The 62,483-nt window shown below is 34.9% G+C and overlaps 1 protein-coding gene and 1 pseudogene across 1 annotated transcript; one reads left to right on the top strand and one right to left on the bottom strand.

The window, feature by feature from the left end:
- Nucleotides 1–10,622: 10,622 nt before the first annotated feature.
- Nucleotides 10,623–57,077, top strand: Nup35 (nucleoporin 35). The gene is made up of 9 exons (XM_015481130.2): nt 10,623–10,743; nt 14,085–14,255; nt 17,404–17,531; nt 27,792–27,852; nt 50,208–50,349; nt 52,848–52,917; nt 53,816–53,944; nt 54,994–55,158; nt 56,438–57,077. Exons 1-9 carry the CDS (start codon nt 10,704–10,706, stop codon nt 56,513–56,515), a joined length of 984 nt encoding a protein of 327 aa, XP_015336616.1. The 5' UTR covers nt 10,623–10,703; the 3' UTR covers nt 56,516–57,077.
- Nucleotides 41,941–42,037, bottom strand: LOC125618369 (annotated as a pseudogene).
- Nucleotides 57,078–62,483: the final 5,406 nt, after the last annotated feature.

Raw genomic sequence — 62,483 nt, forward strand, 5'->3', positions numbered from 1 at the left:
AGGATAGCATCTTCAACAAATGGTGCTGGGAAAACTGGAAATCCATATGCAACAAAATGAAACTGAATCCCCTCCTCTCGCCATGCACAAAAGTTAACTCAAAGTGGATCAAGGAGCTAGATATCAAATCAGAGACTCTGCGTCTGATAGAAGAAAAAGTTGGCTCCGATCTACATATTGTAGGGTCGGGCTCCAAATTCCTTAATAGGACACCCATAGCACAAAAGTTGATAACAAAAATCAACAAATGGGACTTACTTAAACTGAAAAGTTTTCTCTCAGCAAGAGAAACAATAAAAGAGGTAAATAGGGAGCCTACATCATGGGAACAAATTTTTACTCCTCACACTTCAGATAGAGCCCTAATATCCAGAGTATACAAAGAACTCAAAAAATTAAACAATAAGAAAACAAATAACCCAATCAACAAATGGGCCAAAGACCTGAACAGACACTTCTCAGAGGAGGACATACAATCAATCAACAAGTACATGAAAAAATGCTCACCATCTCTAGCAGTCAGAGAAATGCAAATCAAAACCACCCTAAGATACCATCTCACTCCAGTAAGATTGGCAGCCATTATGAAGTCAAACAACAACAAGTGCTGGAGAGGATGTGGGGAAAAGGGTACTCTTGTACATTGCTGGTGGGACTGCAAACTGGTGCGGCCAATCTGGAAAGCAGTATGGAGATTCCTGGGAAAGCTGGGAATGGAACCACCATTTGACCCAGCTATTGCCCTTCTTGGACTTTTCCCTGAAGACCTTAAAAGAGCGTACTACAGGGATACTGCTACATCGATGTTCATAGCAGCACAATTCACAATTGCTAGAATGTGGAACCAACCCAGATGCCGTTCAATAGATGAATGGATAAAAAAAAATGTGGCATTTATACACCATGGAGTATTACGCAGCACTAAAAAATGACAAAATCATAGAATTTGCAGGGAAATGGATGGCACTAGAGCAGATTATGCTTAGTGAAGCTAGCCACTCCCTAAAAAACAAATACCAAATGTCTTCTTTGATATAATGAGAGCAACTAAGAACAGAGCAGGGAGGAAGAGCAGGAAGAAAAGATTAACATTAAACAGATACATGAGGTGGGATGGAAAGGGAGAGAAAAGGGAAATTGCATGGTAATGGAGGGAGACCCTCATTGTTATACAAAATTACATATAAGAGGTTGTGAGGGGAATGGGAAAATAAACAAGGAGAAATATGAATTACAGTGGATGGGGTAGAGAGAGAAGATGGGAGGGGAGGGAGGGGGGATGGTAGAGGATAGGAAAGGTAGCAGAATACAACTGTTACTAATAGGGCATTATGTAAAAATGTGGATGTGTAACCGATGTGATTCTGCAATGTGTATTTGGGGTAAAATTGGGAGTTCATAACCAACTTGAATCTAATGTATGAAATATGATATGTCAAGAGCTTTATAATGTTTTGAACAACCAATAAAAAAAAATTAAAAAAAGAAAAAAAAAGAATTATTCCAGTGGGTATTAAAGGGCCTCCTCTAATGTTATTTCTGCAAATACTCTTAAATGTACTAAACATAATTCAGAGTACCACCCTATAACTTTAAACAGTATGTTAAATCATTGAATTACTACCTGTATATGCAAAAGTACAGTACATTAAAAGATAACAAATGTAGCACTATCATTTATTTGTTTTTTCAAGGTGACCTAAATTGTTGATTTTCATGCCCAACGGATTCTGAATGTATTATTCGTACTGTCGTTATATAGCAATTTAAACCAGAAGATTTGAAGTTTTATTTTCTTGCACTACAAGTGAGAGCATTTAGTCAACAAATTTATGGTTTATTTCCACGGGTTTACTTTTGACAAAAAACTTATAGTTAAATTTTTGTATTATAAGTAAAGCTTTGACTTATTTTATATTCATATTTGTAATGTAATCTTTATTGTTTCAAAGAGTTAATATACTTTAATAAAAATAATAAATAATGTTTTAATTATTATTATCCCCTTGCTAATAACTTTATTTCTTTGAGGATATTTATTCAAAAAGACATCACTTATTTGTGTTCAAATTCTGGGTTAAAAATTTTGTTGGCAAGCTAAGCACAGTGGCACACACCTGTAATACCAGCTATTTGAGAGGAAGAAGGATCCAAATTTGAGGCTATACTGGGCAACTTTGTGAGACCTTGTATGGAAAAAAAAAAAGCTGTGGTATATAGGTCAGTTGTAGAACTCTTGCTTCATGTGTGCAAGGTCTGGGTTCAACCACAGTACTACACACACACACACAAATGTTGGCAAGATACAAAGTATATATTGTAGAGTAAAAGTTACTTTAGATGTATGGAGATTCGTTTTTCCATCCACTTTAATAAATGAAAAATAAAGTAAGGTCTTATAGGTGGTATAACTGTGGATAAATTTGCAATTAAAATTCACTAGAGCTTCTAAGCCATTTAAGTCAAAAGAAGATATGATTACTATCAGAATAAACTAATGAATATCTAACAGTTGACTATCTGAACATAATCTGGCACCCACCCCCACATTCACACACCATTACCTCTTTGACTTCATTGTGGACTGCTTTTTCCCTCATTCTCTCTGCCTCAATCACATTGGCCTCTTTGCTATTATTTGAAAACATATAATCATGACCACCCCCACTTCATCACTGCTGTTCCCTCTGCTTGGAGCACATATTCCCCCAGTGAAATCACATCTTTGTTCAAATAGTATCTAAGCTTAGTTAAAGTTTCCCTGGCAATCTTATTTTAAGTTACCCATTTCTAACACTTTTATCCCCTTTTCTTGTTTTATTTGCTGCCTAGTATCCTATATGCTTCATTTTGCTGTTTTTTTCCCCCCATTAAAGCTTAGACTCTCCAAGAATTTTACTACATTGTTAGTTGTGTATAGCAGACATTAAAAAAATGCATGTATCCTGAGTAGGTATTCAAAAAATGCTTGTTGAAAAAGAAAGAGGGATTTTCCCCTCAGATTTTTGGATTTGGATAAATGTAATGGGATATCTTGGGGATGAGACCGAGTCTAAACATAAAATTCCTTTGTTTCATATACACATAAGCCTGAAGGCAATTTTATACAGTATTTTTTAGTGTTCCTGAATTTGGCTATGACATGTCACATGGGGTTGGGTATGGAATTTTCCACTTATGGCATCATGTCAGCACTTAGAAAATTTATTTTTTTTAAAAAAAAATCATTTTTAGTTGTAGATGGACACAATATATTTATTTTTATGTGGTGCTGAGGATCGAACCCAGTGCCTCACACATGCAAGGCAGGTATTCTACCACTGAGCTAAAACCCCAGCCCCAGAAAATTTATATTTGAGGAATTTCAAGTTTTTAGAATTTTGTATTGGGGTACACATTTAACACATATAAAAATCTTCAAGAGCACAGGAAGAGAATAATTGATATTACTTGTGGAATAGAAATTTTGAGTAATTTCTAAAAGATAGCATGTGGGTTTAGGAATAGATGAAATGTAATAATGTAAAATTAGAACTACAGGGCTGGGTTGTGTCTCAGTGATAGAGTGCTTGCCAACATGTGTGAGGCACTTGGTTTGATCCCAGCACCACATAAAAATAAATAAATAAATAAACAAACAAATAAATAAATGTATTGTGTCCATCTACAACTAAAAAAAGAATTACAGTGGAAGTGGAGTTGTTCTAGGATTGCTCAAATCTCAGAGGTTACATAGACACAGAGTGCAGGGAAGGAGCATGGCAGTGAGGGCTGAACATGCAGTACATCACAGAGTATTCCACAAGAACTAATGCTACTGCAAAGTTAAGTTAGCTGAGGACAGAAATCCTCCATTGGAAGTCATTTTTGAAAGATCATTTGATAGATAATGGGGAAATAAGTCAAATCAGTTTATTAAATGCTATGTAATAGGCTGAAATTAGCCTAAAATTCAGTAATAAATAGAATATAATATTATCACTGTGTACAGATACATAAGTGTGTTCTATATAAGGTTGGTACTATTATTCCCATAATTCAAATGAAACAACTAAGTCTTAGAGTTATTAATGTCACATACATAACTATTAAGTATTTGATTTCAAGATTTGAGCCTATCTTCAACAAAATACTGGTTCTCTAAATGACCACAATTGCGAAGAGTTTTTTTTTTTTTTTTTATGGCGGCAGGTAGTAGGTACCGAGGATTGAACTCAGGGGCACTTGGCCACTGAACCACATCCCAGCCCTATATTGTATTTTATTTAGAGGCAGGGTGTCACTGAGTTACTTAGTGCCTCGCTTTGCTAAGGCTGGCTTTGAACTGATCCTCCCGTGCTGCGGCCACACCCTGCATCGAGTCATTTAAAATATATATATATATATATATATATTAGTCATTGCTGGACTTTATTGTATTCATTTATTTATATATGGTGCTGAGAATTGAACCTAGTGCCTCACACATGCAAGGCAAGCACTCTATCACTAAGCCACACCCAACCAAATCATTTTTAAAGTTAATTTTTCACCCTTAGTTTTCACATAAGTTGGGACAGAATATACCACTTTTGAACAGCCTAGTATTTAGGATTACTGTTGCTTTGAAAATATTATTTAGACTAATCGTCAAAGATACTCAAAATTGTAGAGAATAGCATAATTACCTGGGATGTTGATTAACTCATGGCTTTTCTTGTTTAATGTATACACTGAGCCACCATCTCCCTTCTCCCCTTCTGACCTCCCTACTCAGCAATGATTTCAAGGAAAATCCCAGACATTAACTCTTTATAAAGTCCATACCATTTCTTCCACAAAGGTATCCATTTTGCCTGCTCTACACTTCAAGGTTTTTAAATATCTTATTTAACCAATCTGATAGTTCAAATAAAACGCTGGGAAATAAAATTACAGTTGAAAGTTTTGAAGTTATTCTTTCACTTCCCAAAGGCGTAAGGATCAATTTTTAATTAACTTAAAGACAACAGGTGAATCAGCTAAACATGTTTCTTTTGATGCTTGACTTAAGCCTCTTTTCTGCCAGTTGTTTACTATAATGAAATTATGAGAAAAACCTCAGAAATATTCACTTGTAATCATTTGTTTAAAAAATTTTGAAGACATGGCTTTCGTTATTGTTTGGCGTAGTCAGATAGTGTAAATAATAGCTAATGGATTTGCATTTTTCTAGAGATGATCCCTGTACCTTAAAATCATTTGCCCTTGGACCAATGTCCTATGAAGTCATGATTCCTATGTGTGCTTTGTGTGACATCACAGTGTAGGTGAATAACACTCCATGTGATGCCATCTGCCAAAGGCAGAGATGATGACAGCATGAGCGACAAACTCCATCTTTTCTCAAAAGTCTTACTAAAGGTGCATATCATTCTTTCTTCATTTCAATTTTAAAGCTTTCTTTGCTTTTTATGGAATAGACTGAGTGTTTAAGAGCAGCAAGTTCATTTTTATATTTATATACAAAAACTGCATATTAATAGACATTTATGGGCTGGGGATGTGGCTCAAGCGGTAGCAGTGCTCGCCTGGCATGCATGCGTCCCGGGTTCGATCCTCAGCACCACATACAAAGATGTTGTGTCCGCCGAGAACTAAAAAATAAATATTAAAAAATTCTCTCTCTCTCTCTCTTAAAAAAAAATCTCCCTCTCTCTCTCACACTCTCTCTTTAAAAAAAAATAGACATTTATAAATAGGTTTATGAATATTCAGGATATACGAGTGATACACAAGCAGTTTGGCTGTGAATATATCAAAGTTATTGAAAATAAATTTTGAAATATTACATTTTACTTTTTCAAAATTTGAGTTTAGGAGAAAGTTGAAATATATGTAGCTCAGAATTAATTTTCAGGTTGAGCTCTTTATAGCTTTAGGTTCTACATCTAAAAGTCAGGGGTTACCTTAATACGTGTTGGTCAGAAGACAGGTTAGGAGGCATGAATCCTGAGTTGGTGGGGTTTGTACACTTCCTATGTTCTTTTTTTTTTTAACTAGAGGAATTCTATTTGTATTTTGTAAGCATCTGCACTATATTTTTGAAGAAGTGCTTCCCTATCTACAGTTGAAAATCAATAGTCTACAAAAATATCACTCTGATGGAATCTTATGCCCTGGGGAGGGAATTACTAATCCAGACTAGAAATGGGATAGGTTCCACTTTAGGTGATATTAGGCTTGTGACCAGAATAGAAAGGACAAAAGTGAAGTATTATAATTAAGATAATATTCGTGGTGAACATGAAAATATTTTTAAGGATTGTAGCTTAACAAAAAATACAAAAAAAATGTGTTTCTCATTCAGGATAATTCAAATTTTTAAAAATCATAACTGGGTGAGGTGGTTCACACCCGTAATCCAGCAACTCAGGAGGTTCAGGCTGGAGAATTGCAAGTTGGAGGCCAGCCCACATGACTTTGCAAGACCCTCTCTCAAAATAAAAAAATAAGTAAAAGGATTGGTGATGTAGCTTAGCAGTAAAGTGCCCATTGCTTTAATCCCCAATACCAAAAAACCAAACAAAAGCCAACAAACAATCCCCCCAAACAATTCTCAACTTCTTTCAGATTGTCATTAAAGTAAATTAAAAACAAAAAAAATACAAAATTAAAATCTCATTATACAAAAAAGTAATAAAAGAAGTATTAACAGGTCTTAATTTGTTATAATAAAGACCGCAAACATACCAAATTGTACCAGGTAAGTGATGTCAGAGAATTATCTTTTAATATTTAGAGCTTTTATGAGTTTATTCATTCATTTCCCCCACATGTATTTATTGAAAAATAATGAAAATACAAGAAAAAAAGAGTAACAGTTCCCCCTCTCAAGAAAATGGGGGATGAAATTGCTGGGTCAGGTTTCATGGCAAGGATGGACTTGAACTTGTATTTGAAGGAAAAACAGGACTTTATAGAATGGAGGGAAATGAAGGGGTGTTAGGCAGAGCAAGATATCCAATGTGAAGATGCCTTAAACCCTAGATAAACCCTAACTTTATCTATTCATACCTGAATGAATAGATAAAGTTAGGGTTTTTATTGTTATTTTTTTGTTGGTGCTGGGGCTTGAACCCAAGACCTCACACATGCTAAGCATGTGTTATACCACTGAGCTATACTCCCAGCACCCAATGAGGGTTTTTGAACATCCAGGTTAACAAACAAGGAAGTTTTGATTAATGGTGTGTTAGGCTCAGTGGAAGATATTGAAAGCAGGGAACTGTGAAGTGTTGGCTGTAATTGTCTAAAAATTGAGGAGGCAGAAAGAATAGGACTTTGTATCTCAAGGTCTGACAAAAGGAAAAGTGGACAACAGTAAAAGCAAAGCAGATAAGGCACTGTGCTAAGCATAATGTATGGTTTCTGTTTTATAAAAAGTTTTATCTAGGGATTAAAATCCAAGTTATACGGGTTTTAGGTGGGATTATTATGTTCTGAATTCAGATGCATTTGACTCTCAGTTCTGCTCTCTGTCAAAAATACTATGATTTAATTTGGAGTTTCTAAGGCACTAACAGAAAAAGTGACAACTGGAATAGGGGCTGGTTTTAGGGGTAAAATGAGATTGTTTTAGGTCTGATATACTGATAGGGTTTACAAGAAGTTTCTGGAAAAGTGGCATTTTGCTTTAAAGGTTGGTGCAGTATTGAAAGTTATTTGTATAGATGTGACGATTGATAAAGACTTCAAGGGATATGATTAAGAGTTGAAGAAGGAAAGAGATGACAAGGGCTTGACTAAAAATAAGATTTTCAGGTTAGAAAGAAAAAGGATCAGTTATTGAAAAGTCAGGGAAGGAGTAGAAAGTCATCACTAAAAACAATGATAAAGTGAAGATAGGGAAACATCATCTGATAAGATCTATCTGAACTCTTCTGAGATCTTGAAACAAATTGATAGAAATTAGCACATGTTAGCTAGATGGAGGAACAAAATATAGGGAAGTTTTAAAGACAGGGCAAACTGGACCTCACAGCTTGATAAAAAAAGAGCCAGTGGAAAGGGTTAAGATTGAAATACATTAGAAGAAAGGGAAAATATTTTGTAGAGGAAAAACGTTCTTAATTTGAAAAATACTGAAAATAGTAAATAACATCCATAATTAACCACAAAAGTTATGTAAAATATGTCAAACACCCTTCTTTTAAATTCTTGAATTTACAAACCTCTTTCCCACTGTCTCTTGTTAATAGTTTGGACAAGTATTTTCCAACTTTTTTCTGTAAATCAATCTCTCTCCCTCTTTTTCATCTTTCTCTGTTTTCCCTCATCTTGCATCTGTACCCAAATATATCTATCTTTTTATTAAATAAAAATGAAATGCCACATACATATATTTTTTCAAATTACTTCTTCATATAGTTCATACAGCTCTTTCTAGGTCAATATACACTCCCAATTACATATCACATGTATCATTCTTTTAAACATGTATAGAGTTCTTTTCTTTGCCAAGTTCATATTTTTTTTAGAGAGAGAGAAGACGAGAGAGAGAGAGAGAGAATTTTTAAATATTTATTGTTCAGTTTTCGATGGACACAACATCTTTATTTTATTTTCATGTGGTGCTGAGTATGGAACCCAGCGCCCCTCGCCATATGGCTTGAGCCATATCCCCAGCCCGAAGTTCATAATTTTTATAGAAATTCGTTCATTGAGGAATCTTTCTTGGCATCTTAATTCTAAAAATGTACTGCTTTGTTTTATGGACTTAACAATGGTCCCCAAATATGTTCACATTTTAAACTCTGGAACCTGTGAACACTGTTTTATGTGGCAAAAAGTGCTTTGCAGATCAGATTATTATTTTATTCACCTTGGATGGATACTGATATGGGATTATCCTGAATTATGTGATGAGCACATGCTCATATCCTTATAGAAGGAGGGAGAGGGAGATTTAATGATAAAGTTGGGGGAAGCAGTGTCAGAGAGACAAAAGATGGTATGCCACTTCCTAGGCAGGAAGATGACAGAAGCCTAAGGATACAGGTAGCGTTCAGAATGTAGTAAAAGCAAGGAAACAGATGCTCCCTTGTGTCTCCAGAATAAGCTAGTTCTGCTGATCCCTTGATATTAGCTATAAAAAAACTCATTTTGAATTTCTGTCCTTCAAAGTATGAAAAGATAAATCTTAGTTATTTCAGGTAACCAAGTTAGTGGTAATCTAGTAAGACCTTATCTGAATTTAATTATGCCTGCAAATAACCATTTCCAAAACAGCTCACATTCACAGTTAGGACTTGAACATAACTTTCCATTTTAATTTTTTGGGGGGTACACTGAGGGATTGAACCCAGCAGCTTTACCACTGAGCTGCATCCCCAGTCCTTTTTATTTTTTATTTTGAGACAAGGTCTCACGAAGTTGATGAGACTGACCTCAAATATGTAGTCCTCTTGCTTCAGCATCCTGAGTTGTGAGGCTTATAGGCATGTGCCCCTGTGCCCAGTTGAATGTGACTTCTTTGGGGGCTATAATTCAATCCATACACTCATTAAAATGAGTCAGTTCAACCTGCAAGTTCTTTTTGAAATTTGAACCCTGAAATTGCTATTGCTTTACTCCAATGACAAAATTCTGGATTTGGGTTTTAGAAGGCCTCAAAGGAAATAGAAAAAGATGGGTGGCTATTTGAGGCTAATGAGCTTGCATCCCAGATTACATAACATGCAGCACATTACTCTTATGGAGTTTATAAAATGCAAAACTAAACAATATACTTTTACACACACACTTAGGATTTGTGTGTGCGATATCAATACATGAATATGCCTAAACAAAAGCAGCAGAGTGATGGGAGGAGTATGACAAGATTCCGCCATGTGGTGTGTTCCCAAGTGTTTTTTATTATCCATTACTTAATATTTATGTATGCGTTTGTCAGCTTTTTTGTTGTTGTTGATGTTGTTGGGGGGCGGTTTACCGAGGATTAAACTCAGAGGCACTCACCACTGAGTCTCAGCCCTATTCGTATTTTATTTAGAGACAAGGTGTCACCAAGCTGCTTAGCGCCTCCCTGTTGCTGGGGCTGGCTTTGAACTAGCAATCCTCCACAATCTCAGCCTTCAGAGCCGCTGGGATTAGAGGCGTGTGCCACCGCGCCTGGCAACTGTTCTCTTGTATGTATTCTTATGCAATGAAACACAGCACTCGAGTTAGGCTTTAATGTATAATTGTGCTTACACACACAGTTTAAAATAATCAATAGAGATGATATAAAATTCGTTTCAAGAAAGGAGCGTCTTGCATTCAGCGTAGAAATTGACCCCGTCTCATCAAGCTTACTTTTCCAGGTGTTACTGAGAAAATCTGACAGATGACAGACCATTGGGGAAACTCGCATTAATTATGAAAATTAAGTAAAGAAATCTGTACTCCTATAAGCGTCGCGCACTAACAAGCCAAGAGGCTCCCAATTTGACAAAAATCATTCCCAGATTCCCAGGTCCCACGCTGCTTCACCACCTTCCCAATGAAATCCTTTTCATGCAGACTCCCAGAACTAGCAAAAGTTACCCTACTTCAAAATGGCTGCAGTGCGCACGACATCCGTATAGCGCATGTCCGGAAGTTACGCAAACCCATAAGGTAGCGCGCTCCAGGAGGCGGGGAGGGTTTCCGCCTTTTTTGAAAATTGGGAAGGTCCCGGGATTTGAGTAATTGCCGCGGTCGCGATGGCAGCCTTTGCCGTGGAACCCCAGGCGCCCACTCTGGGTGAGTGAAAAACTGCTTTTCTTTGCTGGCAGCGCCATCCATGCTATAGGTTTGGAAGCGGGCAACACTGGACAGCAGCAATCTACAGTCTGGTATGCTGGTTTCAATTGCGAAGGAGCAGCCTCTGGGTCTCCCCAAGTTTCTAGTCGGTACCCTATTCAAGGCGTCGCCTCCGTGAACCACTGGAAAGCAGGAGGTACCAGGAGGGTGAGGAAATAGCTGTGTCTGAACTGTGAGTTTTGCCTCCGTACACCGGCTGCGTCAGACTGGCTAGTACCGGAGACTCACTCCCACCAACGCTGGAGACTGACGGCCGGATTTCGGGTTTCCGGGATTCCCGGAAGCGTCCTGGGGAAGGGACTGAGTAGCGTACACGTGGGTGGGCGTTGTCCCTGAGTGTGCGGTTACAGTCTACTGCTAGTTTGTCGCTTGTAGTTCTGTTTTGAGTGTTTCCCTCTCTCGGGCTTTGCAAAAGGAATCCATTATTAATGGAAACGTGAATCGTGTGAAATAAAATCATCCAGGTGGTGGTAATCATTAAGTTGGCCTTCATGGCTAGGAGTTCCTAAGGTTTTTCCCGCCTTTACCTTGGGAAAGTGGCTGTTTCAGGTTTTTTCCTCTAATTAATAAATCATGATATGATTTTTAAAGATTCATTTCCATTTTTTTATTGTGAAGCCTTGTTAAAATATGTCATCTTTGAAAAAATTTATCCAGTTAATATGTTGATTCCTTTTTTTCCCTCTTGAGTTTTGTGAGTTGTGACAACCATGGAAAATTTTAGAAGGGCGGGGGAACCTTTCTACTATCATATAAACTTACCTTAATATTAGATTATTACTTTTTGAGTTTGAAAAAGGAAAAGAGAGAAAGCAGACATGATACATATTATGTAGAATTATTATTTTTTTCTTTTGTAGATTTGAAGGTCATGGGAGGCTTCCCACGTCTTGTGTAATATAAGTTCCTTCTAAGAATAGAGTAACTTGAACTGTTTTGGCATGTCATAAACAATGCATAATGTCAATAATGCAGATACTCTGCTACATTAAAACTTGTGTTCAGACGTTGTTTTTTTTTTTATATCTTAGCAGACATTTTATTTTCAGCTCAAGGTGTTCAGTTCAACAAAGAGTGTTTTTGTGATTTCTGGTGTTGGGAAATGAATCTAGACCTTGAGCTTGCTAGATTAATACTCCACCGTTGAGCTACATCTCTAGCCCTCAACAAAGACATTCTGGAGTGTATATTTGTTGGGCTTAGAAATGTGAATAAATCTATTCTTGTTTATTGCCTAGCCAGAAATCTGATATTACCTGATATTAGTTGTTCAAGTCCACGTATTGCAGATATTCCAAGTATCTATTGTTATAACATTCTCAGTACTAGTGTATTAAACCAAAAGTTTACTTGAACAAATTGTGTTAATTGCAGTACTTAATATTTAGGAGCACAGACTTTAAAACGAAATTTAAGACATACAGGTTTCAGTGGTTAAGGTTCTCTCTTTAAGTGAAATTTAGCCCTGAGGGATGATTAGTGACAGAGTCCAGATTAAGAGCCTGTTGTGTCCTCTTCCCTCTGGTGCTTTCTACTGTATCAGTACATATTTACATATATCAGAATTTTTCTTGATCTAATTTATATACTTGCCATAATATTTTTTTCCTTTGGGGGATGGGTGAAGGTAGGATGTGGTGTTACTAAAAACTTTGTATTTTGTTTTGGCTTTCTAAACATGTTCAGAATACCTTTTGTTTAGACTTTTTTTTTTTTCAAAGAATTTTTAATATTTATTTTTTAGTTTTCAGCGGACACAACATCTTTGTTTGTATGTGGTGCTGAGGATCCAACCCGGGCCGCACGCGTGCCAGGCGAGCTTGCTACCGCTTGAGCCACATCCCCAGCCCTTGTTTAGACTTTTTGCTTGAGCTTAATGTATTTTCTTTGGAAGTATGTAGTATACCACAATAATTGCACTACAGAGTAATTACAATGTAATTATATTTCTTCATACCTTATTTTAGTGTTTATCCTTTACTTGAATTACTTTGCTGTTTTCTTCTTTCTGCACTTGTATCATTAATACTTATATCTATTATAATGAGAAATAAGAGGAAGAATAAATAATTGAAAGGTTTTGGGTAACAAGAAACAAATTTTTGAGGCTCTTTAGAAGTTCAGTAAAAGTTAATAAAAGCCATATAAGGAAGATATCAAACATTTGACCTTTCTGAGTGCTGTGAATCATAGGCTTGTTACCTAGTTGAAAGTTTTCATAAATATAAATTATAAGTTCTTCACTTATACATTAATCACTAAGTTAATTAATATGTATACTGTAAATTGGGACAATTAATTTTGAATTGATGATTGTGAGATATTAGTTCTTTCTTTAAATTGGTTTTATATTAGGGAAACTTTTATTGATTATAGTGGTCCTAACTTTAATGATTTAAAATGATCCAAAAATGAAATTTACAACTCTTTTCAATATATTTCTGAATTGCCATATTTCACTGCATAATCATCACAGGTTTTATGCCAAAGTTTTTTTGCAAAAAAGTGGAGTGTGACCATTATATGAAGCTTTTTTTATTTTTCTTAAAAATTACTTATTACTAAACCATCTTTGGCTGGCCATGGTGGCCACTGACTCCAAAGATTGAGGAGGGTCACAAGTTCAAGTCTAACCTCAGCAACTTAGCAAGGCCCTAAGCAACTTAATGACAGCCTGTCTTAGAAAATAAATAATAAAAAGTGTCTTTAATGCAAGAGTAGTATGCATGGAATGCTTGTGAATATCTATTAACATGGCAGTGATGATTATGGTGAAATGCTGTAGGATGCCAGTTATCACTGTTATTGTATTAGTTTTTTTTAATGTGTGCAGGATTATACTTTTATTACATGATTCACTATTTTTGTGTGAGGGGAAAAAGAAAAAAGCTGAACCCATTGTTCATGATTTACCAAGACTTAGTGTAAAAATGTAGTATACTTTGCTTGTTTTTAGTTGTTGAATAGTAGAAACTGACCCAGAAATTGAAGTTATTCTGTTCATATAGGGATTTTTTTTAGATAATATATTAATTTATAAATAAGTGTTGATTTTAAGATAGTGAATTAATGTAAACAGAAACATCTGTCAAAGATTAATGTGTTGAACACAAGATAATTTTACATTTTTCTAAAAATTTTACTAGCTTTGAAAATAAATTCAATTATGCTCTGTAATACTTAAGAATTTTGATTAAATTCTCAAACTTGTGCTTGATTCTCATAGTTTTGTTAGGTATTGTAATGCAAAGTTCTTTAATTTTTTTTATTTTTTTGATTAGGATCTGAACCAATGATGCTGGGTTCACCCACGTCTCCAAAGCCAGGAGTTAATGCCCAGTTCTTACCTGGATTTTTAATGGGGGATTTGCCAGCTCCAGTGACTCCACAGTCTCGACCAATTAGTGGGCCCTCAGTAGGAATAATGGAAATGAGGTCACCATTACTTGCTGGTAGGTGAATTGCTTAAAATAGTTTTATAGTATATCGAAACATGGTCGAGTATTTTGAAAGAGCAGTGGTGCAGCATTCACTCTCATCAACTCATTTATCGATTTAAACAGGTTAAACAGTACTTCTGTTATAAAGCAATTCCCTTATTTTAAGACTCTTGGAATAGAGGTTTAAATATTATAAGCTATTATAATTTCAAGAACCACTCATTAAAAATATGTGTGCTGTATTTCATGTGATCTAAGATGCTGTATTACCACTAAGAAAGAAAAAACAGTAAATATGACACAATTTTAAGATGTCATTGTTTAAGAGAGAGATTTAAAATTATGTGAAGGGGTGTGGTACCTTTTAGAATTGATGAAATATATTCAGCTGAATTCAATTTAAATAAATTCATGTTAGTATATAAGAATAACACATGTCAAAGAAGTTTAATTAGAAAATTTGTAGACATGAATTCTACAAATAGTCATAATGAGTATGTTAACTTTCTATCACTGTGATAAGAATAACTGAGAAAAACAACTTGAGGAAAGATTTATTTTGGATCCTGGTTTCTGAGGTCTCAGTCTGTGATCACTTGGCTGCCTTGATCCTGATCTCCAGTGAGACAGAACATGATGGTGGGAGGGTGAGGTAGAACAGAACTGCATATCTGATGGCGGCCAGGAAGCAGAGAGGGAGAGAGAGGGTCTGGGGACAAGTCTCCAAGGGTATGCTTCCAAGGACCCACTTTCTTCAACTGGGTCCTTCCTCCTACACTTTCTACCATCTTCTAATAGTCTAGTTAGCTATTAATCAGGGATTAGTCCACAGATAAAGTTGGAGCCCTCATCCTCTAATCACTTTCCAAAAACCCCACCTCTGAATATTGCTGTGTAGGGGACCAAACCTTCTAACACACGAGCCTTTGGGGACATTCCAAATCTAAAGTACAACAGTGAGTTAAGATTCTCATTTATGTATAGTTTTGTTTTTATGCAAAATTTGCATTGTCAGCACAAAGTATTGTAACCCAAATTGAACCCAAATTTATTACAAGATTTCTTTAGTAAAGTATATTTTAAAAGAGAACTTTGAAGTGTTAGTTATGAGTAGTGAGAATTTAGTATAGAAATGGTAGAATCCCAACTGTGAGCTAATACACTTTTAATAGTTGTTTAAATGGAAACCTTTTTTAATAGTCTTTTAAAGTATTAATTGTTATAAAGTGGTTAATTACCCTTTTTTGGGGATTGATCAAGGAGAATCATAAATTATATTTGAAGTAATTTTCTTAATTATTTTCTGGACAGACTTTTTATTTTAAACGTATTATTTTATTGTAGCTACCATCTATTGAGTGCTGTGACTCAGGCAGTATACTAATACTAATCATTTTATGAGCATGCCCTTGGAGACTTGTCCCCAGACCCTTTCTTTTCTCCTTCTTTCCGCTTACTCTCTCTGCTTCCTGGCCACCATGAGGTGAGCAGTTCCTTTCTACCACACCCTCCCACCATCATGTTCTGTCTCACTAGAGATCCAGAACAAAGGCAGCCAAGTGATCACAGACTGAAACCTCAGAAACCAGGATCCAAAATAAATCTTTCCTCAAGTTGTTTTTCTCAGTTATTCTTATCACAGCAATGGAAAGTTAACATACTCACTATGAGTATTTGTAGAATTCATGTCTACAAATTTTCTAATTAAACTTCTTTGACATGTGTTATTCTTATACTAATATTTAAATTCAGTTTATTTAAATTGAATACACAAGTTTAGATGTGGTGTCTCATTTTTAAGAAGTCAACTTTAAAGGGTAGGTTGTCTTATTATTTTTTAAGAATTGGCTTTAAGGGGGGTATTAGTATCTCCCTCCCTATTTTTTTTGGGTGGGGGTACTGGGAATTGAACTTGGGGGCACTTGACCACTAAGCCACATTCCCCACCCTATTTTGTATTTTTAGAGACAGGGTCTCACTGAGTTGCTTAGCACCTCACTTGCTGAGACTAGCTTTGAACTCATGATCCTCCTGCTTCAGCCTCCTGAGCCTCTGGGATTAGAGGCGGGTGCCACCGTGCCCGGCAATATCCCTGTTTTTAAAAAAAGTATCTCCATTTTCCAAAACAGGAAACTGAGGCTAAGTGTAATGAATAATTGGTTGAGGCTCACTTATTAGGGACAGAGTGGAATGTTAAAGCCCTGGTCAGTCTCATTCCATAGCTTATGCTATACTGTTCAGGCACAGATGTCAATTAGTCTTACAGAGGGCCTGGGCTGCTTCACTGTAGCATTGCTAAAGATATTTTTATGTTTAAAAAGTTTGTCCTTTTTTTAATGTCTTTATTATCTACTTAAATATATTTCTACTTTGAGAAAAATAAATGAGACCCCCTTTAATTGTGGTAGTTAAATTCCATATTGGGGGATTATAGTCATTCAGGTATACATGGAATGACTTTTTTTTTTTTTAAGGGAGGGAGGGAGGGAGGGAGGGGGAGAGAGAGAGAGAGAGAGAGAAGAGAGAGAAAGAGAATTTAATATTTATTTTTTAGTTTTCGGCGGACACAACATCTTTGTATGTGGTGCTGAGGATCGAACCCGGGCCGCACGCATGCCAGGCGAGCGCGATACCGCTTGAGCCACATCCCCAGCCCTGGAATGACTTTTAAGTGACAAATAGGAGCACATTTTGTTTTTTGAAATGGGGTCTCACTATATTGCCCAGGCTGGTCTCTAATTCAAGTGATTCTCCCACCTCGGCCTCCTGAGTAGTTGGGATCTACATGCCTATCTGTGGGCACAGTTTGTATTGATATACTAAGCATTTTGTAGACAAAGCAAAATTTACATGTTTTCTAAAACTAAAATTCCTATTAACTACTTTTTCTGAAACCTTTTATTTAAGTGGTCTGTGGAACAGCAACATTGGCATCACCTGGGAGCTTATTAGAACTGCATGACCTCAGACTCCACCCTACACTTTCTGAATCAGTCTGAGTTTTACCAAGATCCCCAGGTGACTATTATGCATATGAAAGTTTGAATAGTTCTAGGAGACAAAGAGTTTGTTAGTATTTCAAAAACACAAATTTAAAAAATCTTACTAGAAAGATGAAAAATTCCTTTGCTTTCTCACCTGTGTTTTTCATACATCTTAGGTGGGTCACCACCACAACCAGTTTTACCAGCTCATAAGGATAAAAGTGGAGCTCCACCTGTTAGAAGTATATATGATGACATTTCTAGCCCAGGACTTGGATCAACACCTTTAACTTCAAGAAAACAGGTGATGTACATATCCTCTTGGTCCAGATATTCATTTTATGTTTTTATGTGGCTATACAGTGAAGGTCAGTAATTTGAAAATTTTCTCTGTGGTTTGTTCAAGTGTAACTATGTTGCACAGAATAAGAATTAAGTACTTTTGCCATGAATTGTACTTAAAATGTAGTTTTTCTTCATGTATGTAGTTCTGTGATTTTTATAGGTATGTACTCATGACTCCAACCTATTTAATATATATGTAGAATATGATTATGGTTTAAGGCATTCCAGTTGTTTAAGAAGATCAATATTTATACATAATTTTCTGAAAGAACAAATGAAAATCCAGGGTTTTGTCTACATAAAAAGCACTTGGCAAAGAATTGAGATCTTTGTTTTGTGCATGTTTTTATTAATGTAAGTCCAATACCCCCCCTTTTTTTTTTCTTGTTTACTTATTTTACTAAAATTGCTTCCTGTATATTTATGAGTTGATTGTTTAGTATGTTCCTGGTGTAGGTGTTTTGATGGTAGTGCTAAGTTTTGGTTGGTATAGGTGTTCTGATGGTGTTCTTTTCATTTTTGCATTATATTCAAAGTAGAGATTCTCAGTTTTGATGGGACTAACAACAATAAAGTGTCCTAATACTTAGATAGTACTTGCTTGCCATGTGCAGGCCTTGATCTTACAATTTCTCTCTTTTTTTGGAGGGGTTGGGGACCAGGAATTGAACTCAGGGTCATTCCACTGAGCCATATCCCCAGGCCTATTTTGTATTTTTATTAAGAGACAGGATCTTACTGAGTTGTGAAGTGCTGAGGCTGGCTTTGGACGCGTGATCCTCTTGCCTCAGACTCCAGAGCTGCTGAGATTACAGGCGAGCACCACTGCACTTGGCTTTCTTTTTTTTTTTTTTTTGAGAATAAGGAAAAAGAAGGTTTATTGCTTGGCTAGCAAAGGAGAAACACAGGGACTCTAGTCCTAAAGGCTGCAATTCTGCCCATCAACAGAAACAGGGAGCTTTTAAAGAGGTGAATCAAAGCTATATGTCATGTGTTTTCTGTCTGTAGTTGTAATTTACTTGTTAATATGGCAGATAGTCGTTTCTGAGATCTTCTGGTATCATCCCCTAAGTTGTTCCTATGATGGATGTGTACTCAGGGACAGATAAATCTGCTTAGGATGGGGAAGAAAGGTAATCCTGTGTTTCCCCTGAGATTAGGGAGGAGAGAGATTAGGGAGGAGCAAGGAGAGAGGAAGAGAAAGCAACAGGTCTATTTTAAAAATAAGTTGTAGTGGCAGAGCAGCAAGGGTTATATTCAGGAGTATAAAGTGAACCACTGTTACATTTCCCCACTGTCAATTTCTTTCTTTTCTTTTTTTAAATACTTTTTAAGTTTTACATGGACACAGTAACTTTATTTTGTTTATGTAGTGCTGAGGATTGAACCAGCATCTCACATGTGTGAGGCAAATGCTCTGCCACTGAGCCACAATGTCAATTTCATTCCATTTTTATGGAAAAATGAGTGACAACATCTCTCAACTGCTTCCTACTGAAAGGGGGTGAAGTTGGGGGAAATAACCCAAAGTCCTTGTTCTATATCAGGTGACTGTGGATATTTAAGGGCATTCAGCATTAGAGCAGTAGAAGATGGCAGGTGACTGGACAAGGCATACATAGGGCAGGGATCAAGCAAGACAACAATAAAGACAGCAAAGCATTACATTTTTTTGTAAATAATTAGCACAAAAACAATTAGAAATTCATCCAGTCTCTGAAAACCATGAGGATAGTAACTCATAATCTCATCAGTTAAAAACAGATCATGTTCATAGTGCAGGAGTTTAGGAAGATTTGTAGGTCTTGGAAATGAGACTCAATTCAGGACAAATTTGTGACTCTTGTGATCATTATTACTAGGGACTCACAAGAACCTTTCCTTTATAACCTCCAGGTTACTTGTGGTAGGACTGACACAAGTGTATGTCTTAAGTTACACTAAAGAAACAGTTGTTTTCCTTTGAAATGTCCACGTAGGACTGTGCTTTTAGGCCATACTCTTCTGCCAGGTATTTAAGACCAAGCTGGTCAAAACTGACCTTATTCCTGTCTACTCTTAAGTGTCAGCTGAGATTCCTCAGAGATCATTCTTGGGGACATATGCAAAGCCTTCTGGTTCCTTTAGCTTTCTTCTACTAGTGAGGCCACTTGCCAGGAGGGGTTGGGGTCTGGCTGACCATATGGCTTCTCTTGGAAGCATCAGGGACATTTCTGTTTCTGATGACTCTTCTGTTTGCAGAATGTGCACTGATTGGCTTCCTGCTTTAGGGTTCTCTCAATGTCTCTGATTAGTAGATTGGGTGACTCACCAGAGTTGCAGGGCCCAGAGAGGTCCTGTTGTTCTCTGGGTCCTGGCTGACCGTAGAGGGCAAGGGTTAAAATGTTGGGTGCTTTTTCCTTGGCCCTTTTACTTCCTTGACTTGGTCTCCAAGTTTTTTGATTTTAAACACTCAGCAAGCAAGTTTTAAAGAGGGAGTAACAAGTTATAACTTCAATTTCTATAATTTTACAGATACCCCTTTCATTTAATTGGGTTTAGTGTTAGTATTGGAAGTCAGCATTTTATACGATGGCACTATCTCAAATTAACCCAGACTGCTATCTTTTTTTCTTTTTTTTTTTTTTAAATAAGCAGTACCTCTGCAAAATACTAACAGGCAACAGTTTACAAGGAAAATATCAATTGAGATTAACAGTACAAAAACATATGCACTTTGTGTAATAGCTATGAACCAAGAAAAATAACTTTTATAGTCTTGAACCTTTACTTAGTTATATATTATATTCTCTGAGATCACAGTAATCTTTACAACAAAAATCAATCTTTTGAACACAACTTTAAATGAGCTGAAGTCTAGCTTATTTTGGAGCCATTCTAACATGGAGTAAGGTGGCAGGCAGAGCCTTATCTCAGGTAAGGCAGGGTTTTTCACAAATAATACAATATAGCATTACATCTGAAACATGAATCAAAGAAAGGCTAAGAGAGCTTTCAACTTTGTTTTTGTGGAAAAAGTGGAAGAATACTTCCATGTTTTACAATGTCACCTTTAAATAGGTTAGGCTCTCCTTATTATGTTCCAAAAATGCATTTAAAAACCAATTCCAGTGTGAAGAGTAGCACAAAATTGTATATATAACTTATTGACAATAGGTTACTTTATCTAGCTATAAAAAAACAAATGATATGAATAAATATCAACCAAATTTGTTATTTCTATACAAATCCAAGAATTTTGCTACAGATAATTTTAGTTTGTGTAACATAACTTAGCAAAGTGATCTCCTAAGCTTTACATTTAAGTTTAATCTTTTTTTAAAGGGGGGGGGAGAGAGAGAGAAAATTTTTAATATTTATTTATTTAGTTTTCGGCAGACACAGCATCTTTGTTTGTATGTGGTGCTGAGGATCGAACCCGGGCTGCACGCATGCCAGGCGAGTGCGCTACTGCTTGAGCCATATCCCCAGCCCCAATTTTTTTTTTAACAATACCTTTTATTTTCATTTTATGTGGTGCAGAGGATTGAACCCAGTGCCTCATGCATGCGAAGCAACCGCTGTACCACTGAGCCACATCCCCAGCCCCTTATTTAGAATCCAAAGTGTATGGTGACAATAATCACAGGTCTGCATGGGTTTGAAAAAGAAAAAAAATCAAAGAATAGCCTTAACTTTCTTATACATTTAGGAAACAGTGTTAACGATCAGAAATTGACTTGGTGGAAGCAAACATATATAAGACAGATGACAGTGTGGCCCTTCTATGTCAGATACAGTGTATAAAAGAACATTTATTGCTTACCTTGCAGGTAAACTTAAAAAACTTTCATTTTATAAACTTTTACATAACACTTAGACAAGGCTCAGACAAATATAGTTCTCAAATGCAGGCATATAGCTAGTCACATATATTTTGGGTGTCAACAATATTGTTATAACCAAAATAACAGTTGTTTTTTAACCAGTTACAAAGTAATCATTTAGGACTTTAAAACAAGTAAAACCCTAATTCCTTTTAGACTTAGTTTCCCCAAGTAATAAAACCTAACCAATACAAGAAAATTATCTATAGATAAGAGCAGATCAGTGTTTCAGACTTTGTTTCATATTAGGACTATAAGTTAAAATAACCTCAACTGACTGCTAATTATAGCCAGTTTAATCACAAACAAACTTTTTGAGATTTACCATCCACGAACCTTCTGCAACTTAGTACTTTACATTCTTAGTTTTGTCCTCTTTCATCTTGGACTTTATCCCAAGAATATTACTTTACCAGGCAAAATACCTTTTCATACAGAAACATTTCTTTTACTTTCTTTTTACTAAAATATATTTCCATACCTGTAACTTTCTTTTGTCTTTTCTAGTTTTAGACCCTTTATTAATATTCTGAAATAGTTTTTATGAATGTTATCTGTGCATTTAACTTATACAACATATTTCATCCCAGGAGAGGGTTGTATAATCCAGCATATAAAAACACTGTTTCTTAATCTTTTTTTCTCCCAGATTCACTCAAGGGGTTGGAGCACAGGGTATTTTTGAGCCTGACCTGTCCCTGTTATCATTATCACAATGCCATCAACTTTTTTTTTTTCCCCAAGAGAAAATGATATTTAACTGAAAATCTAATACATAGCCAAATTTTCAACAAGTATAAGAACAAAATTAAATCATTTTCAGAAATGCAAAGATGTCAAATATATATTTCCCACATTCTTTCACTCAAGAGAATATTTTTGTCAACAAAATAAGGGCAAATCCTAAGACAAGCCACTAGTTATAACAAATAATGGTATTAACTTAGGCATCTACTAAAGTGAAACCCTAGAAAACACATCTAGTAAGCAACACAACAGAACACCACAAGAAAGTAAAAAATTCTATATAATTGTTACATTAATAGAAAAAAAATACAAATATGGAAACATGGCATTTTAATCAACTAATAAAGTCTAAGATATCATTTAACACCCTTGAGTAACATTTAAAGAATAAAAAATTAATTGACTGACAATGGACTGAGAAGGAAATGTATTATTTGCTTACTGCTTGGTCTTGGACTAACAAAATAGTTAGACCGTTCCAAGGAATATAGTAGTAGCATTTTGTTGGATTTCACCTTTTAAAAAAACTTATAAAAATGCAAAGACTTATTTGACAGGCTGCATATATATTCAGAAAACAGAAAAAGAAAAAAGACTTCTTCTGTCCAAAGTATGCCATAGATATAGTGAACAAATAAGGCAAATCATAGATGAAGGAAAGTATCTACAGCACATATAACTAATATAGGTATTTAGAATGTGAAAAGAACAAATCAGACAAGAGAGAGTTAAAAAAAGAAAGGCTGTGCAATTCACAGTAAAGGTAATTTAAATTATCATTAAATATTTCACAAGATGCTTAATCTCACTAGGGAAAACATGTATTAAAGACAATGAGATGCCATTTTGCATACAGCCAAATTAAAAGTCTCCTAACACCAAGTATTGAGGAAAATGAGAGTAACAGTTTTTCTCATACTCTGCTGGTTCATTAGAGAGTAAACTATATCAGTTGTTTGAACAGCAAAGTGGCAACAACCCTTAGGTTGAATGGACAAATTTATGGTCCAGCAACTCTACTTTTCGATATATTTCCTAGAGTAATTCTTATACAAGTGGAGAAAGAAATGTGTACAAAACACGTTCAGTTACATCCTTTGTAACTGAAAAATTGAAAATGACCAACATTTCCATCTTTTAGAGAGCAAATTACGATATAGTAACAAGGAAATGCCATAAAGCCCATAACTTGACTTAATTAGAACCACCCATATAAGGACATGTACGGAAATGATAAGCACCAATTCAGGAAGTGGAAGAAGAAAAATAGTACACTGGAGTTCTAACATTGGTTGGCTGATGGATATGCAAGTGTTAATATTTTTCTCCACATTTTTGATGGCTAAACTATTTAACGATGAAGAGGTTCCTCTATAACTGATGTTACACTTTCCTGTCCAAAAAGTCCAAGGATCATCCTTGAATTTATCCCTTGGAAGCTGAGATGGTAAAAACTCTACATCTTTTTTCCTTGGGACTTCCAGGCTATATTAGCTTCATCTTCTTCCAAGTTTACAGCTGTACCAATATACACTGTAGGCTTTACAGCTTCCTGGAATTTAGGTGGGAAAGACTGGGACAAACTGTCTATCCTGTCTTCCATTGGTTTAGTAGAAACGGAGGGATCTGGTGTTGGCATTTGATAACAATGTTGATTGACTCTGAGGAGTTGAAGTTTTTCTAGTCATTCTTTCATCAACCACATCACATGGGTGAGGACTAAGTGGGGCTGGTTGAAGTGAATTTGCCATTTCAGTGCCATACATCTGAGGAGCCTTTGCTACATCATTAGTTCGGATGTTTAAAAATGTCACTTGACTATCTGAAACAATGCCATCAACTTTAACTGGTTCCCACTGTCAGTTGTACTCAGAGGCTTCTTTTGGGCCTTTTTCTTACACTAGGTATATTGATATGCAGTGGAAGAGGCCCTTTCGATTCTTTAGGTTTCCTTGAGGTCCCTTTGCAGAGGCTGCCTACAAAACACAGGTTGGTCTTAGTTTCTGTCTTCTGGGTTCAGTTATTTATTCTGTCATTCTCCCTAGGCATTTAGTTTGCTGAAATACTATTATAGCAAGAATTGCTTTGCCCCAGTAATGAATATTCCCTGGCCAAATGGGTTCTCCTGTCAGATTTTAAAAGACTATTCCTGTCCCCATGTCATAAACTGACAGTGCTCGAACCTATCAACTGCCACATTCTTTGTGGCCAGCAGCCTCCACCCTCCATGGGCCAAAGGGGGTGGAAGGCAGGATAGAGCCAGGTTCTCTTTGGTCATTTTTCTACAGCCTAGGCAGCTTTTCTGGGATTTTTTTCCCTTCCAGTTTAGGGCTAGTGCTTAGACAGGCTTATTCCTATAGGGTCCCATGCAGCCAAGATCTCTCTGCTGAAGAGACTACTGGTAAGATCAACACAGCATGGCCCATGTCTTAAAGGGCCAGTAACAGACCAAAAAACAGATGAGAGGATCACCAAAACCAGGGCTGATAGATGGGAATCTTTAAAATAGGTAAACATATACAAATTTCTTCCATCTACTTTACCTTTGACAGACCAACTCCAACTGCAAGATTGCACAATAATCTAGAACTCTATTTAAATAAAACATTAGAATAAAACATCATAAACATCATCTTAGACTTATAGGTGGCCCTTTCTTCAACTCATTTTACCTCTGACAGACCAACTCCAATTGCAAGATTGTATAAAAAAGAAATGTGGAGAGAGACAACCAGAGAGGAGCCCTCAAACCATGGCTGACAGATGGGAACCTATAAATTGAGCAGCTGTTTCCCAAGAGACTACCTATGTAGAACCAGTGCAGTACTGGCCATCTCTTAAAAGGGACAGTAGCAGATACAAACAAAACAAGACAACCGGAGGGAATTCCTAGGTCCAAGGCAGATGAGCACCTAGAACAGATCAGAAGGGAGTACATATCCTTAGGTTCTTGAGTCCCATTTAACCATGACTCCTACATCAGTGGTGCCACAGATGTCCCCAGAAAGAGGGATCAGATGTTTCTACAAAGAGGAACCAGGTGTGTGGAATCAAGTGTACACACCCAGGGACTTGACAGGTGGCCCAAGCTGTCATGACTTTCCTGATTTCAGTTTGCTTTTTCTCAACGTGAACCATGATGGTGAAACCTGTACTGTTCAGAGAGAGAAGGAGTGAGTTCCCTGAAACAAAAGGAGCTTCAGCAGCTGTTGGGATGGTTCCTTAGTCCCTCCCTCTACTCACTGGAATTGCTCCTTTAATTAGACCTGAGGCAAATTCGCCCTTCTCTTAACTCTCCTGCAGTTGGCTCTCAACAAGTTTGCCAGTACCATGAATCCTCAGCATGGATGTGTGATTCCTTGGAGAGCCAGGCCTACCCAAGAAATCTGGCGCCAGGGGCTGCTCTTGGGTCTTATATGGGGTGTCAAATTTGTTTCCTAAAGCTTGGTCGCTGTCCCCAATGCCAATCCAGTAATGAGGACATGGTTTTGAGAAAAAGGAAAAAGAAGGTTTATTGTTTTGCTAGCAAAGGAGAAACAACAGGGTGCTCCATCCCAAAGGCTGTGATTCTTGATCTTACAATTTCTACTATGTTATCTTATTTATTCCTCACAGTGAATCTGTGATATGGGTGTTATGAGATTTATTTTAATCATTAATGAAACTAAGACACAGAAATATTAGGTTATTTGTTGAGGATAAGATTATAGTAGAGCCAGACTTCAAAACTCGGCCTATCTTGTGTCTAGAGCCATTGTGTTTATTACCCATGCTGTGTTAGTGCTATTCCTGATTGTCAGTTTGAATGGTAGTATGGATTCTTCTTTTATGTAGCAAGTAATCTTGTAATCACAGGGTGCTTTCCTCTCACCAAATTCTTTGTATTAAGGTATTTGTGCTGTTTGATTTAAAGACTAGTTTTATGTCTTTTCTAAATCCAAATTGGTGAAGTTGTTTGAGAATTTTGGCCATTTATAGGCTTGATATGTCTAACCACTAGGCTTCCTCCTTATTGAAAGCAAACTTATTTATTGTTCTAACCAAATTACCTTCTCTTTTCAACATTTCTAAGTCTGACTTTCAGTCTCATCCAGTAGTTGCCGCTAGCCAAGTGTGGCAATTGATACTTGAATTGTGGCAAATCCTAATTCAGATATACTTTAAGTATAAAATGCATATTTTTTTTGTAATGTGGAGACTTAGAAAGAATGTAAAATATCTGTTAATTTTTCATATTGGTTACACATTGAAATGATAATATTTTAGATGTATTAGGCTAACTTATACTAAATTAATTTTTCCTGTTTGTACTTTTTTATGGTGCCTATTAGAAATTTAAAATTAAGTACATGGCATGTGTTATATTCCTAATAGACGGTGGTATTCTAAATCTCCTAAATCTAGAATATCCTGATCAAGGATGATTCTCCAGAATAAGTAAATCTGATGTTTAATTTGGTCTGAGACTCACTAGCTTCTAAATTTATACTAGTTTTTTCATTACTCTTCTGATACATAAAGAAAAAGGTAGTTTACCATTATTACTATATTCAAAATATTTTAAAAACTCCTGGGTCATAATTTATAGTGAATGTTTTTATTTTTTTAACATACTTTTTTTTTTTTTTTTTTTTAGAGAGAGAGAGAGAGAGAAAGAGAGTTTTTTTTTTTTTTAATATTTATTTTTTAGTTTTTGGCGGACACAGCATCTTTATTTGTATGTGGTGCTGAGGATGGAACCCGGGCCGCACGCATGCCAGGCAAGCGCGCTACCGCTTGAGCCACATCCCCAGCCCCTATAGTGAATGTTTTTAACTTGAAAGTTGTTAAAATTATTATAGCCAGATTAGTGCCAAAATAGTGATGCCCCTGACACTTTGTTTAAACCTCCCTAGTCATGAAAGAAGATGGCATTAAGAGTTGAGCAATAAAATTTGTATCTCTCTTAAGATTCTTTTAACATTTGGTTCTGGTTGCTTGATATAGCTAGATTTCCTTAATCTAGAACCTGTTTTTAAAAATTAGGGAGACTCTATTCTCATTGCTTGATTAAACAGTGTTGTTTTATTTATAGAAAGATTTTTAATTACTCCTTAATTTTTTCATATTTCAAGGGGCTATTTAGGATAATTCTTTAGCTTTGTAATTTTTTACTATTGATAGTTGGGGTATGCTGTCTTCTGTTGTGTAGACTGATTTGAATATAGTATTCATGATTTATGTCTGTTAAAAATAAAATTCTTTAACCTTTTTTATTCTCTGATTTTGGTTATTTCAAGTATCACCATTCTCCATTATTTTAAATATTTTACCTTAGGAACTAAAATACCTACCATGTTACTTTCTATTAAAAAAATAGTGTTTTTTTAACCTAGTATAACTTTCTTATTTTAAACGAATAATATGCTAAATGATATAGCATATTTTGAGTTATTATTGGTCAACTTAAAAAGGAGGGTACTTTTGGGACTGAGAGCTAATTAGAGATAACTATAGTACCTGATAGAAATTCAGTTATCTTTTGAACCGAGCCTTCTAATAATTACTCTGTTTATATTATGGTTAGAACTTTGTGTTTTTACTTTAACATTTGTATTTTCTTGTAGATGAACATTTCAGTAATGCAGAGTCCTTTGGTTGGAGTTACTACTACTACACCTGGAACAGGTAAGTAGCTCGGGCCTTGTGTATGTGTGGTAAACACTGTACCAGCTGAGTTATATCCCCAGCGCTTAAGTAACTCCTTTTTAACAACAAAGTCTATTTTTTATTTCTTCACTAAGGATAATATAAGACCTTTTCTGATAATTTCCAAAAGTTTTTCTTTTACGTTTCAAACTTGGAGACTTTCTCAAATGTTAGTAAGTTCCTTTAGGATGGAAATACTTTGTATATATTGATTTGTATATATATTGATATAGCTAGATTTGATATAGCTATATATTTGTATATATATTGATTGTTTACTTAATGTTTTTTCATTTTTTATTGGTGCATTATAATTGTACATAATATGTTGCTCTGTACACAATATAATTTCCTATATATGCTAATATCATTCTCCAGTATTTCCCTCTTTTTCTCCCCCACCCCGCTACTCTACAGATCTTCCTTTAGTTTTTATTAGATGTTTTTGCTCAGCTTTCACTTTAATTTTTTTTTACATATATTTTTTTTAGTTGGACACAATATCATCTTTATTTTATTTATTTATTTTTATGTGGTGCTGAGGATCCAACCCAGGGCCTCGCACGTGCTAGGTGAGCACTCTACTGCTGAGCCACAACCCCAGCCCCCACTTTAATTCTTTATGATAAATACCAAAGAGTGGTATTTGGTGAGTTGTATGGTGGTTCCCTTCCTAGACTTTTTAGGAGCCTCCATACTGATTTCCATAGTGGTTGTACTTATTTACAACAGTATAAGAGTGTTCTTTTTTTTTTTCACACCCTCTTAGGCGTTTATTATTGTTTATATTCTTGTTGACAGCTGTTCTGACTGGTGTGAGATGAAATCTTAGTGTAGTTTTGATTTGCATTTCTGTAATTACTGTTGGTGTTTATCATTTTTTCATATATTTATTGGCCACTTGTATTTCTTTTGAGAAGTGTGTGTTTAGTTCATTTGCCCAGTTATTATTGTTTTTTATGGTGTTAAGTCTTTTGAGTTCTTTGTATATTCTGGATATTAATCTTCTGTCAAAAGAGTAGCTAGCAAAGCTTTTCTCCCATTCTTTAGGTTCTCTCTTCACATTCTTGTTTTCTTTGCTGTGCAGAAGGTTTTTTTTTTTTTTTGGTTCTGGGGATTGAACTCAGGGCACCCAATCACCGAGCCACATTCCCAGCCCTGTTTTCTATTTAGAGACAGGGTCTCACTGAGTTGCTAAGTACCTTGTTGTTGCTGAGGCTGGCTCTGAACTTGTGATCCTCCTGCCTCAGCCTCCTGAGCTGCTGGGGTTATAGGCATGCGCCACTGTGCCAGGCCAGAAGCTTTTTAATTTGATGCCACCACATTTATTAACACGCGGCATTATTTCCTGAGCTCTAGGGGTTCTTTTGAGAAAGTTGTTTCTCGTGCCCATCTTTTAGAATATTGACCTTACATTTTCTAGGAGTTGCAGTTTCATGCGTATTTCCTATGTCTTTGATCAATCTTGAGTTGACATTTATAAAAGATGAGAGATAAGGATCTAGTTTCATTCTTCTACATATGGATGATTAGTTTTCCTAGTACCATTTGTTAGAAAGGCTGTTGTTTCTCCAGTGTATGTTTTTGGCACATTTGTGAAGTATCAGATGAATATATTTGTGCTGAGTTTGTCTCTGTGTCTTCTGTTCTGTACCATTGGTCTATGTATCTGTTTTTATGCTAGTACCATACAGTTTTTGTTACTGTAGCTCTGTAGGATAATTTGAAGTCAGGTATTGTGATGGAAGCACAGAATTGCTTTGGTTATTTGGTGTATTTTATTCCAAATGAATTTTAGGATTGTATTTCTAGTTCTATGAAGAATGACATTGGTATTTTGATGGGGATTGAATTGAACGTATATATTACTTTGGTGCTATAACCATTTTAACAGTGTCATTTCTGCATATTCATGAACATGGGAGTCTTTTCGTCTTGTGTTCTGAGTTTTCATTGTAGAGATCTTTTACCTGCTTGGTTAGATTTATTCATAGGTATTTCTTTTTTCAGTCTACTTTGAATGGAATTTCTCAGCAGATTCATTATTGGTACATAAGAAAGCTATTGAGATTTTCTTTGCATATATTGAAATAACTATGATTTTTGTTCTTAATTCTATTTATGTGAGTTACATTTATTAATTTGCATATAATTAATTATCCTTCCATCTCTGGGATAAAATAAACTTGGATATGATGTAAAAAATCTTAATATGTTGTTGAATATGTTTTGCTAATACTTTAAAGGGTGTTTTCATCTGAGTTCATCAGGGATATTGGTCTGTATTTTTTATCCTTGATGTTTTGGTATGAGTGTGATACTGGCTTCATAGAATGAATTTGGAAGTCATTTCATCCCTTTCTGTTTCATGGGATAATTTCAGGAGTGTTGGCATTAGTTGTTCTTTAAAGGTCTGGTAGAATTCAGCTGAGAATCCATCTGGTCCTGGGCTATTCTTTGTTGGGAGACTTTATTTATTTTTTTTATTTTAATTTTTTATTTTTTTGGGAGACTTTATTATCGCTTCTGTTTCTTTCCTAGTTGCTGGTCTGTTTAGGTTTTCTACTTCCTCTTGATTCACTATTGACAGGTCATATGTGTCAAGAAATGTATGCATTTCTTCTAGGTTTTCCAATTTATTGGAGTATAAGTTTTCAAAGTAGTCCCTAATGATATGCTGGATTTCTGTGATATCTGTGGTGATTTCTCTATTTTATCACTAATTTTATTAATTTGAGTTTCACCATATTTCTTTTGGTTTATTTGGCTAAGGGTTTATCTGTCATTGCTTTCAGCTTTGATCTTATTTCATTCCTTTTACTGGTTTTGGAATTGGTTTATGCTTGTTTTTTTTTAAGGGCTTCAAGTTGTTTATTTGGAATCTTTTGGATTTTCTTGTGTAGGCACTCATTATCTATAAATGTTCCTTTTAGAATTGCCTTCAGAATGTCCCAGGGTTCTGGTATGTTGTATCATTATTCTTGTTTGATTCTAAGAATTTTGTAATTTCTTCTATTACTCATTTATAATTCAAAAGTGATTGTTAAATCTTCACGTGTTTATATAGTTTCTGTAGGGTTTTTTTTTTTTTTTGGTGTTAATTTTTAGTTTCATTATGACCTGACACAATGCAAGGAATTTTATTTATTTATTTATTTGTATTGCTAAGAATTGTGTTATGGTTTAGATATGAGGTGTCTCCCCAAATCTCTTTTTTGCCTCAATGCAAAAGGGTTTAGAGGTGAAATGAATGGGTTATGAGAGCCTTAACACAATCAGTGAATTAATCCCCTGATAAGGATTAACTAAGTGGTAACTAATTGTAGGCAAGTAGGGTGTGGCTGGAGGAGGTGGGCCATTTGGGGTGTGCGTTTGGGGTTTATGTTTTGTCCTTGTTGAGCAGAGCTCCCTCTCTGCCTCCTGGTGCTGTGTCCTAGTGGCTTCCTCTACCATACTCTTCTGCCATGATGTTCTACCTCTCTTCGAGCCCCAAGGAATGGAGCCGGCTATCTATGGACTGAGACTTCTGCTGCAACTGTGAGCTCCCAAATAAACTTTTTCTCCTTAAAATTGTTCTTTTCAGGTCTTTTGGTCATAGCAATGAAAAATGACTAAAACAAATTGCTTTGTGGTCTAAAATATGGTCTGTTTTGGAGAAGGTTTCATGAAGCAGCTGAATTCAGCTGTTGTTGGATAAAATATTCTATAAATATTTAATACATTTGTGTTACAAACTTTTTTAGGTCTAAAGAGTCTTTACTGAATTTATGTGAAGATGAAGTATCTGTTGGTGAGAGAGGTGTGTTGAAATCACCCACTGTTTTATTGTACTGGATCTCTCTGCAGCTTTAATTTGAGTAATGTCTGTTTTATGTTATTAGGTGCACCAACATTTGAGGCATAGATATTTATAATTGTTAAATCTTCTTGTTGGATTGTACTCTTACCAGAATGAAGTAATCTTTGTCTTTTCTGATTAATTTTGTCTTGAAGTCTGCTTTGCTGGATATCACAATAGCTACTCCAGTGTGCTTTGGGGCTCCATTTGCAAGGTGTATAAATTTCCATCCTTTTACTTTCAGCCTGTGACTTTTATTGTCTTTAAGATGAGTTTCTTGCACACAATGTATAAGTTGGGTCTTGTTTTTTTTTTTTTTGCGGGGGCAGGGTGTCTTGTTTTTAATCCTTTTTGCCAGCCTAAGTCTTTTAACTGGAAAGTTGGGACCATTTATAATCAGTATAATTAGGAAGAAGTGTTTATTATTTCCTGCCATTTTGGTTTATTTTTAATGTTCATTTGAACCAGTTTCTCATTAGCTTAGTTACTCTTCAAATTGGATCTGTCCATTTGGGATCACTAGGGTTTTTGATTTGTTTTTATGAAGTATTTCTTTAAGTATATTCTGTAGTGCTGACTTAGTAGTATGAATTCTTTTAGTTTCTGCTTATTTTGGAAGTTTTTTTTTTTTTTTGAATGATAGTTTTATTGGGTGTAGCAAATTTTGGTTGACAGTCTTTTTTTTTTTTTTTTTTCATGTCTTGGAATACATCGATCCAAAGCCAAGAAGGCTTTTAGAACTTGTGCTGAGAAATTGAAGTAATTGCCTCTGAATATGACATGATGATTTTCTCTTGTGGCTTTTTCAATTGTATCTATGTTCTTTATGTTAGGCATTTTAATTATAATGTGATGTGAAGAGGTTCTTTTCTGAACTTGTATATTTTAGGTTCTGAATGCCTCCTGTATCTTGGTGTCCATCTTATTCTCAAAGGTTGGAAATTTTTCTGTTATTTTCCTGAAATTATCTATGACATAAGCCTGTGTCTCACAGCCCTCTTCAGTCCCAATAATTCTTAACATTGGTTTCTTAATATTGTCCCAGATTTCTTGTATATTCTAGTCATGATTACTTACTTATTTTCTTTAATACTGTCTGAATGTTCAAGGCCTGACACTTTGGCTCCAGCTCTCAGATTCTGTCTTCAGCATGGTCTACTCTATCAGACTTTCAGCTGAATATTTTATTTTATTTGATTTATTGTGTCTTTCATTTCTGAGATTTTTCTTTAATTCTTAATAAACATCTCTATCCCCTTATTAAATTTCTCATTCATATCTTATACTGACTTCTTTAATTCATCGTTGTTTTTCTGTGTTGTCTTAGAATTAATTGATCATTTTTAAATCATTCTTTTGATTTCTTTGTTTGATATTTAATCTTCTTTAGTATCTTTGGAGTCAGTTCTTGGTGTTTTACCTTGTTTTTACAATTTGAGTTCCTATGTTGGGATTTTATGCATGTTGGGATGGATTTCTCTTCTACTTTTTTGTGTGAACCTTTTAAGGCATATCTTTGTCTTGATTGAGAACTTTAGTAGTGCAGTATCAGTAATCGTCGTGTTAATAGTCTGTTTTTGCTGAAGGAGTGGATGTCCATGTGTGGGACCTGAGTACTCCCCCAGGTCTTCCTACTGGAGGCCCGGTCAATAGTTTGGGGATTTTTTTTTTTTTTTAATATTTTTAGTTGTAGATAGACACAATACCTTTATTTTGTTTAGTATTTTTATGAGGTGCTGGGGATCGAACCTAGTGACTCACGCATGCTAGGCAAGCACTGTACCACTGACCCACAATCCCAGCCCAGCTTGAAAGGATTTTCTCTCTTCTATTCTTTGTGTGTAGAGCAAGGTGTGCTGTCTCTTGGCTAGGTTTAGTTTGGCAGCAGAGTCTCTACTCTGTGAATTTGTAGTATCCCTGTGGATTCCCAGCACCTCACAGAAAAGAGGACACAAACAGTAAGTGCTGCAAACAGTATACAGCATTAAAATAAATACCCTGTGCTTACTATGACATCTACAACGCTAATTACCACAAAATTTGGAATGGCATGGTCAACAGTTGCTAAAAGCAAAAACAATAAATTATTGTGAACTACATATGGCATTGAAGTCAGTAGCGAGAGTCAGCTGTGTCATCCACAACATGTATGATGGGGGTATAAACCAAATAATATAATTCATTAAGAGAAAAGAAAATGTGATGGTAAGGTACAAGAAAGTTCAGAATGTCCAAAATATGAAGAATGCAAATGTAGTAAGTGATGGCTATAAAGAAAGAGAAAAAAAATAGATAACAAAGGGCAAGAAGAGCAAGAGAATTTGGGTATTAGTGGGAGAACAAAGGAGAGAAGAAGAAACAAACAAAATAAAACCAAAATAAACAAAAACTCTAATCCTATGGCAAGAGAAAATAACTGTGGTAAAGAAAATGCTAAAAATAGAGAAAAGAAGAATTATGCATATGTATGTATATATCCAGGAACCAATCAGTAAGGCAAGAACACCAAAAAAAAAAAAAAAAAAGAAGTTTTAAATAAAAAATGAATTATCTTACACTGAGATGGTCAAAGCTGTGGATGAGGGTATGTTGTCACTATTTAGACCCAACTGTCCTTTTTATTTCTTGGGCTACGTACATAGAGAAAAAGTGCATGAGCTCGCTTTTGTGAGGGGTGGGGGTTATTAAACTTTTCCTCTTTTTATGTTGCTCACCTTGTTGCTAGCTGAAGTGTCCTAAAACTGAAGCTGGTTGAAATAGCTCTCAGTTTCCCTTCTCACCAATATAAAGTAGGACAAAATGGAAAGTACTGTTATTTGCATTTTGTTTGGACAAATCAGATCAATGTACTCCCAGTGTGTTGTAGCTGCAGAGTTCTGAGTGAGGTTAAGGTGGCTGGGGCTTAAGTCTAATCAGGCCTTAGGAACTTTGTTGGACTGTTTCTGCTCTGGAGAGATTATATCAACATATCCCTACAGCCAGGCAGATTCTGATCTCTGCTGGGAGTGTGGATCTCTAAGAATTCTACTCTTGATGCAGGGGAGTCTTTGCCCACAAATACAACCTTCTTAGGCTTAGTCTCTGTATTCTTACCTGCCTGTTCAGTCTCCGCACCCTCTTCAGTTGGTCACGTGAGCCACCAGACAAAAAAGAGAGAGTGAGTTGCATTCTTCTTCATATTTCTGTCTTGAATCCCTCTGGGTATAATCTTCTCTGTCTGTTTCACCCACTTCTGCCAGGCACACCCTGGGCACTTGTAGGTGCTTGCCAGGACTCTATGGCAGTGTTTACTATGATCTCCCAGGATTCCACAGCAGCAAGCTGCAGCTTGGCTGCCTCAACATGACTCCTGACCTCAGCTTGCCACTTTGCATTTGAGAAATACAGAGCACTTTCAAACACTAATTCACTGTGCAGCTTCTGGATCAGCTAAGCTCAGGCAACTTTTCTGATCTACAGGTTTTCCATGCTGAATTTGTCAGGTATGTTTCTCTTTCTGTTTGTATTATCCCTCCCCTTCATGGTGAACCATTGCTACTTCTGCTGCTGCACCTGGCTCTAGTTTATCTTTCTTGTTCTTTTTTCAGTGCATCTGAATTTTCTGAGTCTCAAAGAGACTCTCTGATATTGAATTTCAATGAATTCCCTCTTTCACCCATCTCGCTGAGAAGCCCTGCTCCTGCTGTTCGAATCCTGAGCCATAAAGCAATTGGAAATGCAGACTTCCTTTAATATGCCATTTTGAATCTCTGCATACTTAATGTTTGAAGTGTTTCCTTAGTTACGTAACATCAAAAAATTGGGAAGAAAAGGAATACTCACCCTAAATAATAAAGGTGTTATGAGAGACTATTAATGCATAATAGCTATGAATCTAAATGCTGTTGAATACGAATAGCCACTGATTATATATAGTTTTTCTTGAAGATCAGTGACATTTTTATCACCACTAGCATCATTGTTAGCACACAGTTCTTCATATATATTCATTTGTTTATAATCCCATTGAATTTTTCCAGCAAGATTTGAACATCTAATCATGTATCAGGCTCCTGAAAATAGTGAACAGGATAATTCTTGCTTTTATGGAGCTTAAATTTATTTATAGGATTTACATGTATAAACAAAATAAGCAAATTATGAAGTTTATTAGAAGGAAATACATTTTATGAAGGAAAAAATTAAGCAGCAAAGGGGAGTGGGGACTTATAGTTTTAATTAGAGTAGCATATTAGCTTTCCATTGCTGCCTTAATAAATTGCATAAATTTAATAATGGCTTCAACAACACTGTATTATTTTAAGATTCTAGAAGTCAGAGTTTTGAAATAGGTTGTATTGGGCTAATCATGGTGTTGATAGTTCTTTGTTAATTTCTGGAGGTTCTTGGGGAACAATTTTTTTTTTGCCTTTTCTGTTTCTACAGGTTCCTCACATTTCTTGGTTCATGATCCCTTTTCTTCATCTTCAGTCAGCAATTTCACATCTCTGGCCATTCTTTTGTAGTCACATCTCCCTCTTTCTCTTTTAAGGACAGCTGTGAATATTTTGGGGACTTTCTGGATGATCCAGGATAATTCCCTCTTCTAAGCCAGCTAATTAATTAGCAGCCTTAAAATACCATCTGCAATTGTAATTCCCCTTTGCCTTATAATATAGCATAGTCATAGGTTCTTGGGATTAGGTTATGGACATTTTTGAGGGGCCATTATTCTGCCTGCCACAGGCAAAGTAACATTTGCTCAAAAAAAAGTGAGGAAGGTAGGGAAAGTATTCTAGACAGAGGGAATAGCTGGTACCTGAGTGCATTTGGGGTGTTCAAGGAAAATGAGGTAGGTATGACTGAAATGGAAATAAGTAGAGGAGAGGAGTAGAAAATGAGATGAGAGAGGTAATGGGGAAAGGTGTGTTACAGGTCCTGGAAGGTCATTGAAACATCTGATTTTTTTACCCAGAAAAGTTGGACAACAATTAGAAGGAGATTGCTGCTGTGGGAAGAGTAGTTTGGGGACTGAGGGTTAAAGTCAAAACAGAGATAGTATCAGAAACTACAGCAGTAATTCAAGAGATGATGACATTAAAACAAAAGGAGGAGAACATTATAACAAAACAGGTGGAATTTAAGAAACAGTAGTAAGACAATAGATTTAAAATCAAATCAACAGTTAACCTTGCATAAATGCTCCAGTTAAATGGCAGATTGTTAGAATTGATAACCAAAATCATTTCCCACTATAAGTTGGGTCTTTGGTTTGGTTCTCCAAGTCCAGGTTTCTTTAAATAGTCTGAGAGACCTCACTGGAAATGTCCTTAAAGACTAGATTTCTTCTAACAGTGTACTGAAAGCTTGCTAGTGTCTTTTTTTTATTTTAAACATTCCTCTATCCAGTTCCTGATACTAAAGCCATATTTACATTTTTTAGGTCCCTTTTAACAGCAGCACTTGGCTTGTGCTAAGATCTGTAGTCATTTTCTATTACTGCCGTAACAAATTACCAAGAACCTAGTGGTTTAAACCAACACAACTTTATTATTTCACAATTTCTATAGGTCAGATGTCCAGGTACTGCTTGGGTTTTGGCTTGTAGCTCAGGTGTCAGGATGGTGGTTATTTAGTTTAGAAGTTCTGGGGATGAATCTTCTTAAAAAAACTCATTGAGGGTATTGGCAGAAATCAGTTCCATATGGTGACTGTCACCTCATTCCTTAACTTGTTCTCTTCTTCATCTTCAAAGGCAGCAGTTGCAGATCGTGTCCTTTTTTATGCTTCATATTTCTCAGACTTGACTTTTCTGCCTTCTATCACTGTTAAGGGCTCATTTGATTACACTGGACCAATGGAATAATCTAGGATAATTTTTTAGTTTAAGATCCACTGATATTAATATTATTCCATCGGTAAAGTCCCATACTAGTGTTTAATTGAATTTCTTGTCAGCCAGATCCAGGGATACAAATTTGGAGCATCTTAATAAATCTGTCTACTGTGTACAGGTGGCCCTCTGTATTTGTATGTTCAGCTAACCACAGATTGAAAATACTTGGGGCAAAAATTGCATCTGTACTGAACATGTATGGATTTTTTTGGTTATTATTCCCTATTCAATACATTGTAATAACAATTTATGTAACATTTATATTGTATTAGTTATAAGAAATCTAGAGATGATTTAGATTGTTATGGGAGATTTTGTTTAGTCTTTCTGTAAATACTACACCATTTTATATGAGGGTCTTGGCATTTTGGAATTCTTGGGAGTGTCATGGGACTAATTCTCCTCTGATACTGAAGGATTAGTATGTATTGTGATCAGAATTCTAGAATGTCATCTCAGCCTTTTCAACTACATAATTGAGGTGGAATTAGTTCCAGTCTTAGCCTTAACTTGATAAAACTCCTGTAACAAGTAGGTAGGTAACAGTGTGTTATTATATACACAGATAGAGACTATTCAGTTGTTTAATGAATTCATAAGTAATCCTAGGGCCATTGTAAATGGAAAAGCATTGTATCAGTTCATTTTTTTTTTTATTGCCAATAACAATACTGCAAAGTAAATAAGTTAGAAGTTTATTTTGGCTCACAATTTTGGTCCAGTGTTATACATTTTATGTTTAAAGGCTCTGTTTACTGAAAAATAAATTTTCTTATTGTTGTCAAGTAGAAGAACACAGGATTAAAGTTAAATATCTTTTTGTTAACTTTTTTCCTAATGCTTCTGTGAGTTTTTTTTATAACTATAGAAATCATTTAGGAAAGTACACAAACTGTGATAGGAAAAGTATACCTGTCATAAATTGGCCACTGGGAGCCACTGCTGCTTCTACTTTGAATTTAAGGAATTTGTGTATAGAAAATCTTAACAGGACATAAATGAAAAAGTATTTTTGTAAAGATCTGACAGATGTGAGACTAAAGCTAGATATAGGAAAGGGGCATTGACTTGAGAAAATTGAGGGGAAAAACCTAGTGTTCACTTAGCTTTTTTTAGTTCCTAATATTTAGTGTTAAATAAGTGAGAGTTTCTTATATAATTTATAAATTTTAGCTTTCTGAGATTGGTAGCTTTTATGAAGATATTTCCTGGGATACAATGGCATGAGTGTTACTTGTTTTTTTTTTTGTATCCAATAAGGAGTTTTTTTTTTCCTTTAAAATCTGTAACTCATGTTAAGATCTCTTTTAGGATCTTAATTCTGGAAAACTTTTTGGCATTTGACAAAATAAGAAATTGGAATTGAAGAATGTTGTAGATTCTTTTTACCATGGTCTTTTATTGCCCCTGGTAAAGAAGATTGAATATGTTTGCTCCATTTTCTCCATTCTCTCCCTTATTTTTCTTTTACTGCAATTAAATTTTCCTCTGCCACTGCCGTTGCCTCCTCAATTTTTTTTATAAGTTCTTTTCCTTATTTATTAGCTCTGTGAACTGTCTTCCTAAATAATACACCATTTATTAATGAACTAGAATCTTTGTCTTAGCATATTGATAACAGGTTAAATATCTTATTAACTGATATAGCACTTTCTGGCTTCTTTCTTTGCTGAATCTTGAGGTCTGATAGTGTTCCCAGAAGTGGGGAGAAAAGAGACTCTTTGATCTAGTTTAGCTGTCCTATGTTCTGGAAAGCTCTTTTTTCTTTGGTTCTTACATTTCTTCATTATTAGATTATCAATTCCTTCAGGACAGAAAATCTTTCTATATCCAGAGATGAGTATAAGGGGACTTTAATAAATGTTCATTAACTGAATATGTTGATGGATATAGCTTGTAGTGAATTGCATCGTGGCCCCCAAAACAATATGTCCATGTCATAATCCCTAGAACCTGTGACTTACTATATGCGCCCTCAAAATATGAGTAAGGATCTTGAGAGGAGGTGTGAACAAGAAGAGTTCAAGTGTTGAGATGGCTGTGGCGTGAGGGTAGGGTTGGGGTGGTGATTGGTGATTACTTTGGGTAGTCCCTAAATCCAGTCCTTTAAAGATAAAGGCAGGGAGAAATTTGACACAAAGGAAGGGAAGAAAATACAGAGAGAAAGGTGATTTGAAGGCTGAAGCAGAAATTAAAATATTGTCAAAGTATATAAGCAGTCACCAGAAACTAGACAGGAGCAATGGATTTTCCTGTAGAATCTCCACAAGGTGGCCACCTTTGTATGCCCACTACTGATCTTGGACTTGTGGCTTCCAGAATTGTGAGAGGTAAATTAATGTTCTAAGCCATCCAGTTTGTGCTAACTTGTTAACAGCATCCATAGGTAACTAATACATATAGTATTTGGAGGCAGTTGTGTCCTAATACCAATATCTCTTACCGAATAAGAGGATTGGGATATTTGTGTCCAGTTTGTGTCCATTTTTTTCTTTAATAATACCAAGTAAACACTGACTTTATTCGTTTTTTGTATTGCTGCTAAACCATATTGTCACAAATTTGTGACTTAACTCAAATTGATTTTGTTAATGGTTGTGGAGGTCATATGCTCAAGATACATCTTGGTGGGCTAAATGAAGTCATTGGTAGGGATTTATTCTTTCCTGGGAAGGTCTAGAAGAGAATCTGTGTGTGTGGGTGTGTGTGTGCGCGCATGCTTCTAGAGGCTGCCTATTTCTTCACAGCCAGCCTCAACTAGTGATCCTTTCCTCTTATATCATTCTTTCTCTTTCTTTCCCAATTAAGGACCCTTGTAATTTTATTGGGCCTACTCTGATAATCCAGGATAATCTCATTTTTAATTTATTTATTCTTATGCCATTAACTATGGTGTCATTTAGTGGTCTCCATTTATCCTGAAAGGGATTATATTTATGTTTTAGTAAAAATAATGATAGTTTTTAAAAAATCACATAGTATTTAAATACTTAAAATGAAATATAGCAGTTTTTTTTTTTTTTTTTTTTTTAATTGTTGATGGTACTGTGGATTGAACTCTGGGCCTCACACATATTAAACAAGTGCTCTACCACTGAATCATGTTCCTAGTAAAATATTGCAATGTAACAGTCTTTTGACTTATTCATCAGGAATCTAAATGAGGTGCTGTATCAGTTTTCTGTTGCCTCTGTAACAAACTACTACAAATCTATTGGCTTTAAACAACTTAAATTTATTCTCTTATAGTTCTGAAAGTTAAAAGAACAAAATCAGTATCACTGGCCTAAATTCAAGGTGTTTGTAAGATTGGTTTCTTCTGGAATAGGGAAAATTGGCTTCCGTGGATTTTATCACCTTCCAGCTGTTTTCTTCAGTTTTTGATCCACTCGTCCATTTTGAAGGTATAGCATTCCAATCTCTGTTTTTTCCATCATGACATCACCTTCCACTATAGTAAAATCTACTTCCCTGTAGTAAAATCTACTTCTGCCTCCCTCTAATAAGGATACTTGTTAGTCTACCTGAATAATCCTGGGTAGTTTCTCTACCTCAAGATTTGTTGTCATAGCTGCAAAACTCATTTCTCCATAAAAAGTAGCATTCATAGGTTTTAGGGATTAGGACACGGTCATCTTAGAGGGCTATTGTTTAGCTAGCTACATAGGTTACATAGATAATTCTCGATCTTCACATTTGTTAAGTTTTTTTTTCAAACATAAATAATGATATTCTATTTTATGCCCCTATATGAACATAGTTATATATAACTATGTAAATAGAGTTCAGTGCTGAGCTAATTAATAAATTATGATTTGTCCTTTTTGTAAAACTTGATTTTCCAATAGTTAATTATCGACTTATTTTCTCCATTAATCTAATTTTCTGTGTGCCGTTTGCTCCCTTTAAGCAAACATTCTGTTGCTATGGTACATATCTATTTATAGAAGCCTCACACAGTTTCAAGTACGTTTTTCTTTGAGAACTTCTCTCAGCCTGTCTTTTGATGGCTTCCTGTTTCAGTATGGTGTGCAACTATCATCATCCTAGGAAATGCCTCAGTTTCTAGTATTGAGCCTTTTCCGTGGTAGCATATCTTTTTCTTTTCTTACATACTTGTGAAGAACATATTTGAGCAACTTTCCCAGAAAGCTTTCATCAGAAGTAAAATTTAAGACTTCATAGTGGAAATGCATTTTTAATTTCTTCATATTTGGTTGGTTGGGTATAACATTTTAGATTGGAATTTCACAGGTGTTGTTCCATCGTTTTCTATCTCCCAGTGTTTCATGGAAGTCATTTGTGGTGACAGTTCTTGAGAATTTGTGGCCTGTTTTTAAATTTTTTTATCTTTAAAAATATGGAATGCTTAATATCATCCTTGTGCAGGGGCCATGCTAATCTTCTCTGTATTGCTCCAATTTTAGTGTATGTTCTGCTGAAGCGAGAACATGTGGCCTGTTTTGGGAAAAATTTATGATCTCTCTATGGTTTGTGTTCTCAATTTCACAAATGTGTACTGGTGTGGGACTTTTTCATTTGTTTTGCTAGACACATCAAGTTCTGGGAACTTTCCTGTATTATTTGATAATTGCTTTCTCTGTTCTTTCTTTCTGGAATTCCATTTGTTTATGTGTTAGATCACTGCAGAGATTTGTAATTTTCTACTTTTTCTCCCTTATATTGTCGCTTATAGCTGTATTTTACTTTCTCAGATTTTCTGAATAAGTTTTTTCTTTTGCCTGTCATTTCAATTCCAAGAATCTTATTTTTGTTGTTGTTGTTGTTTGTAGAATGCACTTAGAAATGTAGCATCCTCTTCTTCCTGTAAAATGTCTTAGCAATGAGGTTAATAGTGGTCTTTTTATTTCTGCTCTTATTATCTGTTTCCTTTTTTTCCTTGGTTTTTCTATTCTCCCTCCCCCTCAATTGTTGTTGGACAATGCAATTTATTGAATGAGGCATAAAAAGCTACTTGGAATTTTTTTTGTGTGTGTAGAGTTCAACATTGGCTGGGGTGGAGGGAAGAATTGATGGAGAGAAGCTGTTTTGCTTCTTATTTAGCTTCCCTGTAAGAAAAATGGATATTAAGCTGATTTTTATTTTTAGTTGGGAGAACCTAATTCTACCCTGTATAATTATTTTTCCTCATACAATTTTCAAAAGAATCCTTTAAGAGCCTTAAAGCTGCTGTTCTTGGGGGATTGGGATGTGTGGCTCAAGTGGTAGCGCGCTCGTCTGGCATGCGTGAGGCACTGGGTTCAATCCTCAGCACCACATGAAAATAAAATAAAGATATTGTGTCCATCTGAATCTAAAAAATAAATATATATTTTAAAAAGCTGCTGTTTTGAATACATGCAGGGACAAGTCTCTTATTCCAGTGAGCAGATTTTTCACTTGATCTCCTTACAGTTGTTCTGTGTTTTTGAGCTGTTTTTTTTTGGGGGGGGGGCCGGGGGAGGATGACGAAATCCTTGTTCTCTTGGGGATGGAGTGGAAGAGTGACAGTTATCTGGTTACCTAAGGATTAGGAGAGGTCTGGTATCTAATCTTTTATTGTACACAATTTTCTTTGACTTTTAGCATTCTTTCACCTGTGGTCTCCAAAATTTGAGACTTCCTTGAATGATTATCATTAGTGTCTGGAGGTACGAGTGGTGAATACAGGTGTTCAATTCATCATGCTTTTTTATTTGTTTGGTATTGGGGATTGAACCCGGAGGCACTTTACTGCTGAGCTACCTCCATAGTCCTTTTTATTTTTTATCTTAAGGCAGGGTCTTACTAAGTTGTTGAGGGTCCCTGAGTTGCTGAGGCTGTTCTCAAACTTGCTATCCTCCTCCTGCCTTAGACTCCTGAGTTGCTGGGATTACAGGCATGCACTACCACACCTGATTTCAATTCTCCGTGCTTAGTTGGATGTTGTATCCGTTCTTCAGTTTACTCTTTGGGTACAGTGAATTGTCAAATTGCAGAGTCTGAAGAAAGAGTCCCAACAAGATTATTCTTACTGCAGACATCAGTTGCAAGTTTGGGGGGAGGTCCCTAGGGCTACCCTCACTTCAGACTGACTATAAATTTGGGGGTCCCAAGACTACTGTAAAGTTTATATTTAACTATAAAGACTCAAAGAACCTATTGAAAGGTTCTGATAATCATAGTTCTATTACAACAAAAGGATACAGATTAGTACCAGCCAAAGGAACACATATAGGGCATAGTCTGGGAAGGTTCCATGTGTGAAGCTTCCCTCACATTGTCCTCTGGGAGATGTATTTTCCTAGCGTTCATGTATGGTAGTGTCTAGAATATAACTAAGTAGGGAAGTTTATTGGTACTTCTGTGTCCAGAGATTCTATTAAAGTTTCATTACATGGACATGATTAAACCATTGATCAAATGGTTGAGCTCAATCTTCAGTCCCTTTCTTATTCTCAGAGGAGGAATGATATGTGACTCAAAGCTCTTTCTGGAGTGACCAACTCCTCCTACTCAGAGTCACCTGGTGAGCATAAACTATCAGGTCTAGCTTGAGAAGCTCATCATGAATTACAAAGACCCTCCTAATGCTCGGGAAATTCCCAGGGTTCAGAGGTTACTTCTAAGGAACCAGAGGAATACCAGAGCTCACACTGGGCAGAGGCCAAATTCTTCATGATGAGAAGGTAACATAATTGCCAGAAAACTTTTTGTCCAACATTTGTTTGCCATGTCTGTTTAAAATTTACCATTCTTTTTATCTTTTGTTTTCATTTATGTTAGGTCTATTTTGGAACAATTGAATCTGTTCTTTAATTGAAGACATTTTCATAAAGGGTAATAAGGTCTTTTGCCCTCTGTTTTAATCTGATTTTATGACGAATGTTTGAATAGTGATTTACCAAGGGAGACAATTACAGTCCAATCTAATGTGGTTTGATAGGTGTACTTTATTTTCATCTTATAAAGCATAGCATGTGGGTACCAGAAGCCTGATTTAAAGGAAGTGAAATCAGTGAAGCAATTAAACATTAACCAGGTGGGGGGCAATTATGCTAAACTTATGTAAATAACTTTAGATTAGGTATAAGTAATTATATTTTTTAGAGTAGTTGACAGGGCAAAAATTAGATTGCTTATTCATTTGAGACTTAATTTTGATTTGTCTTCCTTTTAAAGGTCATAATGGTTGTCTCAGTTTGAGCCTTCATTTAATTTCTTGCTTGAAGGTTATTACATGATGTAGCATAACTAAATTGTACCTTCTTAATGGTAATTCAGGACATTTAAAAATTGTATTGGCTTCATATTTTATACCAAAGTGTATCTTTGATTTGTTAAAGACATATCTTTATAGTAAGAACTGAATTTAGTTAAGGGCAGCTTTTGAATAAGTATGTGCTTCTGCTTGGTTCCTAAAGAGATACTTGATTATTAATTGATAAGCACATATATTTATTTTAGAGCATTATAGTTATACTTAGTAGTCAAGTTTATTTTGACAAAATCATACATGCATAGAATTTGATTTAATCCATTTCAGTCCCTGTTCTACCTCCTTTTCCTCCCTTCCCCATTCCTCCATTCTCCTTCCTCTACTTGACTGATCTTCCTTTTGTTCATTTATTTATTTTTGATTGGTGATAAGCGGATAGTCTTAAAACATAACATTTGTCAAAGTGGGATGTTTCGTTTTAAATCAACCTATTTTAGAAATACGTTGCAACTATTAGAAACATTTGTGGTGATGAGGATGAATAATTGTTAAATATATTATTATAGCATTTATGTATTTTAGGATTTCTTCAAATTACTTGAATTTTTTTTTTTTTTTAAATAAATGTATAAGCTCAGTTGTGAAAGTCAGTTAATTTTGGAAGACCTTTGTGTAATATGTTGGGATTCTGTCCTCTTTTGCATACCTTTTCTCTGGAGTTAGCATTTGTTGTATACCTTCAATTGCTTAAGTGCTCTTACAAAATATTTGAATTTTGACTTTTCGAACTTTCTGACTGTTATATTTTTTTTTTACTTTGTTACTTGACTACTGTTTGAACATGAACATGTGGGTAGTCTTGAGTGTCCTTCCTTTTTTCTGTAGGATCTAGACAATATTCATTGTCCACCATGGTCCAAAAACTTTAAATGGAAAATTTTAGAAATAAACAATTCACAAGTTTTAAATTGCATACCATTCTGAATAGTGTGATGAAATCTTCCACTGTCTTCCAGCATCCTTCCTGGAATCATCTCTTTGTTCAGCATATCCCATGCTAACTTTGTCACTTTTCAGATCTTCTGTTATTATATGATAGTACTTGTATTCAGATAATCCCTAGATCCTTTACTAATGACCCCCAAAATGCTGGCAATATGGGTATCCCAAAGAGAAGGCAGAACATGCTTTCTTTAAGTGAAAAGGTCAAGTTCTTAATTTTGTAAAAAAGAAGAAGAAGAAAAAAAAGTTGCACTGAAGTTGCTAAGATCTACTCTTAGAATGAATCCTCTATTGAATAGAAATATGAAGAATTTGTGGTTGAAAGAAGACAAAGGAAACTTTTGTTAGTTTTGCTGTTACGTGTCAAACTCCATAATTACTACCACAGTTCAGAATAAGTGTTAAGATGGAAAAGAAAATAAAATTGAGGTTTCTTACTGTTCATGGTTTCAGGTATCCCCTTCGGGGAGGTGGGTGGATGGGTCTTGGAACACATAGCACAGTTTATTTTGGTAGTTTCAATTAGAGTAGTTCTGAATTCTAAATTTGAGACCAAAGTCTAGACACTTATCATATAGCATAAAGAGTTAAGATTTTTGAAATTCTTAAAAAAAATTTTTTTTGTAGTTGTAAATGGACAGCCTGCCTTTATTTTGTTTATTTTTATGTGATGCTAAGGATTGAACCCAGTGCCTCACATTTGCTAGGCAAGCACTCTGCCACTGACCTCCAGCCCCAGATTTTCTGAATTCTTAAATGACCATATATTTTCCTTTTCAGTTAGAATTACATTGTAGTTTTTGTTTGATAACTTTAAAAAAAATTTTTTGACCAGATTATGGTTTTGTTTTGACATTGTTTGGAGGCAAGTAATGGACATCATTTCTAGAAGTCTTTTATATTTGCACTTTTAAAGCAAAATAATAATTTATATTCAGGCCATCTGTTGTTAAAATAGTTAATGTTCGTGAAGTTCCTGTCTATCTACTATCCTATTTTATTCTGGGTGTAACAGGAAAGTCTTATGTTATAGGTTTGTTATCGCTATAATGACTCATGGAAAGAAACAGTATATGAACCTTTTAAAAAATGTATGATATATACACCTGTGCCTTGTGTTCTGTACATGCAAAGTGGAGATGTTAAGTTCTATTTTATAGAATTTGCTGTTGTAAAGGAATATGAGTACATGTAAATCACCTGAAGTGTATCACTTTGTGTATAGCATAAGTGCTCAATACATGGTAGAATTCTTTATTGTTCATGTTTTTTATAATTGTTGTTATGTTGTAATATTTGGGAAATGAGGCCCAATAACTTGATCTACATATGACATTTAACTAATAGAATTGCAAGGTGAACTGATTACAAAATTTACTCATGTGAATCATGTTCCTGGCCCTGTAGAATTTACAGTCTTAAAAGTTGAATACCAGGCCTGGGGTTGTGACTTAGCAGTAGAGTGCTCACCTAGAATGTGTGAAGTGCTAGGTTCAATCTTTGGCACCACATAAAAATAAATAAAATAAAGGTATTGTGTCTGACTACAACTAATTTTTTTTTTTTTTAAAGTTGGAATACCAAGAGCTTTTCTCCTTCCAAATTATAGCTATCAGTGTTTGCTGTGTTAAAAATTAAAATCACAGGGCCAGGGTACCTATGGCCACCTTGCATACAGACTGAGAGAGATCCTAGAATACTTGATAGTCTGGGAGAAATCCAGCTTCAGCCATCATTACTGTTAATGGTATTTAATGAAAATGCACTGTCAACAATTACAAGGTTTGTGCTGTGCAGTGAAGAAAGATAATATGTTGCTCTGCTACCAAATTGGTCATGAATTTTATCACTGAATAAAGATGCAAGTTAAACTTCAAGATTGTTCATCTTAGTCTTCTGGCAGAAAAATCATGAAATTAATTGTTTTCATTGATTTGGTGGATTTATCCTTTAACCTAGATTCTGAGAAGTGTAAAAGGATATTTTGTTCCATCAAAGAAAAGAAGCCATTGAATTTTTTTTTTTTTGGCTTGTCATCTTCTGGATTTTGTACAGTAAAAGGGCTGTGTGTTCACTGAGGCATGTGTGATGATGACATTTCTCAGATCAGCACCCTTTTTAGCATTCTGCTCTGGACTTGCTGGACTTGGCCGACTTATGACTGCAGCTGGGCTTGTTATCCACCAAATAGCTTGCAATTGATGTCTTTTCCATCAATACCAACATATGATGTGGGTTACTATATGGTAGAGTGGGCTGGGATAGCCAGGGACATTGGGTAAGATAGGTGCACATGAATGTAACTTTTTCAGATAATAATAAAAAGAAGTCCTTGTAACATAAAAAAAGAAGACAAAAATTTAAAATGTGTTAATTCACTTAAAAATAATAAATTTGTTTCACAGAAACAAATAATTTTTTTTTTCTTTAAAAAAACCTGGGGATTGAACCCAGGGGTGCTTAACAACTGAGCCACATCCCTAGCCTTGTTAATTTTTTATTTTGAGACATGGTCTCACTAAGTTCCTTATGGCCTTGCTAAGTTGCTGAAGCTGGTTTAGAATATGTGATCCTCCTGCCTCTGCCTCCGGAGTTGCTGGGATTATAGGAGTGTGCCTCCAGGCCTTGCTCAAATAATTTTTTTTTTTTAAGTGAAAACTGTTTCCTAAGAGAAAATTTTTTCATGATAACACATTGTTTCATGCTTCTAAAATCTTAATGTTTGGCTTCATAAAATATAATTGGGTTCTTGTGAATCTGCCTCTGCATTCAACCTAAATCCATGCATACACATCAGTTACCTCTGGAAAAGTCCATTGAATACTTTTGAGAGTGAGTATGAAAAGGCAAAATTAAATTATTAAGAAAATAATTTTGACTTGGCTGATCTCATGATAGGGCTTGGGGGAGTCCTGTGTATCTGTATCACACTTGTAAGTACTGCTGCTATAATAAATACAAGTATTAACTAGATTACTGCCTAAGATTAGTCTCATGCTTTTGATTGCCTAGATAGCATATATTTAATATTACCCTATTTTCTAATAGCTTAAATAGAACTCCTATTAGGACCTACTTTACAGGATTATTAGAATTAAATACAGTTTTAAAGAATGATATGATAATAAGTACTTAATAAAACACTGTTTGCTTACTTCAAAAATTTAGTCCTGTTATGTCATCCTTGTTCATAATTTTTCATTGATTTCCTTACAGTGACTTGTTAAGGGTGTGTTTTTTTTTTTTTTTTTTTTTTTGTTATGCTCTGGTGTGTTGTTACATTCTGCTCTCATCTACTCACCCTGATCCTAAATACCCCTGAATCTCTGTGTGAATAGTGGCCTTCTTCCTATTTTTATCCAACGCAAGTGATGGCCTTTCTCAGGGCCTTTGCACTTTCTATTTTCTCCACCTCATATTCACTTTTTCAGATATTGATATATTTTGTTCCTTGTCTCCTTTAACTTTTTCCTTTAGTGTCATCTCCGTGAAGTTTCTCTCTCTCTCTCTCTCTCTCTCTCTGTATGTGGCCCTTCCACAGAGTTAATCCCTATCTCTTTGATGATAATGTTAATGATATCTCTATAGGACTTTATGTTTTCTAACACACTAGGTATTTTCTTATCTTTCTTCCTCTAGAATTTAGGCTCCATTAGAGATGGTTTTGTTTTGTTTGTATAACTTGTTCACTGCTGTATCCTCAATACCTAGAATAAAGCTTGGTATATATTAAGTGCTAAAAAATATTGCTGCTATAAAAATGAAAGAAGATAGTCTGCTTCTTAGAAATACATAGTCCTAACTGGACAGTACCTCTGAGATAAAATAAACATATAAAGTATTTGGCATGGCATGTTGGACACATGGAAATACTCATTAAATGGTAGATGTTACTGAATAATAAGGAACATGAGATTAAATCTCTTAGGCATAGTTAATGGCTGTTGGACTAAATAAAAATGCATTTGCATTTTAGGGATTGGGCAAATACTGTTGAGGGACACACTAGAAAAATAAACTTGGAAATATATTTTGGAGAGTAAGATATTTGGATTTTGTTCTGTAGGAGCTGTTGAATATTTCTAAGGCAGAAGAACTGTAGTGAAAGTGGTAGCTTTGGAGGTTAATTGAACAGAAGTTCTTGAGGTTGACTGAGTGGTTTTTCTCGGTTTTAATCAGAGGTTAATACAATATTTAACAAATTTTATTAAATAATAAAGCATTTGCAAAATTATAAACTATGCTCAATTATTGTCTCGTGTGGTAATATGAAATTACCATTTGATTATAGTTGTATGTTTTGGAAAGTTTATATAATTGTTGACTTTTAATATACTTTTTCATTTAAAATTAAGATGTTTGCTTTAAAATAAATGAAGGTGCTTAAATTGGCAACTAATTTACTAAATATACTAATGTAGGGCAAAGTATGTTTAGTCCAGCAAGTATTGGTCAACCACGGAAGACAACACTATCCCCTGCCCAGTTGGATCCTTTTTATACTCAAGGAGATTCTCTGACTTCAGAAGATCACCTCGATGACACTTGGGTGACAGTGTTTGGGTAAGCTTTTGTCTTTAAAAAAACAACAACAAAAAAAAACCCCATCCCAACATTTGACCAAGAATATCATCAAATGGCAAAAAAATAGAACTGCATAGCAAATATTCACTGCATAGCAAATATTTAGATTCTATAGTTGTTAACAGTTAGCTGTGTTTGCTTTATCTATTATCTATTTGTCAGTCATCTTTTTATGTTGATATATTTCATAGTAAGTTGCAGATATCAGGTAATATCACTCTGACACTTCAGTTTGCATATCATTAACTAGCAATTCAAGGTTTGTAGTTTTTAAAAATCATTTATCTGTGTATGTATCTCTTCCCAAATTATTTTCTCTTAGGCATAGTTAATGACTGTTGGACTAGGGTTGCCCCTTTAGATCTTAGGAGGTCTCTCTCCATTTTTTAGTGTCTCTCTCTCTGCTTCTAGTAGTCTTAGCAATTTTGAAATAATAATCGAGCTGCATTTGTGTACATTCAGTATGTCACAGAGATCATACTTTCTAGTTACAGAAGTTTGAATATTAGAGAGGATTATAGTTCTAGATGCATTTCTAATTGATTTTTATAGCCAAAAAATACTTTAAGGAACCTTAGAGATCATAATGTGTAATCCTTTATTTTAGAGTTTAGGAAACTGAGGTATAGATAGAAAAAAGTAGTTTGTTCAGAGGTTCTCATCTAGTTAATTGCAAAGCTTGGCAAAAACTCAAGGTCTTTTGATTTTTAAGTTGATACATATACTATTAGGTAAGGTTTATTTCTGAACCCATGGTTTGTCATACCTGATGTTACTAAAGATATTTTGGGAGTAAAAAAATATAAAAATAACACATGAGATCCTCAAGGAAGAACAGTGCACAGAAAGTGTTTAGTGGATTCTGTGTATTTAATTTAAAATTTTAAAAATTCAAAAGGTATATAAAAATGAATGAGGAATAGCTTTCCATCCAGCTTTTGTTCCCAGCTACAATTTTTTTTAAAGTTTTTTTTTTTTTTTTGTAGTTGTGTATGGATAGAATGTCTTCATTTGTTTATTTTTATGTGGTGCTAAGGATTGAACCCAGTGCTTTGCATGTGCTAGGCAAATGCTCTGCCACTGAGCTACAGCCCCAACCCCTACAATTTGTTTTTAAGGCATTGAATGTCACCTGTTTTTTTTTGGTGTGTCTCTGTTTGTGTGTATACACACATATCTGTCCATCTATCTGTCCTTTCAGTGTGATTCTATGTGGTACTGATTTTGTTTGGACAAAAAGCAGGGTCATTGGTTCTTCTGATAAATTATGCTTAGTTCTGTATCCATAGCATTAGGGATGGCTTCTTGATTTTTTTTTTAATGTTTAAAATTTTATATTCTCATAAAATAGCTGCATGTTTTTGAACATGGATGTCCACTTCTAAGTTTGTTTTTTTTTTTTTTTTTGGACTCAATAGTAATTGTGTCACTTTAAAATTCCCAGTAATTGGATACATTTTTGAAGTGCTTATATTCATTTTTATATAAGTAAACTAAAGTAAAATCCTAGTTCTTAAAAAAGTGAATATTTTCTCACATAAATTTTAATGTGTTTAAGTTTTCATTTATTTTTGTGACCCATTTTTTTTTTTTTTTAGAGTTCTAAACCAAGCTCTAGACTAACTTAAGTTAGTGGGTAAAAAATCTGATAGATGTTTCTGTAGTACTGATAGCTATTTCTGTTTTGAATAATTACAGTTTTCAAATAGAAAACAACTTTATTGTTTGGAGTATAAAAGTAATAATATTTCATTGTAGAATATTCAGACCATAAATAAAGATAAAATACTTTATAAAGACGAAAGTAAAAATCAGTTTTCCCATACAAAGATATGACTATTAAGATTTTTTTCAATAAAAGTAACTTTTATTATTATGTTTTTATGCCTTTATACATGTACTTTGTTTTGCATTATTCTTAATACACATATATACTACAATTTTTCATATCTCTACACAAAGTATGTTGACGACTATTAAGATTTTGATTACCATCTTTTTAAATGATTCTGTATCACTGATATTAGTGCTGAATTTTATTTTTGTTTTGGGAGAACTTTTAGGTGGTACTAATTTCAGAAGATATGACTATATAAAATACTTTTGCTTCTAATAACTGTAGTATACATAAATATTTATAAAGACACAAATGCCATAAAATAAATTGAATATAGAACTGCAGTTTTGTAACAGTTTTTGAAAAGTGTGATAATGCCTTTGAGAATGGGAATGTTAGGTTTGTCAGAGAATGTGGAGATGGAGATGAGCTAAGTTAAAACTAACATTAAGGTGTTTGCTTTTGGGTGACTGTTACTAGAGTTGTCCCATATAGGAGAAAACAGGCTGATTAGGGAGCTCTTGTTAATGTTGTAGACAGTTGGAAGGATAATTTGTCCTGAGACACTTGTAACTTTGTAATTTGCATTTGTATTGATAGTGGAAGTTAACTGTTCTGTCTGGACAACTGTTTTTTTCAGGTTTCCGCAAGCATCTGCTTCCTATATATTATTACAGTTTGCACAGTATGGAAATATCTTAAAACATGTGGTAAGGCTTCCATTTTTTTTTCAATTCAAGAATTTTGGCTAAGTAAAGAGAAACCATGAATTGAGGGAAATTGCTTCTGAATTTTAATTTGTCTAAATTAAAAATATTTATTTAAAGTTTTGAAAGAATGTGTCCTTTGGATGTAGAGGGCTCAAGGTTGCATAATGTTTGATTTTTAGGAACAAAGAAAAGGTAATCCAGCCTTCCTTTCTTAACTCACAGTCTTTAAAAAAGATGGATTATGATAGATATTATATTACTTTTTCTCAATTTGAGCTTGCTTTATTGGTAATAAAAGAAGAGGCAATTCCTGAGGTACAGAGTTTTCAGAGCTCTTTATCTTGTAGAGGGCTTAAAAAAAAATTATACAAGTTATACCAATTCTTTTTTCTGTTACTATAGACTTAACTCCTACACAAAGTCATATTGATAAATACAGTTTAAAAAATTCATTGTAACTCTTTTTTTTTTTGAATTTTTTTTTAATATTTATTTTTTTTTTAGTTTTTGGTGGACACAACATCTTTGTTTGTATGTGGTGCTGAGGACCGAACCCGGGCTGCACGCATGCCAGGCGAGCGCGCTACCGCTTGAGCCACATCCCTAGCCCCTCATTGTAACTCTTGATATGAGCTTTTTGTGAGAAACAGTTATCTTTTGAGAATTACTTTACTTTTAGAAAAAAATTGCCACATATTCTTTGGGAGAATTGAGAGCTGAGTAGAGATTGTTGAAAGTATTTTCGTGTGATTTTTGATAATTTAATATACAACTTTTTATAGGGCATCAAATAAAAAAATGAAAGTATACATTATTCTCAGGTTTTAGTTTTCAAATAGAGTTCATTGAGTATAGATTTTGTATTTTATAACTTAAGAGACACCTTCATTTTTTGCAGATGTCCAACACAGGAAATTGGATGCATATTCGTTATCAGTCTAAACTGCAAGCTCGGAAAGCCTTAAGCAAAGATGGGAGAATATTTGGAGAATCCATCATGATTGGTGTAAAACCATGTATAGATAAAGTAAGTTTTTGGTAATCTAAAAAAAAATAGCCTAATTTATATGAAGAGATTGACATTGATGGTTATGTCACATGACTTTACTGTGCCACTTATTCTGTAAAATGTGATATTTATAGAACTTTTTGTTGTAAGCCAAAATTATTTAATCAAAAGACTTTAGAGATAATCTGTTGTAAATCCTTCATTTTTCAGAAAAAAGAGGATATAAGTGACTTTTACAGAGACATGACGCCTATATTGTAGGGCTCTTGATTACTAGTCCATTCTGTTTTTGTGCAAAGTAACATCAGATTTTTTTAAGTACTTAAAGGTCTGATCTTATTTTAGGATGAAACCTGATAGTTTACTTTTAAATAGTTGAAGCCTTTTGTTACTCATTTCTGTTTCAAAATACTTAATAATATATTCTACATATACTTATTAAACAGTAGATTATGTATAATTTAAACTTTGTGGCTTGTAAAAATCATTGTGACCACACTTTTAAACATATTCAGATTTGTACATAAACTAGGCACTGTACTTGTTGCCAATATATACACATAAGCAAACAAAGCACACTACTTCTTGTCCTTATAATTTACTGTATCCATGCAATCATATAATTATTGTATTGTACAATTATTGTGTTGTATAATTATTGTATTGTATTATGCCATTGTATTGTAAGATGTTCACAAAGGGTAGAGAACTGTTTGTGGTTACTTGGCACTAAATAGCTTTGGACTTTGTTTCTCCCTTCCACTTCAGGTTTCTTCAAGAAACAATTCTTGAATTGTGTTCTTGAGATTTTTCATAGTATGTGTTAGGAGATTATTATTCTTATGATTTATAGTTGTATTGAGGTTATTTGAGGTAAATGAGTTGAGATTCCTGGCTGAGCATTAGATTTCAAATGCTAGCCATGAAGTATATCATCTTATCAAGCCTAAAATTATTTGAAAGGTTAATTGGATCAAAGTATGCCTCTTTAAAAATTTTTTTCTTTGGGTGTATTATGTAATATTAGTAGGTTATGTTTATAAGCAAGGAATTATTTGTTTCTCCAGAGCGTTATGGAAAACAGCGACCGATGTGCTTTGTCATCTCCATCTCTAGCCTTTACACCACCCATCAAAACCTTAGGTACACCAACACAATCGGGAAGCACTCCTAGAATTTCTACCATGAGACCTCTTGCTACAGCATACAAAGCTTCTACTAGTGACTATCAGGTATTTTAAGGATTAGATGATTACATAAGAGATGTACTTGAAGGCTGAGGGCATAGCTTGTTGAATTTTAATTGGGTTGATATATATGCCATTATATTGGTGCTCAGGTTTTTTTGCCTTGATAGAATCTTGAAACTTCTTAAATTTCCTATTTTAAAGTTAGAATCTTGGCAACTTACAAACTTACCTTGAATTTTTAAGAAATGTCTTTGTTGGGGTTGGGAATGTACTTAGGTGGTAGAGCACTTGCCTAGCATGTGAAAAATACTATTTTGACCCCTAGCGCTCAAAATAAACAAACAAAAACTTAAAACGTTTTGAAGGTTTTTTCAGTTTTTTTTCTAACTTATATTTGCATATGGACTAGATGTCTGCTTTGTATATCACTGCCACAGGGAACATTAAAGCTCAATTAAATTAGCCTGGTGTGGTGGCACGAGCCTGTAATCCCAGTGGAAGGCCAAGAACGGAGGATCGAAGTTAAGTCAGCCTCAGCAAAAGCAAGGTGCTAAGCAACTCAGTGAGAGAGTGTCTGTGAGACCCTGTCTCTAAATAAAATACAAAAAATAGGGCTGAGGATGTGGCTCAGTGACTGAGTGCCCCTGAGTTCGATCCCCAATACCCCCTCCCTGGCCCCCCCCCCCAAAAAAAAACCCAAACAAATTGATGACTAAAATATGATGTGGTATCGCAAGTGAAAAAGTTCAAGTAGCTTTGGTTATCAAAAGCTAGTTCTTATTATTCAGAATAGAAAAATTTCTCATTCCAACGTGTTTAAACAAGTTTGCTGTATTTTTTGAATGGTGGAAGAATTGTAACTCTAATTTGGTATATTATTGGACCTTTCTAATTAGCCAAGAGTTTTGAACTTAGCCAGCTGCAGCTGCAGGTCTAAAACACAGCACATAAATTACTTGTGCTTTGTAGAGTGGGTAATAAGTTCAGTTTTTTGATTTCCCTGAAGATTTGGAGATAATTTTAGAACTGGTTTTCTTTAAGTCTATATTTTAAATCCCCCACTTCTTAAAGGTTTGTATTATTTGTTCAGTTTTCTAGTTAAGAGCAGATGGTATTTGCTTTGTCAAGAGAATGAGACTTTGTCATTCTTAAAAGCATAAAGATGTTATGAGTTCATATTTTAATCTTTAAAGTATACAAGTATTATAAACACATTTTAGTGTTTCCCTCATAATTTAGCTGTTGCCTGTTGCCAAAGAAAACATAACCTAACAGTTTTTTCCCCCATGTATGTGTGTGTGTTTGTATGTTTTTTTAATAGGTTATTTCTGACAGACAAACGCCTAAAAAAGATGAAAGTCTTGTATCGAAAGCAATGGAGTACATGTTCGGCTGGTAGTACAATAAGAGCTAAGAACTCAATTACCAAGGAGGTTGCTACAATGAAACAGAATTAGCAAAGTACTGCCAGTTTCCTTTGGTTAGTTGTATAACCACTCTTGGCAGTGTTGGATACCCATCTTACACTTCTTTTGGAAGCCTTTTTTCTTTAACGATATAGCCTGTTTGTAGCTCGCACTTTAAAAGATGCTTGAGATACGTTTTGAAGAAAACTGAAGATCTCTGTAGAAAGATTTTTGTGCTTTCTGTGATAGTGCATGCTTAAACATAAAATGCTCAGCATTGATTATAATTAAATAATTGAATCTGTGGCAAGGCTTTGTAGTCTTCATGACAAGGTGGGTGAATTTCTTGAAGGAGAACTACAGTTGCTTCTACCAAGACACAAAGATTATACTTAGTAATTTGAATTATGGTCTTTTAATTTAGATATTATTTAATATTTTAATTGTGTATATCTTGTCATGGATTGTCATCTTTCAGTATTCAGAAACCCAAACATTCTTTTAAAAAACCTACTACTAAAATTTCTTGATAATAAACTTTGTCAATTAAATGTATTGAATATTTTTTGAAAGGGTGATTTATTATTGATTGTTGCAAAAAGTTTTAGGTGTTCACTGAAATAGATAAATATATAATTAACTTTTATATACCTATAATTTATTACCATTAATTTTTGCCATGCTTTGTTCTTTTCTTCCTCTTTTGTTAAAAGCACATTTCAAATGCGATGTAATTTTAATCTAAATATATATCAAAACATTTCTATAATTAAGTATAATACCAATATTTCATTTAATAGAGTTCATGATTTCTAAATACCTAATATTCAGTTAATTTTACAATTTCCCAATTGTCTGCAAAATGAAATGTTTATGGTTGTTCTTTTTCAAATTATGATCCAAACATATATACAGTATATCTTGTTATTTTGGCTATTAAGTTTCTAAATCTAAGTTGGTTTTCTATTTTGCTCCCTACCAACTATGACTTGTTGAAGGAGCTCTGTGTATTGCCTACAGTGTACCACAGTCTGAATTTAGTCGGTTGCTTTCTTGTTCATCATTATTTCATATTCTAGAAGTTAGATCTAGGGTATATAGATTAGATTCTGATTTCACTTTTCTTGGCAAGAATACTTGATCATGCTATCAGGGTTGTGGCTCAGTAGTGGAGCGCTTCTCTAGCACATGTGAGACGCACTGGGTTCAATCCTCAGCACTGCATAAAAATAAAGTTATTAAAAAAACTTGATCATAATGTAGTACACTTATAGTCATAAAAGGCGTTTAATTTTACCTGTGTTACTTTTAATGATGCTTAGCTTGATCATTGGGTACATGGGCAAAGCCTGACACCTTTATTGGAAAGTTTCCTGTAACTTTATAATGCTGTTTTAAAAAGCATGCATTGATGATACTTGCCTGAATAAGTTATTTCATTAATGACTGCTAAATCTGTCATTCGATGTTGGGAGCATCAAATGAATCAATCATTGCTTTGAACTCCATAGCCCTGGACAGTGAGATTGCTGCATCTGAGAATATTTCAGTGCTGTGGTGCTGAAAGACACGCCAGTTTGCAGGTGGCCACTGTTAATGGGGCAGATTCCATGCTTAGCATAGGGAGCTGTGGTTGTGGCTCAGTGGTAGAGCCTCATACATGGAAGGCCCTGGGTTCGATCCTTAGCACCACATAAAAATAAATAAATAAAATAAATTTATAAAAAAAAAATTCTAGAGATAGAAGGAATCTGAAGCAAGTTTGACCTCCATGCTTAGCATAGAATTTATGGGTTTTATAGAGTTGAATTCAGACGCCTACTGCCCATGGGTGGAAGAAATATGGATGTGCCCAGTAAGTAGCCTTGAGGTACCAGCTGTCCAGAACTAGAGTAGATAACTCCAATTAGCCTGTTCTTCTTGACTTCTCTTTTTGTTTACCTTGAAGTAGTTTTTCTCATAGTAAATCCTTTTGATGTTTTTTGCCTCTAAATAAACCATGTGGGCTCTCTTTGTTAGAACCAGATTCCATCAGAGCTGGATCATCTCACCAGGCCCCGCTTTTCACTTCATATCTTTGACTGAATTTCTTAAATTTCTCTTACCTTTAACATTTCTATTCTGACTCACTGACCTAGTTTGGGGAAACTGAGTAAATCTCATGTGACAATTCCTGTTGCATTTATGAGCTGGAATTTTTGTATATAGAAGAACCTTGTTCCACTAGGGCTATTTAGTTACCATGGTACCATGCATACAAAATTGCAGAATAAGTACTTAATCTTTTTCCTTTTTCATTTCAGAGTAATGTTTTGATGCCTTGGCAACTGATGGTGGTAATCCTTTGAGTATAAAAAGATTCGTGGTTTTTTTTTTTTTTTTTTTGATACTATGAACTTGTGCCTCTTAAAAAAAAATCACTCTTTATCAATTGCAGTTATTCTATTTTTTTTTTCTTTTAAAATTTAAGACAGGGTCTTGCTTAGGTTGCCCAGGCTGCCTTTGAATTTGTGATTCTCCTCTCTCAGCCTCTGTGTAGTTGGAATTAAAGGTATGAAGCTTTGTGCCCCACTGCATTTGCGCTTTTGTTCAAATTATCCCCCGTGGCTAGTAAGAATCTCATAAAAGTAGTTCTTATGAGAAAAGGAAGTTTTTAATTGAAGTAATATTTGACCCTGAAATGTTTATATAGGCTGCATCTTTAATACGTTTTTATAAAGAATAACTAAAACAGCATAGTGTATAGGAGGTTTTGGTATGCTTTTCAAGTCACAGCAAACTAAAATAGAAGATTTTAGTTTTCTGAGATGAATGATACTAAGGAATGTACTGGAATGAATAAAAATTTATTAGCTGGGCATAGTAGTGCATGCCTGTAATCCCAGCCACTTGGGAGGCTGAGGCAGGAGAAACACAATTTGGAGTCCAGCCTGGAAAATTTAGCAAGTTCCTCTCGCAAAAATAAAAAAAAATTAAGAAGGTCTGGGGATTTAGCTGTGGCAGAGGGTCCTTGAGTTCATTTCCCATAGTTGCACACACCCCTTTGCCCACATATATGCAAAATCCATTTACAATTACATTTATAGAGTATTTTTCTTCATAAAACTCTTAAAAACCTTTTATCTTAAATAGGATTACATTTTATATTCTGCTTCATTTCATGCAGATCTCAATTATTTAAGGAAGAACTGGCTACAAACTCCATTAAAAAAAAAAACAAACCCTTGTATTGGAGTTAATAGATTTTTTTTTTTTAAGGCCTCTTTTTTGTTGTTAATTGGAGGGTTATTTATTTACACGAGCTTTCAGAAACTTGCTTTCTGGATAAAAATATTTCTTAAAAAATTTTTTTTAAAGATGTTGATGGACCTTTATTTTATTCATTTATTATATGTGGTGCTAAGAATTGAACCCAGTGCCTCACACATACTAGGCAAGTGCTCTACCACCAAATCATAAATCCCAGCCCCTAAAAATATTTCTTTGCTATTCTTGGGTTTACTTTGCCCCCTAATATCATCTTACCTATCATTGTATCTATTACATCATTTATTTAAAAGTTCCAGGGAAATCTCAGGAAGCAAAGCTGCTGTGTTTTTTTTTTTTTTTTTTTTTAAACAGTATACAGAAGCTACTAAGATCCAGAACCAAACTTCCTCTTACAAGTTCGGAAAGGCTGATTAACACAAAAGTAACTAAGAATTATAGTCACTTTATGTTATTAAAAATAGAGGATAAAGGAGCAAAATAACATATCCATTGACATTCAAAACACATCAGAAAGGAATACCCATAAAATAGATAAAAACCATGGTCATCTGCTTAAGTTATAAGATGTGTAGAAAATGATACAAAATATGGAAGAATACCAAAATCAAAATTTGTGAAAATATTAGTAATAAAGGAAAACATCACTCAGACATTAAAGCTATACTAGAATAAACAACATCAAGAATACTACAGATAATACCTTAAAGGAAATGGAAGATAAAAATGGAGGTTTGGTTGGTTGGGAGTATAGTTCAGTGTTATAGCATTTAAGTAGCATATATGAGGCCCTGGGTTTGATCCCTAGCTCTGCAAAATAAATAAATACGCATATTCAAACATATACATACATACATACATACATACATATATATTAAAAATGGAGATGGCTGTAGAAATTAGAATGAACTGAGATAAAAAGTATTCATGGAGGAAATGACAAAGTTTAGAGAAAAGCAAAAGATGCATCATATATACAGAATGGAAGTGAAGAATACTTGGCTTAAAAAATAAAGATTTAAAGGTACATACCTTAGAATATTATCCTGGAGAAAACAATAGCAAGACATAAACTTTGGATTTGGCCAACTAGACAAAACTTGTGCCTCATATATGCAAGTGACTTGTAAGTGCAAATTAAGCAATAGTACTATGTCCAGAGAAAAAGATTAACATATTTAAGGTATTTTTGGAAAGAATATGTGAACACTAATGGAGCAAAAGTGATTCTTAGGTATAAAAATCATTGCTCAGACATTAATCTATAGCCAGAATTCAGGGAAAATGTTTCTCGAGTGCTTCCTGAGCAATGGCTTAGAGAATGCACCTCAAACATGGTGAATAATTAGATGTTCAGTCTGTGGTGAGCATTTAATTTGACACTAAAACACATCACTATACAAAGTGCTGGCCAGGCTTATTGCTGGAAGTTCATTCAACTGGGTAGAATTTCCTTCATCAATTTCAGAAGGCCTACTTAAAATCTAATATGACAGCAGTCAAATTTTGGTTTCCAATTAAAATATCAGACTGGCTTATCTTTGGACTAAGTCTGGGTTTTCTCTCTGCCATCCACTGATGGTGGTGAACTCCTCTGAAGTCATACATTGTGAGGTTAGGGAGAGGTAATGGTGCGTTGGAAGTAAATGATGTTGAGTTCTGAGCCACATTTTTGTGAAATTTGGAATCTTGGAAACAACTTGGGTTCCATCCTAAATGTACTATGAGTTACTACTATGCTGATCATATGGTGTAGTGGGTCTGATAATTTCCAGTTTATGGGTATTATTAGTTTATGTTCACATAATTGATGTGCTATGATGTAACTTGATGGTCAGGTGTTACATCTCTGAGCTGCTTTTAAAACAGTGAATAGGGGCTGGGGATGTGGCTCAAGTGGTAGTGTACTCACCTAGCATGCGTGAGGCACTGGGTTCGATCCTCAGCACCACGTAAATGTAAAATGAAGATATTGTGTCCACTTAGAACTAAAAAATAAATACTTTAAAAAAAAAAAACAGTGAATAGATATTTGCCACAGAAAGAGTACCCTTGCTTTGGAAACCTAGAGGTTTGGATTATGAATTCTTTAATCAGGGCTTACCAGGGATTCCTTGTAGCATCCTTGTCTATTATAGATGTCTCTAGCTTCATGGACTATGCCAGGTCATATGACCCAAGTGGTAGAGTTATTTGTATTGTAACGTGTACTTGTTCCAGAGTCCTCTTACTCTGGGCCCCACTAAAATCTTGTAAGTCACCTGAGAAATGGATTGAAGGAATTCTTCCATTTATATTTTGTTTTTTCAAAAATCCATAAGCCTATTAAGTGCACACGCACCCTCACACCCCTCCCCCTCTCCTTCTCTTCCCACTCTGCCCTCCCCTTCTCTCTGCAGGAGGAACAAGGCACAATTACTTATCTTCTAGGGTGGGGCTGGCTCAGTGTGCCCCAGACCTCTGGACCTCTTATAACTTAAGCAGTATGTTAAAACTCTGAATTTTGTGGCTTTTCTCCTACTCTCTGGCATGCATCTGACTTAGCAAAATTGTCCAGAATACTTTTCATTTATTCCTTTAAAATTTTTTTTTTTTTCCTAAGGGGCTAGGACTGTAGCTCAGTGATAAGAGTGCTTGTCTAGAATCTGGGTTCGATCTCCAGCACAAAAAAAAAAAAAAAAAAAAGGGGGGGGG

The sequence above is a fragment of the Marmota marmota genome, unplaced genomic scaffold (genome assembly GCF_001458135.2).
Source record: "Marmota marmota marmota unplaced genomic scaffold, marMar, whole genome shotgun sequence".
Classification (NCBI taxonomy): Eukaryota; Metazoa; Chordata; class Mammalia; order Rodentia; family Sciuridae; genus Marmota; species Marmota marmota.

Excerpts from the sequence above, each read along its gene's own strand:
- Nup35 (XM_015481130.2), top strand. The coding sequence starts at position 10,704 with ATGGCAGCCTTTGCCGTGGAACCCCAGGCGCCCACTCTGG. Across the intron at positions 27,853-50,207 it reads TACTACTACACCTGGAACAG|GGCAAAGTATGTTTAGTCCA; the intron begins GTAAGTAGCTCG and ends ATACTAATGTAG. Across the intron at positions 50,350-52,847 it reads ACTTGGGTGACAGTGTTTGG|GTTTCCGCAAGCATCTGCTT; the intron begins GTAAGCTTTTGT and ends TGTTTTTTTCAG.